General features: G+C 44.1%; 1 protein-coding gene across 2 annotated transcripts; it reads right to left on the bottom strand.

The window, feature by feature from the left end:
- Positions 1–39,884: 39,884 nt before the first annotated feature.
- Positions 39,885–48,861, bottom strand: LOC132247722 (syncytin-A-like). Of its 2 annotated transcripts, none has more exons than XM_059720666.1 (2): positions 48,263–48,861; positions 39,885–42,529 (listed from the first exon to the last, which is right to left on the bottom strand). In XM_059720666.1, exon 2 carries the CDS (start codon positions 41,903–41,905, stop codon positions 40,421–40,423), a length of 1,485 nt encoding a protein of 494 aa, XP_059576649.1. In that variant the 5' UTR covers positions 41,906–42,529; positions 48,263–48,861; the 3' UTR covers positions 39,885–40,420. The 2 variants fall into 2 exon arrangements, with proteins under 2 accessions (XP_059576649.1, XP_059576648.1); XM_059720665.1 differs by having other exon boundaries at positions 39,885–42,513.
- Positions 48,862–72,089: the final 23,228 nt, after the last annotated feature.

Genomic DNA, 72,089 nt, shown 5'->3' with positions numbered 1-72,089 from the left:
TGCAGGTGGCCCACTTAAATTGAGTTATAGTTTCAGCATAGAGTATTAACATGCATTGGGATCCATCTGGCATCTTATTGAGGTAGTCTCTTGAGTTAAAGAGAAAGTAGGATTTGGGTAAATGTTGTACTACCCTTAATGCTATATCTGCTTTATGGAATAATAAAGCATTATTACTTAGCTCTTACTTTGCGTGTAAAAAAGGACATTATTATAAATACTCACATTGATCTTGTGTGAAACAAAAGGAAGAAAATTGAAAGCAATTACAATTTTAAAACTCTTAATTTATTTTCCATTGGCTACCGAGTCTTCTGGATGTGCACCTATCTGAACATGTGCTGAATTACAAATACCCTTCCTAAATTGACAGCAAAGGTATTTACTTGAATATTTTTAGATGAATTGTTCTGTTTATCAGAAACATTTTAATTCTGGTTTCCAGATTAAGATATCTCAACTTAAAGTTAATAGAAAATAAGCAAAATGTCTTGAATTTTTTTCTTCCTCAATATTTTGAGGGCATGACCTGGTGGGGATCTACGGACACAAGGTAACCTAGGGAACAGTGACGGTCAGTTGATTGAATTCACTATCTGTCATAGGGTGGGAAAGAAACCAGTAGTGCAGAAGTGCTAAACTTCAGAAAGGCTAACTTCAGTGTGCTTAGGAGATTAGTTAGTGAGGCACTGAAGAACAGAGCATTGGTGAGATGCGAGTCCAGGAAGGATGGTTGTTCCTAAAGGGAGCAATCCTTTGGGTGCAGAAGGCGACAATCCCATTACACAGGAAAGGGGGCAAAGGAGCCAAGAAACCATCTTGGCTGAACAGGGAAATCCAGGAAAGCCCAGGGGCAAAAAAGGATGCATGTAGGCTGTGGAAGCAGGGGGTAGCTACAAAGGCGGAGTATAACTACTTGGCCCGCAGTTGCAGGGAGGCAGTTAGAAAGGCCAAAGCAGAAATGGCGACAAAAATTAAAGACAACAAAAAGTCCTTCAGGTATATAGGGAGTAAAAAGAAGGTGCAGGCTAGCATAGAACCCCCTACAGGACAATACTAGGGCAATTAGTGACAGATAGGGGGGATAAGGCTAAGCTCTTCAATGAGTTTTTTGCTTCTGTATTCCTGAACACGGATCAAGACAAATCTTTCAATTGGATCATAGACAGGCACAAAAAGGACACCAGCCCATCAACTGTTAGTGCCAACTTGGTGAAGAGGCAGTTAGAAGGACTGGATGTATTTAATTCAGCAAGCCCAGATGATCTTCATCCAAGGGTGCTGAAGGAATTGGCCAGTGTCAGAGCAGAGCCACTGGCACAGATGTTTGAGCACTCATGGTGCTCAGGTCAGGTCCCAGAGGACTGGAAAAGGGCCAGTGCGGTCCCTATTTTCAAGAAGGGGAGGAAGGAGGATCCGGGCAACTTTAGACTGGTTAGTCTCACCTCTATCCTTGGGAAAACCTTTGAAAACATTATTAAGGATCACATTTGTGGGAGTCCAGTTGGGAAAAATAATGCTGAAGGGCAACCAGCACAGATTCATTGCAGGTAGATCCTGCCTGACTAAGCTTGTTTCTTTTTATGACCAGGTCACTAAATGCTTAGATGCAGGAGTCGAGGTAGATGTCATTTCTTGGATTTTAAGAAGGCCTTTGATATGGTATCTCATCCTATTCTCATAAATAAACTGAGTGGCTGTGACATAGATGATTACATGGTCAGGTGGGTGGAAAATTGTTTTGGGTCTCGCACCCAGAGAGTGCTGGTGGACAGGTCCGTGTTGACCTGGAAAGATGTGGGCAGTGGAGTCCCGCAAGGCTTGGTCCTCGGATGTGTGCTATTCAATGTCTTCATCAGTGATTTGGATCAGGGAGTGGAAAGTGCTCTGTCCAAATTTGCATATGATATCAAATTATGGGGTAAACTTAACACGCTAGAGGATAGAGAATTAATCCAGGCAGATCTGGACAGGTTGGAAAAGAGGGCAGAACAGAGTAGGATGCAATTCAACAAAGACAAGTGCAAAGTGCTGCACCTAAGAAGAAGGAATCACCAACACACAGGCTGTGGGAGGACCTTCTCAGCAGCACAGCAGAAAAAAGGGATCTCGGAGTCATTGCTGACATCAAGATGAACGTGAGTCATCAATGTGACGAAGTGATCAGTAAAGCTAACGCGCTTTATCATGCATTAGCAGGTGCATGATGAATAGGTCCAGGGAGGTGATACTTCCCCTCTATGTGATATTGGTCAGGCTGCAGTTGGAGTACTGCATCCAGTTTTGGACGCTGTACTTCAAGAGGGATGCGGACAACCTCGAGAGGGTCCAGAGGAGGGCCACTCATATGATTAGGGGCCTGCAGGCAAAGCCCTATGAGGAGAGAGTGAGGGTCCACAAGAGAAGGCTGAGAGGTGCTTTTGTAGCCGCCTACAAAGTCACTGGGTGTGGGGTAGCAGCAAGGAATAGGAGATGCTCTGTTTACCAGGGTACCCCTTGGAGTAAGTAGGAACAATGGCCACAAACTGATGGAGAGCAGATTTAGGTTTGACATCAGGAAGAACTTTACGGTAAGGGTTGCCAGAATCTGGAATGGGCTTCCAAGGGAGGTGGTGCTCTCCCCTACCTTGGGGGTCTTCAAGAGGAAGATAGACATGCACTGGCTGGGTTCATCTAACCTCAGTGCTCTTTCCTGCCCATGGCAGGGGGTCGGATTCCATGACCTAATGAGGTCCCCTCTGACCCAAACATCTATGAATCTATTTTCAAGATTTAACTTTTATTTTCCTCTCCTATCCCTGACAGCTTATTGGAGCCATTATTGAAATAGATTCTGTCACATCCTTGGAGTACAAAATAAATGCTGTTGTAAATGAATAACAAATCTAGGGATCATTCAAATTAATTTAGAACAATTATTTTGGTAATGCATTTCTATTAAAGCAAAGAGGTTACACCAAAATATAACAATAGAGATTTTTGTTCTTTATTTCAAGACATAAAGGACCAACTTTCAGTAAGGAACAGGATTTAGCCTGTATATCTGCATTGTTACTAGCTTTCCCCAACCTTTTTGACACCATTATTACTGGCACATGTGCAACAATGTGCAATGAAAGAAAATATATCACCATAACACAGTGGTTTTCAAACTCATTAAACTTGAGGTACACCTTATTAGATTTGATGCACCCTTTGGAAAATGCCAGCTCTTAGTCTTCAGTCATTTGTTGACTATGGAAAAATAATAGAGAAGTTCTTCTGTCGCAAAGAACTCGAGAAAGATCACAATGGGTCAGACTGCTTGTAACAGTATGGGTTCCTCTTTGGAATCTCTAGGCTTATCATGTGAATCATATTTTTACACCTAACAGCACTAAACATTGCATGGTACTCCACAGCATCCTGGAAAGCCTCTCAAGGCACCACAGGGTGTTGTAGCACCTGGTTGAAAATCACTGCCATAGCATATGATGTTATAGGGATCCATATCATAAGATGGGAAGTTGCAAAGCTACAGATGTTAACCATAACTGAGCTTCATATAAATATACATTTTTGTGTTATACTAATTTTTTTTTAAATGTAACATTGGAAGACTATGCAGCAATATAACATCCAGATGCTTTGGAGACTTTCTTTATAGAATTCTAGGTCTTTTTTCCTTCCTTCAGTAGGTTTTATAACAAGATATATTTTCTTTCATTGCACATTGTTGTACATGTGCCAGTAATAACAATAGACAATTGCCTGAAGGGATGGTGAAGTGTCACTGATCTTACTATTTTGTTCAGATTTTTTTTTCTAATGATGGCAATTGCAGTTCTTTGCATGCAAAGATCTTTTTATGCTGGAATTTAAGTCCTTGTTAATATCCATGGGCATTTGTTTTGATCAGTGTTTTCTTACGTATTCCTATGGCATCTAGTCTTTTTCATTTCAGTTTCTAAAAATTCTCCCTCAACTTTGGAAAAAAAGGCTCAAATTATAATTTTAATGAATACACATGGGGCAGAAAGACAAGACTAGGTAGATAACTGTTATATCAAGTGTAAAAACTGTTAATTTGGAAGTGCTTTAGATTTTACCCTAAACCCACTGAAGTCATATTTGCCTATATAAGTAATCTGTCAAAAATTATTGGGGAGATACTACTGCATTTCTTTCTTGCATGTGTGACTAGTTACTAAAGTATGCCATTCAAGTAGGAATGAATCTCATTGACTTCAATGGACTTTGGATGACAAACAACATTAAGCCTCTAATCTAGGTTTGTTAAAATATGTGATGAAGCCAGAAGTGATCTATAATAGGGGTGTGCAAAGTGGGCAGTATTCGATTTGCATTTGGCCAAATTCAGGGGACAGTGATTGGATTAGCTGATTTGGATCACTGTCCCAATTTGATTTGGCCGAATCTGAATCTGAAGATTCAATTCTGATTCAGAGAATCAGTGATTGAGCCATAGACACAGCTTGATATGTTTTTTTTCTACGTACCTCGAGGTACCAGGTGTGGCTCGTGAATGCTGAGACGGTGGGGTGGATGGAGCATCCCATGAGAGCATGGGGGTTCCCCCGCTCGCTTGGTGGTGGACCCCCCCATACCCTCCCACCTCAGTGATTGGCCATGGGGGTGATTGGCCCAGGGTGCCCTACCAGACCCAGAAGGCACCAGTTGCCAAGCCAGAAGGTGAGGGGGGTCCTCCGCACACTCCACAGTGGACCCAGAAGTGGACCACAAGTACTTCTGGTCCACTTCTGGGTCTGCCGCTGAGTGCACAGAGGACCTCCTGCTCTCCTGTGGGACACTCCATCCACCCACCATCTCAGTGCTCACAAGCCATGCCTGGTACCTCGAGGTATGTAGAAAAAACATAAAGCTGTGTCTATGGCTGAATTGTTGAATCTCTCTGAATCTCTCTGAATCAATTCAGAGAGATTAGAGTGTCTCTTGATGTGATTCGGATTTGGAGATTTGGCCACCGAATTGGGCCATATCTCCTCTAAATTGAATCGGTGACTGAAACTTTGCATAGCCCTAATCTGTAATTATCAGCATGTCTAAAAACTCAGAAAATGTATATGCATTCTAGAATGTGGAAGAAAAGCATAAAAACCTAAAGTGTTATATTACATTTTATTTTGGGTGGCAAGTTTTCTTTAACATATGTGGAGAACTGCAATTAAATACACCTGGCTGGAGCAGAATTTGACCAGAATATTTTACCAATTTCATAAACAAATCTTTTTACATTTACAGCAGCAGTGTGTGTGTGTGTGTGTGTGCAGACTTGTATTTTTATATTATTGTGTGGTTTGTATCTGTATTGAAAATGTACATACAGAGAAGAACTTACATATTTTGGTTTGTTTTATTTTTTGCTGTCACTCTGCTAGCTATTTTGCATTTTATTTTCTGTGCAATGTCACTGTTGGTGACTCACACTAACTTGCTAAGTTCTGTCTAAAGGTGAGTCCTTGTGTGGTAAAAACAGGGAGATAATTTCAACCTTAAGGAACAGTACAAAAGAATGGATTGGAGATGGAGGGAAGACTGAAAAGGGGACAGTTAGAGTAGGTTGGGTAAAAGTGAAGGTAGTAGAGAGTGAAGAAGGAAGAAATCAAGTCAGAGAAGTTGGCTAGAACTCTGACTAGAAGATGCTGAAAGGGAAGTTGAGAATCTTGATGTAGAAGGTAGAGGAAACATAATGGGACATGATGAGGAAAAGGATCTGCCATTTTAAATAAAAGGAAATGGGGCAAGGAAAGAGGAAGCGAGGCAAGAAAGAAGGAGAAAAAACTTATACTAATTAAAGCAAAAGACATACTGTGGACTAGAGTTTTACCTTGACTCATGAGAGGACTAAGGAAAGAATAGATGTTGTAGAGGAAGATATAATAGGATTTTGCCTAGATGAGGAATGAGATGGAAAAATATGGTAGAGTCCAATATGCAGATTTTTGTCAACAAACAAAATTCAGCTTGGCTACAAAACTTCAAATAATATTTTGAGGTATCTGGAACAAAACTTTTTTAGTTTTGTTTATCAATGCAAATCTTACATTTCATACACTTTTAAAATGTTAAGACCTTTTTTTACATAAATAAGAAATAAATTGTTTGAAAATAAATTATTGGTTGATGAAAACTTTCTTATTTGAAAAATATTTGGGGCAGCTTTTTTAATATAACTCCAAAACTACAATCCTAAATGACAGGAGAAGCTTATGGTAATGATGGAAAATAGGCAGGAGGGAGGGTCTGGGGATATTTACAGATGTCAAATTTAAGTCAACCTACCTAGGGTTAGGTCAACCTAAATGTCCATCGGTGTAGATATTTGGGGGTTTAAATTGGGCCAAAAACTATGGGCTCAGTCTAAGTTAGTTCATCTGAGCAGGTGAACCAATTTAGTTTGAGAACAGGTTAACCCAATTCAGTGAACATCTGCATACACTCAGAGCACAGCCCCGGGGCTGGGAAAGCCCAGCCACTCACCCCAGCCCTGAGGCTACGCTCTTCCTACTCCTCTGATCCCAACTGGGCTATTTTTAGCTCTCCAACTGTCTCCCATTCCGTGATAGACAGCTACCCCTGCAGACCTTTTCCCCACCCCAATCAGCCAACACCCTGCAAACCTACTAGAGCTCCCAATCCCACCCACCCAAGTTACACTGGGTTCTCTACACAGCTTCCAGACCTGGTGAAAACCTGCACATGCTGCTCCTAGTCCATGATCACACAGCTTAAAGTAAGCTATGTGGTGGTAGACCAGATGTGTTGAATGTTTGGATGCACCCTGGAAGAACAGATGAAGAGTGAAATTCTGTGCAACAGGACAACCCTACTGAAGATAGCTGTGTTGTATGATGTGACTGAGTACATATTTTGTCATAACTAACAGTATAGTGTCTGTAATGTAAAACAAATACTTTTGATATTATCAAATGGGAATGGTTAATGTTTTTTATCTATATTCTCTGGAGGAACAGCATGACATAGGACCAGATCCAAATGATATTTTGAGGAAGATTACCAGAGAGATCACCCACTAAATTGAGGACAGGATTGACCTAAGAATTTGAATTTCACCATAAAATGCCAGAGACTTGGAGGAGGAAATGTTGCAATGGATGTTAGAGATGAGGTACCAGGCTGAAATGGAGGAATTGGACATTGAGGTTGGGAGGCAGAACATGTCCTGTACTCTGGTGATAAGAATGCATTTCTAGTGAGTACTGCACATTGGTTGAGGATTGGGAGTCACAAAGGAGCCTAAAGGGGTCATATGTTTGACTCATCAAATTCCACTGGCATCTGGTTGTTTAGTTTCACTCAGTTTCTCCAAGTGCCTTATCCTTATTTGACACTCTGAGCCTTTACAGGTTTGTAAAGAGCTTTCATGTTGACTGTAGTTCTGGGAAAGGTTAAAAAAAAATGTCACTTGATTTCAGATGAAAGTCTATGTTAACAATGAGAAATACAAGACAAGGCACCCAAATAACTATATAAAGAAAAAGATTGTCATAAGGTAAATAAGAAAAATTTCAGATATCTGAGTTGTCTTAATTAGAGGTGCACTGATACATTGGTCCAATATTGGATTGGTACCAATATAAACAAAACTGTCTGTATTGGATATCAGCCCGATGGGGCTGATAATTTGACTGATAAATGCCCGGGCTGTCTGTGTGCAGCCACAGTACAGCACTCAGGCAGCAAGGAGCAGGTAAGTCTGGTGTGGTAGAAGGGGAGGGGGGAGGGAAGGGGCATGGGGGGGCAGATCAATGCCCCCCATGTTGAGGGAGGGGGCAGGGGCAGGTGTGACGGGCTAGCTGGCAATGACTTAGCCCAGGGGTTTTGAAGGGGCAAAAGATGATTGGAGGACTTGAGATTCCCTTTCCTCACCAATCAGGCCCCAGAGACTCACCCTCTGTGTCCCCTGATTGGCTCCTTGGGTCACCTGGAGGAGGATAAAAGGGGCAGAGCGGCTGACTCAAGGGAGACCAGTGAGACCACAAGGAAGGAGCTTCAAAGAGCTGGCAAGAGCTGGGCCAGTGGGGCAGGAGCAGTTGCAGTTGCCCCAGAAGAGCCTGAAGGAGTGGGACCTGCAGGCAGCAGTTGGACCCTCAGCAGCACGTCGTGCAGCCCAGGTGAGGCTCCCTGACTCCAGCAAGGATCTGTGCAGCAACCTGAGAGGTTCCCAGCTCTGCTTTCAGCTCCTCCAGTAAGAGGTCAGGCAGCTTGATGTGAGGCCAGGGCTCCAAGAAGGTTAAAAGCCCTAGCAGCCGAGAGCAGTGCTAGCACTGGTAGCTGTAAGGTAGAGGTTCTGCCTACCATGTGGGTGATCTGAGTTCAAGTCCTAAATGGGGTGACTTGGGGTGAGTGAGCTGACAGAGAGGATTTCTTGTTACAGTAGAAAGGGGCCATTGTGTTTTCCTGCTTTCTCCCCCCTCCAGGTACCCAGGCCCTATATTCCTTGTCATTTGACATTTTGTATTTTGTGCCTATTATATTTCACCAACCAGTATTGTTTGTCCTGCTGTTTGTGTTTTTACATTTTGGTTAACCCTGTCTTTTGTCAACTGGATGAATATGTCTATGATTGTAAGTGTCTAACCTTTGTGGAATCCTGCCCCCTTGGGGCATTGTAGTGTCCCCTATACCCCTCTGGTTTATAGTGGTTGTGTTCCCAATATTGTTCTCTCATTAAAAGGTATATGGTTAAGTCCCCATTGGTGGTATGGCTCTACTCTACAGGGGGAGGAGAGTTCCTACACCTCCCACAGCACTTGTGCACCTGCTCTGATCCCTTCAATTGGAGAGGGGGTACCTCTTGAAGTACTGCCCGGGTTACACAGGCACTGCCCAGGCGGGGCAGGAGCGGGGCTGGAGCCACAGCATGTGGAGGTGGGGAGGCAACTCCCACTGCTGCTTGCACCCTGGGAGGGCATCGGGGGGTGCATGTGCCCCCTGATCTGCATGGGGTGGGACGGGGTGGGTTGCAGCTGGGACTATGTGGAGCTCTTCTTGGTGGGGGCTGGGCTCAGAGTGGGTGCTGGCAGCATTGGGAGGATGCTGCATGTGCCCCAAATTTTGCTGCTGCTCTGCTTCCAGCACCGCTGCTGCCAGCTGCAGCCCCAGCTCTTTCCAGCGCATGGGTGAAGACGGGGCGTTGAGCTGGGGCTGATGGTGGTGATGCTGGGAGCGGAGTGCGGTGAAATTTGGGGTGGATGCAGAATCCTCCCAGTGCTGCTGGGGCCCACCCCGAGCCCAGCCCCTACCAAGAAGAGCCCTGCACAGCCCTGGCTGCAGCCTGCCCCATCCCACCCTGTGCAGATCTGGGGGATACATGGTCCCCTGTGTCCTCCTGGGGTGCAAGCAGCAGCAGGAACCCCCCCCCCCAATGAACCGTGGCTCCACCCCCCCACCCCACCTGCCTGCTCCTGCTCCTGCCCCTGCCCCCTCCCTCACCACGGGGGAGGGGATTGATCTGCTCCCCCGAGACCCCTTACCTCCCCCATCCTCTTCCACCACATCAGACTTACTAGCTGGAGGGAGCTATATGAGATATCCTATTGGTATCAGCCAGTATGCCTCTTTAAATATCAGCTACCAGTATCGGCCCCAAAAATCTCTATCAGTGCACCCTTAGTCTCAATAATATCATGGGTCTCTTTTCTATATTGATTTGCCTAGGATCCTGATACCAGTGGCATATATTTGCCTAAGAAGTGAGGATGAAATCAAGATAGCTTTCCCATATTTCCCTCAATCTAACTGTGACCTCAGTCCCCCTACTCTCTGTACTTAGGATACCTGCTTCCCCAGATTCATTATGTTTCCAATTCCCTGTGAAACTGCAACAATTTTATCTTGTTCCCTTTTATGAAATTACATATCACCATGTGTGGCCCTTCAAGGCAGACTACAATGGTGTTTCTCAGCTAGTGAATTTGGAATCTTTTGCAAAGGGATCACAAAAAGCAGTCAGGATAGTGGTGAGTCTCTGACAATCCCTGAATAACTGAACAGCCAAAAACTTCAAAGTTTGTAATATTCCATGTAGTTGTTTCATATGCTGTTTTCACTCTTATAGTAAATGTAAGCAAGTGGTTAACTTTTTTACTTCAGATAAAAGGCTGCCAAGCTTTAAGAAGATGACACTGGACTAGAAAACACATGCAACACTGGGCTGTATATGCAACTTTCCAAGTGGGGTAGTTTAACTGGGGAATTCAGTTTGTGCCTATGTGTTAATCAGCATAAACTAGTAGATTTTACTTGGAAGTAGAAGATAATCTGTTTGCAGTTATATTTATGTGTCTGTTAGATCCTTCCACCCAACAATTTACATTTTTCAGAACTAATGATTTTGAGTGCCTCAGTTGGAGATGCCTGAAAGTGCTAAATACATCCCTCAGAAAACCAGCCTGGATGCCCCAAATCATTGGTTATATTTGAACGTGTAACCAGGATTTTGTAGTTGATTTAGAAAATGGCATGTTAGTTCCCTTTTAATATTAGGCAGTGTGCATTTTACAGAATAAATCCATGTTAGTTATTCACTATTTCATGGCTGGTGGCCATTCACTACTATTTTCTTTTGCCTAAGTGGTGTTTAGAATACTTTTTATGGAGTCCTGTTTCCTTCCAGGATTAGGGTAGGTGATGCAGATTCTCATTTAGTCTGGCAGTCCATTTTGATAAGCACAGTAAAAGCTGCACTATCCAGCATCTTACAAGCCGGCATGCTCCACTAATCAGCATGCTGCCTTGTAAGATAAAGTGAAACCGGAAGTGCCCACTGCAGCACTTCCAGTTTCTACGAGCCCCCATGGCCTGGGGCAAAACAGCCTGTGCTGCTGAGCCCCCACGGCCCAGGGGCATAACAGGCTGTGCGGGGCTGTGTGGGGTCCGCCTCCCTGTCCTGTGGATGCGGCAGGAGAAGTGGTAGCCACACAATTAACTGGCATATTTTCTTATCCGGCATCCCCCAGGAATGGGGGATGCCGGATAATAGAGCTTTTACTTTACTGCACTTGCATAAGCAAGCCTCAGGTCTACCACAGGGCCAATACTGCATGGGGTTTTCCCCTCCAAAATGGCACCTGAGATTTCAGACCTTTTATTTTTGCCAAATCAAGTCTGATTTGTTCAGTAGTCACCTAAATTATCAATTACATAGTAGTTTCAAAATGTATTAAAATTCAACTTTTCATATTTCTAAAACTGTTAAATCCTTCCTCCAGATGACTTAGAATGACCTCTGTTGGTCATTTATTCATTCTCATTCTTCTCAATGCCTTCGTTTTCTTTCTTAAATGTTAAACCTGTCCTGTGTACCTATTTTAAGAGGGAGGTGACATTTATTTTATTTTACATTTATATTACATTTGCCTTTAACAGGATGGTCGATAGGTAGAAGGGGAAAGGGCACTGTATACAAATACCCAATTTTTTACTACTATTCTTATATAGTAGACTTACAAGCTATACATTGTAGGGGTTCACCAATAGAGATTTTTGGGGCCAATACTGATAGCCAATATTTAAGGAGGTATATCTGCCAATAGCGTTCTGATTTCTGATACAGCTGCCTCCAGCTGGTAAATCTGGTGTGGTGGAAGGGGAGGGGGGAGCAAAGGGGCATGAGGGGGGCAGATCAACACCCCCTGTGGTGTGGGAGGGGGTAGGGGCAGGTGCTGCCTAGGTGGGGTGGGGGTGGGTGGGAGGAGCCGCAGCTCATGAGTGGGGAGGTGGCTCCTGCTTGCACTCTAGGAGGGCATGGGGGGGAGGGGGCGTGAGCCCCCTGGATCTGCATGGGACAGGATGGAATGGGCTGCAGCCAGGGCTGCGCAGGGCTCTTCTTGGCAGGGGCTAGGCTCAGAGCGGGTGCCAGCAGTGCTGGGAGGATTTTACATCCATCCCAGATTTTGCCACTGCTTTACTCCCAGTGCCACTGCCACCAGCCAGAGCCCTGGCTCAATACCCTGCCTCCACCCATGTGCTGGGAAGAGTCGAGGCTGTGCTGGGTGGCTTGTGCTGAGAAGAGTGGCAGTGAAATTTAGGGTGGATGCAACATCCTCCCAGCATTGCTGGCACCCGCTCCAAGCCCAGCCCCCACTGAGAAGAGCCCCGCACAGCCCTGGCTGCAGCCTGCCCTGCCCCATGCAGATTTAGGGGGTATACACCCCCCATGCCCTCCTGGGGTACAAGTAGCTGTGGGAGCCACCTCCTCCCCATCACGAGCCATGGCTCTGCTCCCCCGCTCCCCTGGGCAATGCCTGCCCTTGCCCCCTCCCACACTGTGAAGGACATTGATCTGCCCCTTCCCTCCCCACTCCCCTTCCACAACACTGGACTTACCAGCTGGAGGCAGCTCTCCATGTTGCTGGCTCTAGTCCTTAATGCCTGACTGCTGCGCTGTGGCTGCATGCAGCATGGGCATTTACCGGCCAAATTATCAGCCCCATTGGACTGATGCCTGATGCAGCCAGTTTTCTTTATATTGGTACTGATCCGATATCGGACTGATGTATTGGTGCACCTCTAACACATTGCTTTATTCACTGTAGAACAACATATTCCTCGATATACGGATAAAACTCCTTTGAGTTTTGGCAAGATTTTTTGTCATTTCAGCAACAAATGAATGAGCCAGATTCTGTTCTACTTAATGCCCAGACAGCTCCATTGAAATCAATTCAATGTCAGGGTTGCAGTGGTGTAACTGGTGATAAGCTGTGTCCCAGTGAGTATAAATTATCATACCAGAGGTCTGGAACAAAACAGTGGCTCCCATTATTCTGACAGAGATGATAATAAAAGTCCCCTTTTACTTATTCACACTAGAGAAATACTAGGAAATGAGGTCAGATCCCAACATGGGTATTCAATAAAAAATGAGAGAAGGACCACCCACTAAATAAATTGCAAGGACATTCCTACTTTTTCTCAAAGGGAGCATATTAAGAAAACTACTGTCAAGTATTGCCCAGTATGGATTTTTACAGTCTTCATAGGCTATGTACATTGATTTTAATGCTTTGAGAATTTTTTTAATGAAATAATAGAGCTATTATAACATTCTTCTTTTCTGCAAGGATCTTTTTGTGTGATAGCTTTTTAATTTATCTTTGATAGCATTACTAGGGAATCTCAAAAGCAAATGGAATAGAGTTAAATTATAAGGTGATGACTATTCAGAGTAGAGACATCTGGTTTTCTCCCTGACACATGTTGTACCATATTCTAGCTGTGGCTCTAAAGAGCTCCTGATCACAGCTTGTACCTCAGCAGCTTGAACATCTGTCAGTAAGGGCTGCTTGCTAAACTTTTAGAAAAAAGCTATTGCAGAAGCCAAGTAAAGTGTACTGAGGACTTCCTTAAGAGGAGTAAGCTAACTGAATAAAGTGCTGTATGCTATAGGGATATTGGAGTGTCCAGCAATTTACTAACTACTTAATTCTTCTCCCACTTATAAAGTAACAGAATGAAATTTTTCTGTTCATGAGAAGAAAGAACTTAATAGCACAAGGATTTTTTACAGTATTTTAGGATTTTTTTTAAGTACGGTATTATTTGCACTGGCAAATACACAGTTTTAAAAGTTAATGCATTGTTAAAGCTGAGAGATGTTGAGGAAAAGCAGCACGAAAATTTCGAGGTGTATGAGGAACTGGGGTTGGAAATCTGGAAGAGGCAGAACTTACAGGCATGTCCTTGGTGTTAGACTAATATGGCTGCATGTGCCAGCATGGTGGTGACCTGTCTCAGCACTGCCTTGCATCTTCCAGATCATACCAGAAAGAGACCTAAGGTCCTGTGTATTACCTGCAAGAAAAGGAGCATCAAGAAGGAGCTAGTTACGAAAGGGAATTACAGTGATAGGAATGGAGCTGAAAATAAGCATAAAACTACAGAGGAATAATACTGTGGGTTTGTGTTCATCAAGAGAATGGAGGTTTGGAGGAAGCCTCCTAGCCAGTACTTTGAAAGAGTGGGTTTATGACAGTCATGGAGGGATGGAAAATGCTGTAATGAGGGAACATTGATCTTGACCAGAAGACCTGTTAGACCACTGACAGCCATATAAGGCCCATTACAACTTTGTCTAGTGACTCTGCGGAGACTTCTTACCAACAGTTGCCAAAACCTATGGGAGATTGGCAGGGAGATAGCCCATACACAGTTTACACTATCTGCGGAAACAAAGAGAGGGTCCAAATAGCCCAGATAGTTTTGCTGGATCGGTTTCTGCAGATTGTTCTGGCTTGAGGGAGAAAGTGGGTCTTAAAGCCCAGACCTGAGATACTGGCCAAAGGAGCTATTTTGTGGGAAATTGTATGGTGGCTGGGAACAAAGTTATTGGCATTTTCAGAATACATAATAATAGCAATAATACTGACTACAGCTCTGATCGTATGTGCACTGAAGTAATTTTTTTCCAGGCTTCTTAATCTTGTCCCTTTTGGAATCAGATGCCCAGAACCATGGACTGTTTTGTTTTGCAAAGCAGTAGACAGAAGTAAGTACCTTTTCCAGAAACTGACCAGGACTCCAGCGAAGGCCTGCTTGCCATTGTCTAGATTTCCCATAAGAGCTGAGGAAAGAAAGGCATTTTAAAAGAAAACAATTTGAAAATCTTATTTGGGGCTACTTATAAAATGATATTGGTTAAAGAGTCTTGCCCTTAAGAAAATCAGCTAATAAGTATGTCTCAGACCAGCATATAAGCATTATATGACCTAGAGATCAAAACAGATATATATAACGAAACAGGGAAAAACCCAAGCCATCTGTGCCTGCTGTGAGACAATGTTTTGTTCATACAAGGAATTCAGAAAGTTTGTTTGTCAGTGTTGAAGTAACTTACACAGCAACCCAGTATCCCTCAGTTTTAACTTTTTTTTTTTAATCTCAATTTCTAAGCTAAGTAGCATAGTTCGTAAAAGTACTACTATCTATATTAACTAATTTCTGTACCATGGCATGATAATCTTAGACTAGTTTTACCATAACACGTGAGTAGCTGGAGAGTGACAATATTTTCAGAGTTCAAGATTATACATATGACATGTACAGGCTAACCTAAACTGAGCAAAAAGCACATAAAATCAAATGCTAATGAATGGAATAATGTGGCATGGTAAAACAATAATGGCATTAGCCATACTTCAGAAGGGTTGGAAGTAAATAGAAGAAAAATTAAACCTAACACATAACCAGAATTAGGTTCTCTTAAAAGCAGATTCTGTTCCATATTGCTTTAAAAAACGAAACAGAATAAAACAGCATATCCTTCTCACAAAGAACTGCCTTCATGAACCAGTGAACACTTTGTATGTTTTGCTATGCTATGTTTAGGGCCAATTCCTCTGCAAGTGCAAATGGCTGCTTCTTTTATATCAATAAATCCATGAAAATGCCTGCCTGCTGAAGATCTGGTGCTCAAGCTTTTCTGCAATGCAAAAGAACAGCCTGCTTCATCCCAAGTTCCTCCTCTAGCTGCTTAAATTGGAGGATTTTTTTTCTCTACTGTTTATTACAGAAGTTATATGGAGATTAGTCCTCATGCTTCAGGGAATCCATTCTGATCTATTATGAAAATTCCTATGGTCCTTTTTCTTGACATTTATTTTTTAAATTGAAGCAGCTTGTAAGATAACATTTTTGTAGCTAAAGTGTCACAGGAACTAGGGACAAACATTAAAAAAAACCTGGTCCTGAATTGATTTAATCTTTGCAGGTTAGTCTAACCTGGCTAGGCTGAACCCATTTATAGACATTCTCTCTGGCCTGAGGAAGTTCAGGCACATGCCTGCCGTGGCTCAGGCTAGAAGCCAGGTGGCACCAGATCAGCCCTCCCTTCCCTTGTACTGTGCTGGGGGGGACTTGGCCAGGTGCCAGCAGAACCTCTGATGTAGGGAGGGCTGCCTGTACCATCCCAGGGTTTTACCTGATGGCTACTCAAGGTGCGGGAGTGTTGCCAGACCCCTGCTAGCACTCTCAGGCAAGGGGGGTGTGCAGTGCATGCATCTGTTAATGATACAGATCTTTTCACTCTCCCTCTCCCCGCTTCTTTATATTGTCTGCAGCAAACTGACAGGTGAGCAAGCCAGCAGGGAGCTGATAAGTGTTTATCACCCCATCAGCAAAACAATAGCCTCTCTTCATTAGTTCAAACTCTTCTTAAACAGCTTACCAGCTGACCTGTTGATTAGCTCTAAAAAGCCCTAAGTGATCACTGTTCTGTCTGCCTGTCCCAGTGAAATTGGAGACATATACACACATGCCTAGGGCCCTTGGGGCTGGGGTCTGTGCTGTAGTAGATGGGAGGGAGGGAGGTGGGGATTCTTACTTGAGCAGCCAGCAGCAAGGGGGTGGGGGGCAGGGCAGGGGGAACCCAGGCAGACCCTGCTGTGTCTTCAGTCTTTGCCGGAGCTCCAGCCAGGGAGCATAGGGGAGAGGCCATTTCTGTTATGGAGCAGAGAGCATGCTGGGAGAGTCTGGTTTATCTGAAACGAGCAAGGGGTCTGGGACAGACATTGCATAAATTGGTTTGAGCCAAATCAGTTAAGTCTGATACTACATTCAACCAGGTTTATCTCAAACCGGTTTCAGCCATTTTCAAACTGGTTTATATGCACTGAACATCTGTTCTGTTACAGGTTTAAACCAGTTTCTGATCACTCAAACTGGTTTATGTGTAATGTCTATCCCTAGCCAGGATGAACACTGTTGATGACAATATTTGACTCTTACCTCTGAAGCTCAGCTGAAACTCTGAAAGCAAATTCAGAAAACATTGAGTAGTTTAGTTGCCTCTGTTCTCCACTTGTCTTGGACACATTCATTATTATTTATTTCTAAATGTAGTGTGGCTACTGAGACTAAAGAAATTAAACCTATACCTAGGCTCATATTTTGTGCTCTGCTGAGACCTGATCAGTGTGGTGGAGATGTGGCAGTGACTCTTCCATGACTCTTCATCTAGTTCTGTCCCAAGCTAAGGAGAATTTAGAGCAGGCTTCACTTCACGAGCAATAACAGTCTGAAAGAGGCTGTACTCCAGCTGGGATTGTGCTGTGTCCATAACTTGTGTCCTTTTTTTTACTATTTGGATTGGGAAAATAGTGGCAAGTACCGACTGACCCGGTTCATCATCTTTTGAGGACCACCACAACCCTAGAGAAACCCTTAGCAGGGGAAACATAGTTAGTTTCTTCTTCTTTGTGCTATCATAGTAAAGGAAAATGGGAGACTACCCTTGAGTGTGATTTACTAAAACATGAATCCTAATGCAAACATTTTCTTTTCTCTTTTATGTAAACCATGAGGATGTCAGGCTATGTTCCTGTGGCCAGTCTCCACTTCTGAAACCATTTTGAATTGAAGTGGTTCCCATATTTTGCCTTTACCTGCAGTCACACCTTAAGCCTAGACAATCTTAGGTGAGTCAATCAGTTTGAGATTCTCAGTTCAGGAAGATATGCCTGCTGTCAGTTTGGGCTGGGTAGAAAGGGGAAGAAACATGCTGTCTTCTTAATAAACAATGTAATTTAAAAATAGGCAGGCAACACTTGACATGTACAGAACCATCTTAAACCACTGACCAAAGTCTGATTTATGCTGTAGATGATATTTATATTAGTATCATGCAAATTCTTGCATCTTTTTGTGCATGCATATAGCTACCCTTCATTTCTGTTGCCTTTTAATTGAGATAATTCTGCCTTTTTAAAATGATATGTTTACTTAGCAGTCAGTACTCTTAAGTGACAATTTCTTTGTGCATTAATAACAATGAAAATGTCAGTGCCCAATGCTGCTGTAGTCTCATCCATGCTTCTCCACATTCATATGAAAGCACTGAATCTTAGCCACATTTGCACCCAAACTTGCCCCAAACTTGAATGTTTTTGTATCTGACAGTTTGAATGAGGCTCACCTTTACTCTTAACTCTTTTTGGGAACAAATCATATCTGAGCAAAACCAGTTGCCAGGCACAAAAGTGCCAAGTTAGAGGGGAAAAAAGAGCAGTTGTGTTAAAATGTGATATCCACAAGATCCACCAAATTACAAAACGGCTGGCCATTAAAATTGCCAAGGAAAACACAGCAGAGATGGAGATAGTTAAGTCCCTCCTAAGCTGCCATGTGTGGGTTTATGAATGCCTGGCAGAGGAGGGTTAGACTCAATTGTGCTTTGTTTGATCTGGCCCCTTAAATGGCTAACCTTTGTGTAATTTGGCCCTTTTGTTGCATATAACATCTTTATGCAACAGACTACTTCCTAACTTGGGCATTTTTCTGTATATAACTGCTTTATATAGACAATGAAAGTGACTTAGGTAACCAATCAAGGGTCTAGCAAGAATCGGTTGCCTAACAAAGGTGGTCTTTAACTATCAAGTTGCAACCAACTTGTACTGGAAACCTAGGGGATATTTTTAGGTGGCAAATAAGTGAGGGGCTTGTGTTGCTGGGTGTCATGTAATGCATTGATTTATTCAAGGTGCTCTGAGTTTGAGCTGATGCTTCCATTATCAAACTTCCAACCCCCTTTGTTCCTCATGGTAAACATTGAATCCAGTCACTTGTCCAGAGGGGGTTTCTAATATTATTAGGTGTTTATATTTTAAAAGTGAATTAGGAAGGAACCGGAATGGAGGAGAACACAAGGGATTTAAGAAGCCTATTTTGTTTAATATTCATCATGTTTAGGTTATGTGTAATTCCACCTTTTCTTCTTTCATGAAGTTGGAACAAGATCAGACCTGCAGGCGCATAGACAGCTCTGGTGGAGTTGCACTCTGTTACATCAGGTCTGAATTGAGTTCAGTATGTACTGGACATCTTTCTTGGCTTCATTACCACCAGTAGGTAGTTTTTTTCTGGGAATTTGAGTACAGAAGCAGAATGTTAGAAGCTCCCACTCATTGAAATGCTGCCTTTTAAAATATAAGGCAAGAGCACTTAATCACCAAATTCAGAGCCATTTTTCATATCCTTCACCTGGAGGCAAGAGCCAGCTATGACTAAGATGTGCTTGGCATTATTGTAGCATGATGTATATTCTTCATGAAAATCTGGGCTCCAAGAAGACAGTTGTTTGGTCCAGTTAAAACTAAACATGTTGGAGGCATGTCTATCATTCTGTGGGCTTCATTCTGTGGCAGGAAGCATGTGCTTAGTTGTTAGTTGTGGTTATTACTGTGTTGCATCATACATCTCTAATCAACCCTCTGTCAGACTTTCACAACAAATATTTGCTGAAAAAGCAGCTTGGGGAGAGATGTGGTATGGCCAGCCAAATGTGAGTGGAAAGCGATGAGTCACAACAGAACCCATCCGCTGAAAGAACCTGCTTTTCTACCACTTATCACCATGACAGGAGCCAGTCTGCTCCAGCCCTTTAAAGCAGAAACAGAACCCAGAATCAGGATTAACTTCTCTCATATACTTTGTGTCACCCCAGAACTGAATGGATTATACAGGTGAGCTTGTGCATGGCAAAAAAACAACAGTACAATGTCCACTAACTCTGCCATCGGGCTTTGTTTGATGCCAGTTCCAAGACTGAATAAAGGAGGGGGCAAGGGTGAAGAGCTTGGTATCACTGGCTGTTTATACACGTAATCCTTTGCATTCTAATTAGAATGCTACAGTGTTGTGTGTATTAAGCCCCCACACATTTTAATATGGCCGGGGGGCTCTTTAACTAAACCTCATCAATTGAGTTTTAGCTAACATCCTGTGGCCATTTTTAAATGCACAGGGGCTTAATACATGTGATGCAGAGGTGCTTAATACATTTTTAAATGTACAGGGGCTTAATATACGCATTTTAATTAGAGAGGCAGCACAGAAGCCACTCTAATTAAAACACCCCTGCATCTCTGAGCATGTGTATAGACAGCCACTGTTCCTAAGCAGGCCTAATCAAAGGAAATGTTACAAGCAACTCATAAAGATCATGCTCTTTGGCATGGCAACAGGCAGCAGGAAGTGGCTAGGCAATATAATGCCAGGTATCTAAATTTGCTTTTTGTCAAAGCACAAGGCAGACCACAGGAGTAGAAAGCATGACTAACCTCTCTGTGATCGTTGGGTATGGAATGGAGGAAGGAAGGAAACATGACCTCTGCACAGGTCCTATAACAAGTACAAGGGGAAAGGCTGGGAATCATAGAAAATTAGGGTTGGAAAGAACCTCAGGAGGTCATCTAATCCCACCCACTGCTCAAAGCAGAACCATCCCCAAGTAGATCATTCCAGCCAGGGCTTGCTGAGCTGGGTCTTAAAAACCTTCAAGGATGGAGATGCCACCACCTTTCTATGTAACCTGCCCTAGTGCTTCACCACCATCCTAGTGAGAACGTTTTTCCTAATATCCAACCTAAACCTCCCTTGCTGCAACTTGAGTTAAATGGAGATGATAGAAATGCAGATAGATGGGTTGAGATAAGCAGGGTATCTTATGCCATTTTGAAGCTAAGTAGTGCACCCATTCAGTGGGCCCTCCCACAATTCCAAAGGGATGACACAACCAAGCTTATCTTCCGAGTACAAATTTTGCTGTCTGTAATATGTGACATGAGATATCACTTGAATTGTACATAATTGGCCAAGGAAAGTGAGGATGGGGAGAAGGGACAGACAGCAAGATCTAATTTGTATTGGAAAAATCTCAGAAACTTTTTTTTGTCTTCCAGGTAGATTTGCCTGTGCATTAAGCATGGAAATTTCTCCAGTGCAGAGGCAACAAGCACAACACCTTTTCATTTGAGAAGTCCTCAAAACATGAGGCTGAGGGAGCTGGGCTTATTTAGTCTGGAGAAAAGATTTAATAGCAGCCTTCAACTACCTGAAGGGTGGTTCCAAAGAGGATGGAGCTAAACTGTTCTCAGTGGTGGCAGGTGACAGAACAAGGAGAAATGGTTTCAAGTTGCAACACGGTAGGTTTAGGTTGGATATTAGGGAAAACTTTCTCACAAGGAGGGTAATAAAACACTGGAACAGGTTACCCAGGGAGGTGGTAGAGTCTCCATCCTTGAGGGTTTTGAAGTCCTGGCTAGACAAAGCCTTGGCTAGGATCCAGCTGGGGATAGTCCCCCTTTCAACCCTAATTTTGTATGCTTCTATGACTTAATTAGTGAAAAGGCCTTATGCTGGCTCTCTGCCAGGGATTAATTTCACCCTAAGGTACATTTGAAAAGACCTGTTCAGTAAATGCAGGCACAGCTGTAGGGTTTGAGGAACTTGCTTGATTGATGCCAAAGTCTTTATGAAAGGAAGAGACAGCACAGAAAAGTGGTGTAGTAAACTTGCCTGGTCTTCCTTTAAATGCCGGTCAGATTTGTTATGTGTAGAAAGAATGCTTTTAGGAAGTGATTAGTTCCATTCTGTTTGCTGGGGCTACAGTGCTGATATCAGCTGTAGTGGACAAATGTCCACTTAAGTTGGAATGAGCCAAACAGTCTCAGGTGGCCATTTAATTGTCTATAAATTTTTAAGGTGATATCCTGGCTTGGCTGAAGTATATGACAACTCCTGCTGACTTCAGTGGCACCAGAATATCATCCTCAGTCATTATCAACTCCTATACAGTGTAATAAGAGTTGGAAGCCATAGAAAATGGAGACATTTTTCAAGGCGGGGAAAAGAGAGAAATATTTTAACTAAAAATTAATGCATTAGACCAGGAAAATGTTTTGAGGGGACAGAATAGGAGTGTCGCAGGGCACCTCGGTGCCCCTGCTCCTAGAAAGGAGAAACTGCCAGGGAACGAGTGAGAGTGCCCTGGCCTAACATAACGAGCCCAGCTGAGGCTTACTCAGGTAATGAGCGCAGCTGCGGGTTGCCGGAGCAACCAAGGGGAACCAGCTGCCTGTAGGAGGCAGGGCCTGGCCCTTATAAAGCTCAGGGCTGAGGCCAGGCTGGCAGTTTTCTGCCAGCAGCCAGAGAGGCAGGAGCTCCCTCAGCCGAGATATGGGGAGAAGCCCGACAGGCAAGTACAGCTCATGATAGCCCTGAGAGGATTGGCCACTATGGTTTAGCCAGGGGGCTTTATGTTTGTGTTACAGCCAGGAGGCTTGTGTTTGTTTGGCTCTGTTATTACACCCGGAGGCTTGGGTGAGGCTGTAGGGGTTGGAGGAGGCCTCATAAGAGGGCTTAGTGTCCTCAATCACAGGGACCCCAGAGAGTGTGGGGTGCCCTAGCACCAAGAGGGCGCATTATTTTCATAGCGCCAGGGAAGGCGCAGCTCGCACACCAGTGTGTGAGCAACTGGCGGCGAGGAGCGCGGCCAGTGGGTTGCGGGTGCAACCCGTAGGTTGCGGACGGGGACCTAGACCCCGGATTGCGTGTGGGGGAACATAGACCCCGGCCCCAGGAAAGGGGCGGTATTATTGAGTAGCCCAGAGTGGGCACGGCGAGCCCCAAAGAGGGGGAGCGCCATTGTACATTATTGAGTAGCCCAGTGTGGGCACGGCGAGCCCCAGAGAGGGGGAGCGCCATACTGAGCAGCCCTAGAGAGCGGAGCCATATCGAGGAGCCCGAGACGGGCATAGCGAGCCCGGCTGCAGGCTAGTGAGGTAACACCCCTCAGACCGAGGCAGGGTGCTGCGGTTGCCCCAAGAAGACAGGGAGTAGCAGCGCGGTGAGCCAGGGTCAGAGGGTGCCCGTGCGGTTGGCCCATAGGACCAGAGGCCCGCTAGAGAGTCCCTGAGCGGAACCACACCGGCAGGGGAGGCCCAGAGTGGGCAAGACGAGAGTTCCAGCAAGAGGCTGGGCATGAGAGAGGGAGCCCAGAGTGGGCCACATTAGAGAGGAGGCCCAGGAAGCGGGCGTACAGACCGAACATCGTCCATTACATCTGCGAGGCTTGGGGCGTGGTATTAGGGGCAGGTAAGAGCCACGCATAGCCCATAAGGCTAGGGTGTCCGGGGAACACCCACCATATCGGGAGACCCCCAGGGGGTCCGGAAGAACCGCGGGGACAGAGGTCCCGAGTAGCCGTGCCCAGGGAGTCATAGGCAGCCTCCCAATCATATGTTCCAACAAGACGTGGCGGGCAAGAATTAGAGGGTGCCTTGGGCCGGCCTGACACGGAGCGAGGGACCTCAAGGAGATCACGGCCCTCCGCGAGGACCCCGCCGTGACAGGAGAAATAGTGATTCTGTTAAAGAGAGATTTCTCTCCAACTCAGCAGGGGTTGGCATATTATTTGACTAAATTACACTAGAAATCGTGAAGTACTAGTTTCCTGACATGCTGTAGTCTCCTAGCTGCTCATCACTGTCAGAAAAAAAGGGAGAAGAAAACCACCACTTCCTTCCCTCCTTGAATATTATAAACAATGGATTGATAGATAATATTTCTAATCCTAGCCCTTTCTTCTTCTTCCCTTGACTGTTGGTTCAGACGCTCACAAAGTCCCTCTGTATTTTAACATGAACTGGTTGTTTCTTTCTTTCTTTTTTTTGTCAACAATTAAAATGTTTCTCCCTGAAAATAGAAGCCTTCATTTGTATATTGGCTGAGTTCTCCATCTTTTGAATGATCCGTCATTTAGCTGTCTTCTGATTGAGGTCATACAATCAATGAATGGTATTATTTTCAGTCTTTTTTTTAAGGCTTGTCTGAGAACAGTTCTTTCCAAAATTATAAATCTCAGAGCTGCTACTGGATTATTACTTTATCTCCCCCCGCCCCCCCCCCCCCCATCTGGACTGCAAAATGATGACATTTTATAGGGTATGAACTAATGAGTCCTGCAGCCAAATTAGCTCAAAATTAGCCTCTGCTCCCTGTAGACAGAGTGCAGAGGGGTGGGGCATATGTGCAGAACTTTTTTTGGCTTATGGAGTTCAGATAAAAAAAGAAGAACAATGTTGAAATTATATGCAGTATGTTGAATTTAATTTCTTTGCAGGATAATCAGATGTGATTTGGGTTTTTTTTTTTTTTTACTAACATTCAACATGTAAAATAGATATTGTTGCTCTTGAGCAATACCTGTTAAAATGTAAGTCATGCCATTTAATCCCTTTTGGTCACTATAGCCTTAAAATTACATAAAAGAATAATTTATGACAGTAGCAACAGGCATCTGCATTTAATAGGAATGGGAAGGAAAATAAAAGACTACCTATGGAAAAAAGGCTGCTTGGCAAAATTGCCAAACTTGATTCAGTACACAGAAGGATAGAAAAAGATATGAAAAATCAAGTGTGGAAAACAAAGAGAGGAAATGACTTTGCAGGAAAGTAGCCTAGTTCTTTAGGGGACTGAAATACAAAGCAGCTTTAGTTTATGAGTCTTGGAAAAAGATGAAGCTTAGTTTTCAGACATTGCTGCCTAAAAACTGATGTGCACCAGTGGACTTGTTACTTTTAAAAGTTCTTGGTGGGTTGCTGCTTGTTCTCCCCAGTAAATCTGGTTGTTTTATTGAGATTTACAATGGCACTGTGAACAGAAATGCAGTGATTTAATGCTTTGTTGTGGTATTCTTTCATTTTCAAAGCTGCACAGGTTAACACAGAGGGGAAAAAAATCCTTTGGGCTTGATGGTAAGCAAACAGATACTTTTGCCTGCAGGCTGCAAACCCCCCACAATGATTTGACTATACAACTGTGACAGTATCCTGACTCCTGATTGGTTGAGAATTTATCAATATGAGGGTGATCTTCCACCTAGACCTTGAAAAAACTAGGAATTAGGTCCTTGACAGTGAGAAGGTGTAAGGGAGAATGCTTGTAAGGCCATGATGTTTTTTGGCAAGTTGCAATAGGAAAGACAATTCAGTGGGTTTTATCAGGGGATGTCTATACTGTTTAACTGAGATAATGGCAGAGCCTGATATTTGGTGTCTGAAATCTTATGGTTCTAGCCTTGGTTAGAAATCAGATGTGAAAAAGAGTAGACATTTTAAAACCTTATGTAACAGCTGCAAAGCTCACCTGGATGCAAACTGAGTGGGTGAGCTGTGCTTAAGAGCTCTGGAAGAAAAGGGTGGCGAAACTTTGCAGAGGGTGCATAAGCTTTACCAGATAGGAGGGTATGCAGTGCATAGTACATGCTTCTTATTGGAGAGTTTTTAAATTGTGACCAGAGCCCACATTGCAAACCAGGGGCTCTGACTGGCTGCTACTGAGACATAAAAGTTGAGGGAGGGAAAAGAAAAGAAAAAGGTAAAAGAAGAAGAGAAGCTGGGAGGAGCGGACTCCAGCCCTGGAGAGAGGGGTGCAGACTCAGCCCAAGCCAGGGGAGACTGAACTGAAACTTGACCAGCGAGCAGGTATCAGGACATTGGAGAGCCTGTGTCATCCTGTGAGAAACTGATTCCCCACCACGTTTGGGACTGTGCAACCAAGGACACAGGTGCCATGGAAAAAGTAGGGAGGGGTTGGTAAGCAAGGCTGGTAGGCTTGCTGAGGCTAGGAGAAGCAGCCACACCCTTAACAGTTAATGACCAGGCTGTGAGTTGTCTGACTGAGACACTGGGGTAAAATCTGAGCTGGAAAGCCTTGAATTGCAGTCAGAGACCTGCAGAAGGAAACCCCTGTCTACTGGTAGATGTGCTGGGAGGCGGAGACAGTCCCGAGAGGGAGTGGGCTGAGAGAAAACCAACCAGCATGGGTGTGTGAGGGGACATCTAATCACTAGTGTTTGCAGTAATTGCATTTTCAGGAGGAAGCTGCTTAAGAGAACAATCTGCCAATAAAGGAAACAACAGGGAGCCTATTGCCTGCAGCAGCTGTTCAGAGCCTGTTTTGCTGTGTTACCAGGAATGATTAAAGGAGGCCATTTCCCCCAGAACAGCAGAAGCCTCACCTCCACTTTTTAGTGGTGGATCATAGTTATAGCTGTGTTGCCATTTATTGTTATGGGAAGTGGATTGTGACCAGAAATAAATCAGTTGGGTTATAAGGGAGGAAACTGTTTTAAATGGTTATAACAAGGTGAATTTAGTTATTTAGGTTGTTTAACACAAGTGGGACCACCCAGTGTGTTGGAATTATCCACCTAATATTGTAGCTGTAATTTATTCAAAATTGTTAGTTTTGTTATTAACTATTGTTATTATATTTCTTTGTTTATTTATTTCCCCTCTATATAAAGTGATTGTGTATAATAAAGAATAACATGTTCATTGGGTTCAGAGTTAATTCCTGCACAGTGAGGGTGAAGGACACAGCTCTCCATGTGACACCTCAGTCAGTAGTCCGCCTGAGGAGCTTTTAGGGCTACTGGAACCCTAAGGACCCAAAATCTGGTGCATCACCCAGCCTTAGCATGCTGGCATGGGCTACACTTAAAATGTCTCCATTTTCACTTATTTATTCTTCAACCTCGGGAAGATTTTGGCACATGAATGTGGGTAGGTGTTCCTTTTCAGAACTTGATTATCCACTGGAAAGGGATACTTTTGGTCCCAGAAAAGCTATGGCTCTCTGCAGAATAGCCAGTGTATAAGGCAAAGAACTCCAGGCTCAATCCAATAAAAGATTGAGCTGCCTACAAATTAGGCACTGCAATGCCTAACTTTTAGGCTCTTGATCTCCATAGTGGGGTCCAAAACCCAGAGTAAGGTATTGTTACCAGATTTGCCCATCACTTGGGGTGCACTCATTTATTAAGGGTATGTTTCTGGGGTCTCTGTAATTCTATCAATGTGCTGCTTGTGTCACTTGTGTTTCTATATGGAGCTCTACCTCTCCCTTCTGCAAGTCTTTTTCCCCAATGGAGTTACCTTGCAGGGTTTAGTTTCAATAGGGCTAGGTTCCTCCAACCACTGAATCAGTGAAACATATGTATACACCCACAAAAGTCAACCAAGCACATCTGAGTCAGGTCAGGTTACTCAGCATTTCTAGCTGACACTCTCATATGGCACAGACTCAGTTCAGGAGGGCAACAATAAAATGCAGTCAGACACAAGCACACTGGTTAACAGAGTACCTCTGAGCAGACAGGGACACACACACTCTCTCTCTCTCTCTCTCTCTCTCTCTCTCTCTCTCTCTCTCTCTCTCTCTCTCTCTCTCTCTCTCTCTCTCTCTCTCTCTCTCTCTCTCTCTCTCTCTCTCTCTCTCTCTCTCTCTCTCTCTCTCTCGTTAAAAGGGCACTTCTGAGCAGGCTGGGTTTGATCAGCACTTTCAGCTGATACCCTTATGTGCCTCAAACTCATCATGTCCCAATCTCTTGTCACATGTGTCCTGGTAGTAACTCCCTTAATGAGCAGACCCCACAAGATTTTGGGGCATTACAGGTATCTTTGGCTTACATAAAAGAAGCGTTGCTACAGAGCAAATGGGGAAGTCAAGGAGAAGGAAGAGTACATGGGGTTCAGAGAGAGAGAGAGAGTATAGCAACCACCTTAACCATAAAAGTTATTTTATTGCCATGCATATGGAACTTATGATGATACTAATGGTAATAGCCATACAAGAGAAACAAACAAACAAAGCAAGTTACAATATTACACAGTTGGGTGTTTGGGGAAGTCTAGCTTAAGTTTGATCAGCAAAAGTCAGGTTTAAAATGCTGTGCCTGGAGAGAGAGAGAGAGAGTTGGGGTCTCACCACTCAGCGAAGCTTGAGCCAGTCGAGGTTCCCAGGTGTTCATTGGAGCTTGCAGACATGCAGAGCCCTCAGTACAATCAGTGAAGGCATTCCAGGCAGAAAAAAGGAAAGTGAAGTGGGACTAGGGGAGTTGTCTTAATCCTGTCACCCTTATCTGGAGGGGTTTAGGAGTCTCTCACTGCATCTTCCCTGCCTTTCATAAGTCCTCTTTCTGACCCGTTCTGGTTCAGGCAGGGCGGGGGGAGAGTCCTTCGTGAGTTGGACAGGCTGGGTACTGCACCAGGGTTCCCCAGAACACAGAGCTGACAGGTAACAGTATGATCATATAAACTATTTATTACATGGTAAAGGAAGTGGTGCTTTCTCTCTTAGCTGCCTAGAGGTAACTGCCTGTGTGTGGGCTCTTCCTTCTGGTAAGTGGAACCTAAATCACAATGACTTACCCTTCTTTTATTGAAAGCTAAGTTAAATTGTCTCTGGGGCCATCTTTAGCATTGAAGCCCACTAAAGATTGAAGTCTTAAGAGAGGCTGCAGAGGAACACATTACCTCTGTGGTGTTGGACATACCCTGAACCAGTGCTACAGGGAGGTGCCTTTGTTTGCTTGGGATCTAGAGCTCAGAATCCTCTCCTGAAGAGGGATGTCTACAACTATTCCTTCAAAGAACTGAACAGGAATCTCTTTTCCTGTAAAATGTGGGCAGCAAGGGTGCCAACGTTGCTCACCTTCTGTGTAACAACCTAGTTATTAAGGAAATGGGAAGCCCAGGTTCAATGTTCTTATCAGACCATAGTCTGATTTGAATCTCATCTCCCATGTGAATGACCTACACACCAGGCTATTGCGTAGCTTGAAAATGGGCACAAAATATGTGTCTCGTGGCATTACAGGAAATATAGAGGTATATTAAAAATTTAAGGAAAATTAGTTTAAATAAAAAATGCTACTTTTGGTGTGGAAGGGGAAGACATTTGGATCCAGGAAACATTGGAATTTGGATGCTTTGTTTTGTCTTTCCTTGCACTTGTCATTTTTCAAATGTCAGATCCTTCAGTTTATTTTTGGTGTGGATTTTATTTTTGAAATTGAAAATAGAGGACAAACATCTACGCCTCTGTCACAAACTTTGCATACATTTTCCAAAATAAAATTAAACCACCCATGCTGAGTCAGAGGATATGACATTTTCATTTGCACAATTCAGGATTTTATTGACGCCATAGGTAATTAATGGTTTCCAAAGCAGAACATGGAAATACTGAACAATCATCTGCTGCTGGGTTTGGCACAAAAGAGTTTGGTTGGTTAAGGATCCTCTTAAAAATGTTGAGGAAGTTGAAAATCAAATAGTGAGCAGGGCCTGTTGCAATATCTATCTGCAGTGGTATGCTTGTTACTCAGGGCAGAATCTGAATGTAAAAATGATTGGAGTAACCTGGGCCCAATGGATATTATGAGACCATTTATCTCTCTGGCTGGCTACAGACATGTCAGCAGTGGCATGTCACAGTAATGTATGCATAGCAGTGACTTCCACATAATAATAAAAGATTTAAGTGGGGAGAACAACAAAATGTATTAAGAACAGAGAAATAGCTTTTAAAAAAAGATGCATGGTTGTTGACAGATACATTAACAGGCTAACTTTCTTTCCATGTTCCCATGATTATTCAATTTAAAATTTTGGTGGAAAGTTATAAATGTTTCTGAATGCTTGCCAGGCTATTTATGAGAAGCAGGAACAAGTAGCAATACTTAGCAAATAGCAGCTTTTTCAGTTGCTGTCATAGTAATTTTCCTCTTTACATATCAAGACTAGGCTGCTGATAATGATTCCTAATTATATATGTTAAATATTTATTTATAATTATTTATTGTAACTACTACTATAGCATCAGTAATATGGAGGGAGATAGGCAAATGAAAGATAGTGGGCTTGGTTTATTGCTCTGGCTGAGCCTGTCATAGAATTGTGATGGGTTGATAGTGGGGATCCTTGTCAGCCTCCTTTATTCTAGGTCTGTTTGGTCATTGGAATGTCCCCGGGTATAAAGTTGTGAGCCTTAGAGATGCTTTTTTTATAACAGCTGTCAATGGCTGCCCCAGTCAGTTGAGATAGCAGCTGGTATATAAGGGTAACCTGCCCCCACTCTCATTTACCCTGGCTCTGCACTAGAGTCTGGGAAGGAAGATATTGTCTAACTTGCCCCTCTTCACACTAGAAAATTCCTGTAGGCTTTGAGAATCCTTCACCAGTTGATTAAGCCAGGTTAGTGGCTACTTTGCACCTCCTGGAGTGGTACAAAGCAATTTGATTGTGTTGGTGTTCTAATACGGTTGTCAGCTTATGTCTATACTGTGGCTTATGTGGAGTTGCACTGTTTGTGGAGGACTTCAGGGAAGAACTTTATTCATGTTATACCCATTTATGGCTTTCAATAGACCTATTGTTAGGCTTACTTTTTCTGGGAGGGTGAATAATTTGGCTGGGCTAGAAATGGAAGGGAAAATTTGGAAAGAGCAACATTCCTGGCATGCTTTGCCAGTTGTATCAATCTACAAGTAACCAAGCATGCTTTTCTTCTATAGCCATAAGTCAAGAAAGGTAAGAGCTGAACAGATAGGTGAATTAGTTCTCATGTACTCATTACAGCTCCTGCTCTTCTTGGAATTAGGGCTGTGCAAAACTTTGGGTGCTGATTTGTTTTGGAGGAGTTTCGGCCCAATTCAGTGGCTGAATCTCTGAATCTGAATTGAATCAGGAGACCAATTAAAAGGTCCAAATTGATTCAAAGCTCTATGAATCGATTTGGAAAAGATTCGGAGAGCTTCGGTGGTTTGCGCAGTTCCTGGTGGCTGCAGCAGGGAGCCGGACCCAGACTCCATGCTGGTAAGTAGGGGACGGGGGAGGGGAGGCTGGAGGAGGGAGGAAGGGACCATGGGGGGACCCCTTCCAGGCTCCATCCCCTGACTGCTGCCCCCACCCCACTGAGTGGCCCCAACCCCCACTTGTTCTCCCAGCCCCCAGCCCCATGGCTGCCTCACCCGGCCCCAGCTCCTGGCTCTTTAAAAAAAAGCCCCCATTCACTGGCTGCTGCCAGGCAGGGGGAGTGATCCCCACTGCCCCATGCTGTGTGAGGGGCTCTGTCATTAGCCCCCCAACCCCCACCTGCTCTCCCAGCCCCCCACATGGTTGCCCAGCCCACTCAAGCTCCCAGCCCTTAAAAAAAATCAAACAAACCCCTCCTCCCCAGACTCACCGGATGCTGCAGTGGCTTTGGGGCTTCTGGGGGCTCATGGCAAAGCCTCCCATGTGGCATGGGGCAGCAGAGAGCAGCCAGTGGGTCAGTGTATTTTTTTTATTTTTTTTTAGGGCCAGGAGCTGGGAGAGTGGAGCAGTCATGCGGGGGCTGGGACAGTGGGCAGGGGTTGGGGGGCTTGTGGCAGAGCCCCCCATGCAGCATGGGGTAATGGGGGGCAACGGGGATCGTCCCCCCACCTGGCAGAAGCTGGTGAGTGGGGAATTTTTTTTCAAAGAGCTGCGAGCTGGGAGAGCGGGCCGGCTAGCTATTGACAGTGGATTTGGCTGCGGTCGAATCTCTGAATCAGATTTGGCCAAATTGATTTCAGGACAGTGATTCAATTCGGTGATTTGAATCACTGTCCCCTGAATCGGCCCAATCTGAAGTGAATACTAGCCGCTTCACATAGGCCTACTTGGAAATTCCCTACCCATGACATAACCAATTCCTTAAATCAGTGATGACTGTCACTGGGCTGCAACAGCTTTTCCTGGTTCAGTTTCAAGACATGCAGCTAAATCCTCAGCTGAGGCAAATCATCATAAACCTGCTGAAGTCAACGGAACTAGGCTGATCTGGCTTTTTGAAAACTTATTTCTTGCCACCCTCATTTTAAATTTTACTTGATTTAATTGAATTTTCCCTGGGATTGTCAGCTCTGTTTCAGCTTCCTGCTATTTCCATTAACATTACACTCGCCCAGACTAAGTCATCACAAATATTCCGTTCAAACTAGCATGCTTCATTATTTGAGTTGGAGATCTTGCTTTGAGTTAATTATGATACAGCTTCTATGAACACTTACATTTGATTAGAAATAGACTATTTTAACATTCAAATGTTGACTTGCCACAGATATGCAGTACATGACATGAAACGGTGTTGCTTTGACTTGTATAAAAGTAATTTCATGGCAATAACATGTCCTTATTTCCTTCTGATAAGCATTAGCTCTTCCTTTGAAATACCTGGTTATGCTCAGTCTTGAGACTGAATGTTGTATTAGGTGGACCATTTATCTAATCCAATCTGACTGTTCTTCTATTCATATTATTACAAAACAATGTTGACGATACTAAATGAGGATGTCAGATCATTTTAATTTTGCTTAATAGTTCATTATTTTTTATCCTTAGTTATAAGTATTAACATTAGACTTCCATGATGAGAAGCTGTGAAGGAGAGAGATTGAATTGTACGGTGAAGATAAAATATGTCTCCTCTAAAGTTATGCTTGAATTTCAGGATCCAGGGAGACAAGGTAGAGTGCCTAGTCTAGCAACCAATGAAGAATACATTGCATTCCAAAATTGACTCAGTCAATGCCAACCATGAAATTGGTCCAAGAGAAGATCACCTGAAAAAAAACTGTGACTCTTTCTATGCTAACTACTAGTCCCAGAGCAGGACCACAAGTTAAGCGTGGTAGGATTTCCTCATTATTTAGACCTGGGCTGACTAGTCTTGACTCCAAAGCACTCGTATGAAGACTCTTCTTTGCTGCTGTGAGATGAGCTTTTCAAGACAAGATATGCAAATGAAGGACACTATACCAGTCCAGAGATGGATTACTATTGCCATCTGGAAGCGCAGCACCCCAGTCTGTTCCTGAAAAATCAGGTTTTGGTGCTGTGGTGATGGAAACTTGTCACGGTGCACTCGGGGGCAGTAAAGACTTCTGCTATTCTTGTGACCTGATTTGTAATTGCTGGTTTTGTAAGAAAGGGGTGCTGAAGCTATATTCAGTATTTGTGCTGACAAGATACCCATCCGTTTGTCAATTGGAAAGGATACTTCTCAGTTATTGATTTTACCATTGCAGGCCTTGGTCAATGACAGAAGGGGTTCATGATCACCAGTACTGGATGGAACAACAGAGTGCATGCTGTCAGGGAGATCTGAGGATCTGGCATTTTCCTATCTGGAGAAGAAAGGATTTTATTTCCTGCCAGAAACATGAGTATCAAAGGGATACCTATCCTAACTCATATGAAGTTATATCCTGCTTTAAGTTACTTGGCAGCAGAAGCTCTAATTACAGGCCTAGAAGTTGCTGAAAAGTGGTAGAATGTGTATTTGGCTGACTCAGAGCACTGCCTAAAAACCCTTTTTGGCTGCCAATGTACCCCATGCCATTTCCAATACAGGGGCAGGTGGTGCATTGCACATTTGTAAGGATAAAGGGAGAGATTTTGGCCAGGAATGGGATAAAGTTGGTGCTATTAACGGGTTTAACATAGGCAAGAAGAAAATGGGTCTCTGATCAGTGGGTCAGAATCCAAAAGAGGAAGGGGAGTACCATGTTGTACAGGAGGAAATATGATGATGTGGAGTAATGTAATTCACCTGAACCACATACAAGAATTACGTGTAGTTATAATAAGATTGTGATGCAGCTTGGTTTAAACTTCTTGCTTCTTTATTGTTTCCCTAGCATGCATTCACCTATAGGCTGTGCAAACAAATGCTTTATTAAAAACAGACAGCCTGATTTCCATGATGTAGAGAGTGCAAATGTTAATAAAAACAGAAAGTGCAAAGGAAATCAACAGGAAATTCAATTATTGTAAAGTTTCTGGTAAGGGAGTTGCATATTGTCATGGCTCCTGTACATCTTTGCCCATGGTAAGGCAAACAAGGGGCCAACTCTACATGTGCACTCCTGTTCTCAACCCAGAATTACCCAGTTTTAGTTAGGATGTGCTGGTATTTAAGAGACTGCTGTATTGGGATACCCTATGTGGCACAGAGTGAGTGCCTAAGGATGGCTACCTGGGGTGCTGACAGATGTTCAGAGCCCTGCTCCAACTCATGGTGCTTTACATAAACCAACACGATTTAGAGCACCCCTGCAACCCAACAGACATTTGCATGTTGGGTCAAAGGGATTGAGCCTGCCTGTGTTGGCCCTCCTGGTCATCAGGTAGGGGTACTCCAGCAACCTCTGAGGAGGATGCTGAACTGCCCCTGTCCCCGACCCTACCCCCTCTCCTAGCCCTGGGGCTGTCTGCAGAGAGGGAGCGAAAGGAGCAGCAGCAGTTGACATGCTGCTATGCCTAGATTAAAATGGAGGGGCGGGAGCAGGGTTGTGGAATGGAACCCCTTGCCTTGTGGTCCCTGCCAGTTAGCCCAGCTGGGGTACTGGGGGAGCTGGGCTGGGTCCCCAGGAGAAGGGGCTCATTCCACCCCTCTCACCCCTTCCAGCTCAGACTGGGCTTGCCTGGCACATGCTGCTGCCACTGTCAAGAGGCCTGGCCAGAGCAGGGGTGGGGGAGAGGGGAGGGAAGACGGCAGAATGGAGCCCCCTCTCCTCGGGAATCTGGACCAGCTCCCCCTCCAATACCCTAGCCAGGGTAGTTGGCGGGGGCCATGAGCCGAGGGTCTCTTTTCCACCCTCCCTGCTCCAGCTCAGGCTGGACATAGCAGCCCGGCAGTTGCTACTCCCTTCTCTCCCTCTCCCCTGCCAGCCCCACCTCTGCATGAAAAATTAACTCTCCAGGGAACACAAGTTTCTTAAGGCTCTCTAGAGCAGAGCACCTGTAACCTGATTAGGTGAGGCTTAATTTTTGTGTACTCGGCCATTTTAGAAGTGCTCTTCAGCTATGCCTGTGTGTTATGTGACGGGTGTAGAGCACTTCCAGGGGTCAGACGATGCAAAAAATGTCACTTTCTGTCTGCTCCCCTGGTGACCACCAGCCTAAGCAGTCCCTCCACTGCTGTAGATCCTGCTACATTGTTGCTGTCATTCTCCAAGTTTTTTTCCTTCTTCCAACATCTCTCTCTCTCTCTCTCTCTCTCCCTGCCTATTTCTAGTTGCTGGCCTAACCAAGGCCAAAGTCCTTCCGTCTGTCTTGGCAGGAACTACAGGGTTAGAAGGGACTCCAAGAGTCCTTTGGTCAAACTCCCCAGCACAAATGCAGAAAAGCTACTCCATAACTATCCCTATCAAATGCTTATCCAGGTGTCCCTGGCATTTTTTTCTTCCACATACTGGTTCAGATCCTCTCATCAAGAGGCCTGATCAGGTGTCACTGAAGTGGGAGGTCCTGCAAAAGCAATGAAAAATAGGGAAAATGTTCCTTTTTAACATTCTGCATGACAGCCTGGCCACTACCTTTCTTCCTTGGAATTGCTTTATTCCATCCCTGTAAGTTTTCCTGCTCAAACACACCTGTCTCCCAAGTTACTGAGCCAGAGGGACAGAGGTAAATAACTAATATTTATCGTAATTTAAAAAATCAACAGTAATTTTTACCCTGGGTATCAGTGGTATTTGGGGTCATAGATGTAGGGCCTCTTATCAGTGATAGATTTAACATTATTTCAGGCAGCAGTGTCACTGGAAGATGAAAATCTGCTAGAGTCCAGACTTGGGGAAAGAAACTTTTCAGGGTCGCTGGCAGAATGTTATCTCTCTGTGCAAAGGAGATATTTCACTGCTTGGTAACAGATCAGTAAGCTAATGACTGAAGCAGTCTAGGAAGCTACGAGGAAGAATTCTCAAGCCTGATCAGTCCAAGTGTGGGTTAAAATTTCAGTGAACAGCAGAAATAGGTACTTGAAACTTGAAAAGGCACATCTGTTGTAAACAGTGCCACTCCACACTCCATATCAACAAACCAAATGTCAGCCATAACAAGAGGCTTTTTACGTATTCTATACTTAATACAGCCAGATGTCATATAATGGGCCTACACTCTAGGTCAGCAGTCAGCAACCTTTAACAACCCATGGGCCAGAACAGCCCAGCTCCATTTTACAGACTCACAGAAGTTTACGGCTGGAAGGGACCTTGTGAGATCATCAGGTCCGTTCCCCCTGCTCTGGGTAGGAAAGACTGCTGGAGTCAGATAGCCCCAGCAAATTCTCCTTTTGGAGGTCTCCGGGGTAGGTTCCTGCACCATCCCCACTGGGAGTCTATTCCAGAGTCTGATCACACGAACTGTGGAGACCATTTTGATGTGAGCTGGATGTCTTTGGTGACACATCAGTGGCAGGAGGCTTTTCCTGCACTGTACTGGGGCAAGGCAGGTGGGAGCTGTGCCACTGCCACTTCCCCCAGCTGTTATGTGGCCATAACTTCCAGCCAGTGCCAGCGCTGGGTAGGTGGAAGCTGTGTCCTTGCTGCTGGCACTCATCTTCAGTGCCTCCCAGCTGTGGCACAGCTCTCCACTGGCTAGAAGCTGTGCTTATGCCACAGCTGGGGAGTGAGGAGAGGGGGCTGGAGGAAGCAGCAGTAGCATAAGTGCAGTTTTCAACTGCCCTGCCCTAGCATAGATTCATAGATGTTAGGGTCGGAAGGGACCTCAATAGATCATCGAGTCCGACCCCCTGCATAAGCAGGAAAGAGTGCTGGGTCTAGATGACCCCAGCTAGATACTCATCTAACCTCCTCTTGAAGACCCCCAGGGTAGGGGAGAGCATCACCTCCCTTGGGAGCCCGTTCCAGACCTTGGCCACTCGAACTGTGAAGAAGTTCTTCCTAATGTCCAATCTAAATCTGCTCTCTGCTAGCTTGTGGCCATTGTTTCTTGTAACCCCCGGGGGCGCTTTGGTGAATAAATACTCACCAATTCCCTTCTGCGACCCCGTGATGAACTTATAGGCAGCCACAAGGTCGCCTCTCAACCTTCTCTTGCGGAGGCTGAAAAGGTCCAGTTTCTCTAGTCTCTCCTCATAGGGCTTGGTCTGCAGGCCCTTGACCATACGAGTTGTCCTTCTCTGGACCCTCTCCAGGTTATCCGCATCCTTCTTGAAGTGTGGCGCCCAGAACTGCACACAGTACTCCAACTACGGTCTGACCAGCGCCCGATAGAGGGGAAGTATCACCTCCTTGGACCTATTCGTCATGCATCTGCTGATGCACAATAAAGTGCCATTGGCTTTTTTGATGGCTTCGTCACACTGCCGGCTCATGTTCATCTTGGAGTCCACTAGGACTCCAAGATCCCTTTTCACCTCTGTGCCACCCAGCAGGTCATTTCCTAGGCTGTAGGTGTGCTGGACATTTTTCCTCCCTAGGTGCAGCACTTTGCATTTCTCCTTGTTGAACTGCATCCTGTTGTTTTCTGTCAGAAAGTTCATCGCATCCTGTTGTTTTCTGCAGCAAGTTCGTTGCTGCTTGCAAAGCGCTCCAGCTCTGTAGGCCAGATCCAGTGACTCTGCAGGCCAGATCTGGTCTGCTGGCTGTATGTTGCCAACCCCTGATCTAGGCTGTTTTGGAAACTGCTCTAATGACTAGTATTTGTATGAGAAAACAAAATGCATATAGTTTCATAGTTGGTAGGGTCGGAAGGGGCCTGAGCAGATCATCAAGTCCGACCCCCTGCCATGGCAGAAAAGAGTACTGGGGTCAAACAACCCCGGCAATGTGTTCATTCAGCCTCCTCTTAAAGACCCCCGGGGTAGGAGCCAGCACCACTTCTCTTGGAAGTTGGTTCCAGATGCTAGCCGCCCTGACTGGGAAGTAGCGCCTCCTAATGTCTAGTCTGAATCTACCCTCTGTCAGCTTGTGACCATTATTCCTTGTCGCTCCTGGTAGTGCTTGGGGGAACAGGGACTCCCCCAATGCCTGCTGGTCCCCCCTGACTAATTTGTAAACAGCCACTAGATCCCCCCTCAGCTTTCTCTTGTGGAGGCTGAACAGGTTCAGGTCCCTTAGCCTCTCCTCGTAGGGCCTGCCCTGCTGCCCCCTGATCAAGTGAGTGGCCCTCCTCTGGACCTTCTCCATGTTGTCCACATCCCTCCTGAAGTGCGGCACCCAGAACTGGATGCAGTACTACAACTGCGGCCTGACCAGTGTCGCGTAGAGGGGGAGGATCACCTCCTTGGACCTGCTTATGATGCATCTATGGATGCATGATAAAGTACGGTTGGCCTTCCTGACCGCATCTCCACACTGTTAGCCCATGTTCATTTTGCCATCAATAATGACTCCAAGATCCTTTTCTGCCTCTGCACTGACAAGAAGGGAGTTCCCCAGCCTATAGGTATGCTGCTGGTTCTTCCCCCCCAGGTGCTGTACCTTGCACTTGTCAGTGTTGAAACCCATCCTGTTCTCATCCGCCCGCCCCTGTAACCTGTCTAGGTCCGATTGTAGCCTATTCCTCCCTTCTAGCATGCCTATTTCTCCCCACATCTTAGTGTTGTCTGCGAATTTGAACAGGATGCTTTTTTCATCAGCGACTTGGACAGGGGTGTAGATGTTGAACAGTGCAGGCCCAAGGACCAAGCCCTGCGGAACCCCACTGCCCACATCCCTCCAGGTCAAAAATGACCCATCCACCACCACTCTCTGGGTGCGGCCCTCCAGCCAACTAGTTATATATTGGATACAAACTTTTGCTGAGTGTATCTCTGGATTTGCAGGCTTTGCTTAGCGTGTAATACCATAAGTGCATGCACACAACAGTAGACAGAAGAATAAATAAGTACTTGCACACACATTTTTCTCTGGCTTGGAATTTACCTTGGATTAAAGTATCTGGGGGAAATGAAGAAAGGAAGTGAGATCAGGAAAATGTAATTTCCAACCGCAACTGAAAGAAACCATCAGCATGCAATATCCCGCGTAACAAGAATCACATTGGTTATAAACTACCAAAGTGTTCCTGGTTCTATAGTTATTTCCTCTCCAAGAGTAAAGATGGGAATAGCCCCTTTCCTGGTTTGTGGCTGGTCCAATTCAGCAAGTTCTAGGCCTGGCACTGATGTCGCTTCCTTGAATATGAGCTAAGTGTCCTTCAGTTCCTTTGCACATGGGACTGATCCAAAGTATTTCTAGCTCCTGTGGTTCTTAAAGTCTTGTTTAGCATTGATCCTTTTGGTTTCTCTCCAAAAATAAGCTGGTTCAGTCTCAGGAGGCTATACAAGTTTTTACTTTCTATTTCATGCAGGTCTGAGCACCTGAGCAAGATTTTGCAGCAGGATTGGTTTGTTAGCAAGTTTCTAGACTTGCATTTGTCTTTGCTTTATGGTATGTGGTTTTAGGATTTTCATTCTCATAAATGATTTCATTGATTTACCATCCACATAATTCCCTCCTTGGTCAGATTTTGGGGAATGTCATTGTAGGGGCAATGATGTCCTGTAGATCTTCTGAACTTATGGATCTGCCTGATCTCACAACAGACTTTCATTAGACCCTTGGCTAGCAGGACATTAGTATGATGATCTACTGCAGGACTGTACAGTTGGTAGCCCATGGGCCAATTGAGACCCCAAGGGATTAAGCTGAGGCCCCTGGGCTCCTGATCTGGATGCCACTCCTCCTCCTCCCCCGTTCCTCTCCCCCGCTCTGCTGTTGCCTCCACTGGAGTCCCCAGGCTCTTCCCCCTTCCTTCAGCTTCTGCTTCCACTTTTTGCCTCCACCACTGGGGTGGGGTGGGTTGGGACAGCACAGCCAAGAGCCTGCAGTTGGGGAAACTGAAGGATCTGGGGACTCTGTGTGGCATGGGAGCACCAGCGTGGTGCAGCAAGGTTGGTGTCCACGCTATGTGGCAGGGGCAGGAGGCAGGCAGCATGGCAGGAGCAGTGGGCAGGGATGGAGGTGATGACTAGTTGTGGAGATGCTGCTTCATGGTGGCGGGGGGAAGAGACATGTGATGTGGTAGGTGTCATACAGCACAAGGTGTAGAGTCAGGGGTGCTAACTATCAGGGGATGCCTGTTTCCTGCTTCCAGCTCTGCCCAGCGGACGGCAGGCAGAGTGTGTGTCTCCCGCTGCTTCCCTGTTCTACCTGGGAGGGAAGCATGAGGGGGGAGTGTGCTTCCTGCCTGTGGGCTCCCTGCTGGCCACCAGGATGGCCCAGGAGTTTGCAGGCCATGAAGTGCCCCAGTGGTCATCACCTTGGTGAGTGTTGGTTCGAGTCCCTGTTACAAAATAATAGGCACATGAAACGATTACAATGGAACAGCTTGAAATGTGGCATGCCTCCCACCTTCCCAGTCAGTACAGTTTTTATATCTGTCTTTACATTCTGTCGTGGAAACACACAGAGTACTTTTGGGTCAGGTCAGCAGAAGCTTTTATTCAAAAGAAACTACAGCTGTAGGGGGAGTTCCAAAGTGACATGGATTTCCCAAGCACTTGGAAGGGGTCCCCCCCCCCAAGAGCAAAATCAGAGGCTTATATGCTTTTTAACAGTTGCTTACAACTCACGTGATCATATAGTGAAATTAGCATGAATAGCGGCTATAATATTACTTCATTATTTCTTTGCTGTTATCAGGATGGGAATTATGGGGGAGGTGGGGTTAGTTCACAAACCTCCTTCTTGCACCTGGAAATCTACTTTGTACATACTTTTTTTTTTTTTACCTTCAAGGCCGCGGTGAGCGAAGCATTTGCAGAAGAGTTACAAAGAACAAACACTTGCCCTTATCTGTTCTACTGTACCGAGCCAGCAATTCTACACAAAGCGGTTATGTCATCTTATAACTAAAATAATCAAAGTTTAAGGCATATATTTTTTCTGATTCCACAGCCCCCCCCTTTGAGACTATTTAGTCTCACTTTAGCCTTAAATTTCCATTCTCATGAGCCCCTCTATTTCATCATGCAGCCTTTCATGTTTTCTTTCAATCTGCTCACACTTTTGTAACACCATTATTCTAGACTCTGCTGTGGGTTTTCTTGCCTTGCTAAAGCTTCCCCTGCTGGCTTTCACGCAGCAGAGGATCAGTTGCATTAAGACATAGAACATTATCAGAACTATCAAGACAAACAATATTCCATACAGGATTTTCTTGCCAAGGGCCCCGAAATCTGGGAGCCAGGAGGTTAGCCAAGACCACATTTCTTCTAGACCCCAGTCAGTATTTTCTGAGGCCACTTGATGTAGGACCCTTAACTGATTTCGGATTTTGCGAATGTCAGTTTCGATTCGCATGTCCTGATTGACATAGACACAACAGGTGGAGGTTACTAAGGCACATACTCCTCCCTGGGACACCAATAGGTAATCTAGGGCTATGCGGTGTTGTATAGTTGCTTGTGAGATCTGGGAGATCTCTTTTTGCAGAGCCTGAATTGCATCCGCAGTGGCATTTCCCATAGCTTCCATTGTGGCTGAAATGTTAATTATGGCTAGTTCCAATTCTCTTACTCCAAGCCACGGTATGAAGGTTCTCACAAATCGATGGAACCCTGTGTTTCTGGTAGCTAAGGGGTTAACCGCCCTTTTCATGTGATGGTTGAAATTTTTTACTTGTTCCAGATATATTGCACTATGCATTTCGAAACCAGGGATAACACGTCCAAGAGTGCATGCCCCCACCCAATTCCAGGGCAAGATTTTATGAGCCCTGTTTCCGCAGAGCCAGTAAAGGCCTGGGGCAGAAAGGGTACTCAAATCTCGACAGTTGTTGTGCCCTATCCGGCACTTTCGATTGATATGCATCGTATAGGACGGTCCACGTTCAGCTGCTATCCTGCTGGACCGAGATATATTACAAGAAGTAAAATTGGAGTGAATGTAAAATTCTGATCTGTTTGCAATGAGAGCAACATGAGGTTCCTTAGAAAAGTTGTAGACCATGAATCCTGTACAATTGAGAGAGGGTACGTTACCCAACAGGATTCCACTGGTGCTACTAGGGCTATAATCTAGAGTAGTTAGGCAATGAGAGTAGTGTCCTACAGGTGTGGCTTTATTATAAGCTCCGGTGTTGTTGGATCTGTAACAGAAAGGCGCCTCTACTCTTGGGGAGATTATCCAGTTAGCAGGGGCGGCCCTCCATTCTTTAGGAGCGGACCGATGGGCAGCTAACGAGTAGTGTCTAACGAAGCCGCCGTTTATTGTTCCCCATTGCTGGAGGGATATTGGTACTCCGATCATTGGGATTCCTTGGTGTAGGTGTGCTGGGCTGTGAGAGCATATCCAGCAGTCACTTTTATTTCCAGCTTGAGCCACCGCATGGGAGATCTGCAAATACAAATTTTTCTCCCACCCCCCTTGGGTGATACTGAGATACCCAAGTGTGATATATAAGGATATCGGTGCCATTTTTAGATACAGGAGGGACAAAGAATCTTAACAACAAACATAACCAGCATCAGTAAGAAAAAGAACACTACCAGCCAAACCCAGGATGGCAGCCAAAGTCTTTCTTCGTCCTCTGGGCTCAAGTTACCTAAAGGACTGATAATGTCGGCTCTTGGCCTTGATCGAGGTGGTGATCTTCCGAATGGGAGCATTCACTTTCTTCGAGGCCGAAGATGATATCTTCGTTCTTCAACTGATGAATCCGGCTGGGCTGAGGTGTTGGGTGCAGGGGAGAGGTTACTAGCACTTGCACCCTGATGCTCCTCACTTGCCTGAGTGAGGTCCTGAGGGTCTTTGTCCTAGGCCTCAGGGAAAGATCCCAACCTTGGTTGGAATACAGCTGCTTCGGGGTCCAATGGAGGTGATACCTTCTTGCAGTGCGAGGCGTGAGTCCACGTTTGGTGACCTTGGCAACGAACAGCAGAATTAGTGGTTAGAAGTACCTGGAAAGGTCCTTTCCATCTGGGTTGAAGTGCGTTTTTCCGTTGATAGACCTTTATGTAGATCCAATCCCCTGGTTCGAGGTTGTGACAGGGAACATCCGGTGGTTGAGGTAAGGCTTCTTGGACCTGTGAATGAACAGACCTGGCATACTTCATTAATGCCTTGCAATAATTTAGTACAGTTTCATCAGTTAATTGTAGGTCTGTTTGGTGAGGGGCAACAGGTGGTGTAGCTGGCATCCTCATGGGTCGTGCCATGAGTATTTCATAAGGGGTTAGGCCATGTTTTCTGTTAACAGTGTTTCTAATGTGCATAAGAGCAATGGGCAGTGCATCAGGCCATTTGAGGCCTGTTTCAGCACAAATCTTCGAAATGCGCGTTTTTAAATCAGAGTTTTTACGTTCTACAGCACCACTTGACTGTGGATGATAACTACAGTGTAGGTGTTGCTGTATGTTGAGTGCTTGGCAGATGTTTTTTACTATCTGTCCTGTGAAATGGGTGCCACGGTCACTATCTATTGTGAGGGGCAATCCAAATCTAGGGATGAATTCTTTGAGCAATTTCTTTGCTACAGTGATGGAATCAGCACGTACGCATGGGTAGGCTTCCACCCATCCAGAGAACACATCAATAATAACAAGAATGTATTCATAAGAACAGCACTTAGGTAGCTGCACAAAATCAATTTGCAGATTTACAAACGGTCCCCATGGAGGGGGATGGGCTGCGGGTGTCGTTTTTACCCGTTGCCCAATGTTGTGAGCTAAGCAGATGGGACAGGAGCTACAGTACTGTTGTGCCATGGAAGGAAAATTTGGGGCAAACCAATTTCTTTGAACTGTAGCAATCATTCCTCCTTTGCTCGTATGGGCCACAGAGTGGGTTAAACGAGCAAGATGTGGCAAAAGCTCTCTAGGCGCCACCAGGCGGCCGTCCGGGGAGCGCCAGAGAGAGTCGGGGTGCAGTGAACATCCTGCACGCAGCCAGTCATTTATTTCCTTTTTTGGGGCCTGATTTTGAAGAAGGGCCAGACTTGAAAGGCTAGCCAAAGGAGACTGGTCTGCTGAAAAACACACAAAAACAGAGTTAGGAGCCTGTGGGCCAGAAAAGGCCGCATTTCTGGCAGAACGGTCTGCCAGATCATTTCCTCGTGTGACATCATCAAAGGGTTTCTCATGAGCTTTACATTTAACAATAGCAATAGCAAGAGGCAATTGAACAGCTTCTAAGAGCGCTTTTACATAACAACCATGACTGATTTGGGTCCCTGATGAAGTGAGGAACCCTCTTTGTTTCCAGATTTGTCCAAAATCATGAACAACACCAAAAGCATACTTAGAGTCAGTATAAATGGTTGTGGTTTGATTTTCTGCAAGAATGCAAGCACGTGTTAAAGCAATGAGTTCAGCAACTTGAGCAGAACGAGCTTGGGGTAAAGAATAGGCTTCCAAAACAGCATACTGAGTGCATACTGCATATCCCGCAACTAATTTGCCTGCATCATTTCTAAGACAGGAACCATCAACAAACAAAACAAGGTCAGAGTTCGGGATAGGAATGTCCTTGAGGTCAGTTCGAGGGGTTAACAATTGAGTTGTGATAGACAGGCAATCATGAGGCTCACCATCAGAGGCAATAGGCAGAAGTGACGCAGGATTCAGAATTGAACAGCGATTTAAGGTTACATTTGCAGCTGACAGTAGAAGTTTCTCATATTTAGTAAGACGGGAATTGGAAATGTGCTGAGTTTTGCCCTTGAGCAGAAGGGCCATCACAGCATGTGGAACTGCAACGGTTAAAGAGTGTCCCAAAACTAGAGAATCTGCCTTTTCAACCAGCAAGGCAGCAGCTGCAACTGAACGGAGGCAAGGAGGAAGTCCCGCAGCTACGGGATCAAGGGCAGAGCTGTAATATGCAATTGGGCGATGCTTTTCACCATGCAGCTGAGTGAGTACTCCTAAAGCGATTCCTTCCTGTTCATGACAAAACAAGGTAAAGGGTTTCTTATAATTAGGAAGTCCAAGAGCAGGAGCAAGAGTGAGGGCTTGCTTAAGGGCCACAAATGCTTGTTCGGCTTCAGGAGTCCAAGGGAGGGGTTCCGGGGTGGTATCATGAGTGAATGCTTGCAAGGGTTTTGCGAAAGCAGCATAACCCAGGATCCACTGTCTACAATAACCCGTTGCACCTAAGAATCCCCTCATCTGTTTTCTAGTCATAGGTTTGGGAATGTTGAGGATAGCTTCAACTCTACTAGGGGAAAGGTGTCGTTCTCTTGCTGAGATATCATGCCCTAAATAATGTACCTTAGACTTGCAGAGCTGCAATTTAGATTTTGAGGCCTTGTGGCCTTTCTGAGCTAAAGCTGTGAGGAGTGTCAAAGTATCTTGCTCACAGGCCTCTAAAGTGGGTGAGGCTAACAATAGATCATCAACGTACTGAACAAGGGTGGACCCCCCTTTGAACGTGATAGGATCCAAATCTTTTTTTAGGATCTGGGAAAACAGGGTTGGGGACTCTGTATATCCCTGAGGGAGTCTTGTCCAGGTATATTGAAATCCCTGATAAGTAAATGCAAACAGATACTGGCTATCCTTATGAACGGGGATAGAGAAAAAAGCAGAACAAAGATCCACTACTGTGAAATATGTAGCATCTGAAGGGATACAGGAAAGAATAGTGGCAGGGTTAGGGACCACGGGGAAAGCGGGTAACACAGCGGCATTTACAGCTCGAAGATCTTGCACAAAGCGATACGTATCTTTACCAGGTTTTTTGACAGGTAGGATAGGTGTGTTGCAAGGGGAGCGTATTGGGACAATAATCCCTTGCTCAAGGAGTGAGGAAACGACAGGCTTGATCCCTTCCTCAGCTTCCTTTGAGATGGGGTACTGTGGGACACGAGGAAGTGGCTTGGCAGGGTTCAGGATGATACGCACTGGTTCAGCACTCAGCATGTGCCCCACTTCATTCGCATGGGTGGACCACAGCTGTGGAGGTACTCGTGCCAACAGTTCCTCTTGCAAGAAGGAAGTGTCAGAATCAGAGTACTCCTGGGTTAGCAAAGCCACAAGCTCGGTTTCCCTCTGTTCCGGTACCTCAAGGTAAACACCATCTGGGCTACAATAAATCACGCATCCCAGTTTACACAGCAAGTCCTTACCAAGAAGGTTGACAGGTGCACAGGGGCTAAGAAGAAAGGCATGATTTTCAGACAAAGGGCCAGTAGAGATGGAGACAGGTTCAGAGACGGGATGTGGGATAGGTTGTCCGCCTATACCGACAGCATTTACAGTTTCAGGAGAATAAGGTAGAAAAGGAAACTCAGCAGCCTTTAGCGTGGAGCGGGACGCTCCGGTGTCGACAAGACAGGAGACAGGTTTACCAGAAATAAGGCATTCAACAAACGGACCAGATTGGTCAGTAGCAAGCAAAGGAGCAATGATGTCACTGTCCCTCAGGCTGTCCTATTCAACACTGGGAAAATTGACAGGAAGTGGAGGTGGGGGCTGGGGTCTGGGTCCTTGGCCGGGGCGGTTGGGGCATTCTGATTTCCAATGTCCTTCTTGCTTGCAATAATGACATTGGTTCCCATAGCCTGGGTTTTGTGGGCTCAAGGATCTCTCTCTTCCCCTGAATCTACCTGGGCCTCCCCTTCCCCGTCCTCGTCCCCTTCCTCTACCTGTACCCTGCAACTGAGAAATCTGTAAGGCCATTAACTTAAACTCGGCACTGTCTTTAGACCGTTCCAATTTGTTATGAAAATGGTTAGCCGCAGCAAGGACTTCAGTCAAATCTTTAGTTTCCCAGCCAATAATTACTGTTTGAATTTTCTCAGCAATTTTAGGGTTAAGTCCCTGGACGAATGCTGCCACTATTGCTTGTTTAGCATTTCCGACTGGGTTATCCATTCCTGAGTATCGTTCAAATGCCTGTTTGAGGCGTTCTAAATAGTCACTGGGGTGTTCATTTTTGTTTTGTTTACAGGTATTTATTTTGGTCCAGTCTGCCTTTTTTGGGCAAATTGTGAGAACTGCCTGAACCAAAGCATTTCTCTTGTCAATAAAGTCTTGGCCAATCCCTGGGTTTTGATCTGGCCAAGTACAGGCAGCGTACAGACGTAGCATAGTCTCCTTGGGCAAAATGGATCGCATGAGCTGATTAATGTCAGCCCATGTTGGATTATAACAATTTATAACAGTCTGCAATTCTTCCTGAAATTTTTCTGGGTCTTCCCTGATTTTTGGGAACTTTTGAGTTAAATTGTAGAGATCACCTGGAGTCCAGGGTGCATGCACAGTTACTATATTTTGTCCATCGGTGCCAATGCCTGGCATTTGTCTTAGGGGGTAAACTTGTGCAGTTCGGGATCTCAGATTGATGGGAGATCTTTCCATGCCTATTCCCATTCTTCTAAATACACCTGTGGTGGGTTGTGACCCAGGAGTAAATTGCCACACTGGTGATGATTGAGTGGCAGATATGGTGGATGAGTCCGGACTATTAAGCTCCGTGGATGGATTTACTGAAGGAGCTTCAGCTAATGGGTCACTAGCCTGGGCTGCAGCCTGATGTTGAACCGGTTGTTGCTGATGTGGGAGTCCCAGGAGAGCAGGGTTCGAACAAAGGTCAAGGATATCCTCTGCTGGCTCCGGTGGTGGGGGCGCCCCGGGCAATGCTGGATACATTGGAGCGGTGGCCAGCGTGTAATTTGGGGGAGCAGCCAATTTCTCCCGAACAGCTTTTAACTGCTGTTTTAATTTTTCTTGAGAGTCTTTTAGGCTCCTAGTTTGAGATTCTGTCCGCCTTTTGGACATTTCATCATGCCAATAAAAGAACGCGTCCCACTGGTTTTGCGGTGTTTTGGATCCACGGGACTCTAACGCCCCTCTCAAGTGCACTATTTTATCCTGATCAAATGTTCCTTCCTGGGGAAAATGTTTCACAGGATCATCCCTAGTATACCAGTTCCACTTATCCAGGTACTTGCAAGTCTCGGGAGAATAGTGTGTGTACATAAAGTACGCCGGAGTCCCCTTAGGGGGGACAGGAACCTGTTTAGACTGACTTGTTCCCATTTTCAGTCACACAGGGAGACGTAGGAGAGGCTTATTTAGGATGTCCGGGCCGCTCAGTGCCTTGCCCCGCAGTTTTTCACTGCCCAGACAAAAGGCTTCTGACCCGACACCGGCTCATAAAATGGAAATGGGGAGGGAAACACTAGAGGGATCCTTTCACTCCTGCTTTCGGCAGAAGCTACTGGGATGAGGGGTTTGGAAAAGACAAAATCACTCAGACGCCCTGTCCACTGGGTCACGAGGTTCCAGTTGGGTCCCCTTGCTTTCAAAACTGCCCTGTCAGGCAGAATTGGGGCGGCTGAACCCAACCGTAGTCTCAGTCCTGGTCAGTGGCTCATATTTCTAAATACACACACACATTCATTCAATAAGCCCTGTCCACTGGGTCACGAGGTTCCAGTTGGGCCCCCTTGCTTTCAAAACTGCCCTGTCAGGCAGAATTGGGGCGGCTGAGCCCAACCGTAGTCTCAGTCCTGGTCAGTGGCTCATATTTCTAAATACACACACACGTGCACATTTATTCAGTCAGCCAGACCTCCTACCCCACACCACCTTAGTTAATTAACTACAAGCCCGATGTGCTGTTGGATGAAGGTGCCTCAAACAGTTTCTCCCTAAAACGTACGTTACCAGACACAAAATGGGATCCTTTACCAGACAGAAAATTTTAGCCGGCAGTAAGGTTCAGACTGACCTGTTTTAACAAGGTTCAGATCCAGTTACCACGGCCAAGTTGGGAGCCTACAGGCAGTCCTCCTCCGAAACCCCAATAGAGATTTTGAATTAGGTCTCTTACCTCTCAAGTTTGGTGCCTCAGGGTTCGGGGGGGGGGGGGGTAGCCTGCGGTCCTCCTTCCTTAGCCTGTGTTCTGGATCCGAGTCACGGCACCAGGAATTGTCGTGGAAACACACACAGAGTACTTTTGGGTCAGGTCAGCAGAAGCTTTTATTCAAAAGAAACTACAGCTGTAGGGGGAGTTCCAAAGTGACATGGATTTCCCAAGCACTTGGAAGGGGTCCCCCCCCAAGAGCAAAATCAGGAGGCTTATATACTTTTTAACAGTCGCTTACAACTCACGTGATCATATAGTGAAATTAGCATGAAAAGCGGCTATAATATTACTTCATTATTTCTTTGCTGTTATCAGGATGGGAATTATGGGGGAGATAGGGTTAGTTCACAAACCTCCTTCTTGCACCTGGAAATCTACTTTGTACATACTTTTTTTTTTTTTTACCTTCAAGGCCGCGGTGAGCGAAGCAGTTGCAGAGGAGTTACAAAGAACAAACACTTGCCCTTATCTGTTCTACTGTACCGAGCCAGCAATTCTACACAAAGCGGTTATGTCATCTTATAACTAAAATAATCAAAGTTTAAGGCATATATTTTTTCTGATTCCACAATTCTGTTTAATGTTGCATAGGACTGACACAGGCCATGTGGATGTGGAGTTTAAATGCCCTTTGGTAGGTGATTTCTGGTGCAAAACAAAGGAATAGGTAGAAAGGCATGAGAGGTAGAGCTCCTGGAGAAGTGGGGGAAGGCACCAGAAGACTATCATGATTCTGTGTCCTGGATTCTTCTTGCTGAAGATTAAGGTCAGATCACAATCTAGAGCAAAATCCAGCCTCCATTTTGTACTCCTAGCTGAGTAAGCAAATTCAGATTTACAGCACCCACAAAGTCAGGAGAAAGTTTTTGCGTGTGTGTCTGTGTGTGCACACCTTCACGCTTGGGGACTATGGCTAAAACAAAGGAAAAATCCAGGGTTAACTCTGCAGTGAAGCTATGCTCCTAGCAGCCTGGAAAATGAACCCAATCCTGCACTCATTCAAGTCAATGGAAACTTACAGAAACTTGTTTTGATTATGCTCCAATTTTAGGAAACACAAGAGTTCAGGCATGAAAAAATGCTGTATGTTAGCCACTTTATGCTTTCTGAACCAAAAATAAATATGATGCTGCTTGAAATTTTTGTTCAACAAATTGTCAAAGAGTAAAAGGCATTTATTTTCCACTTGGAAAGTCAGGATCAGTCAAGATAGCAATTTTCATTGCCCACAATGTGGTAAATATTTGTAATGGTATAATAAGTGCAATTATCTAGCTGCTGTATTATACTGTTGTGGTAGCTGCACTATAGTTACTATAAAAACAGTCCAGGAGGAACTTTCATTACAGGGCCCTGTTTTCAGGTGTTTATAATTTCCAAAAAAGGGGGAAATTATGGCTTTGTGATTTCCCTTGCTTGCTTTCAAGGCAAAAATGTGTTTCTGAAATTCTGTTGCTCTAGTGTTGAATTGAGAGAAATTGCAAAAATAAAAAGATTATGTGCTGTGCTCTCCAAGCTTTTTCAGACACATTTCCAAAAATTAAAAAATGTCATGATTTTAAATGTTTCATAATGGGCAGGGTGTTTGAAGGTTCATGAGGTCCAGTTCCTTTCACAGATATGGAGAAGGTGGCTTAAAAATTAGAGGTTAAAGACTTAGATGCTCTGGGGCGCTATCATTGCATCTAGGAGGGTTGTATTCCTCAGTTATTAGTGTCACCAAGGTTTGTTTCAGCTTAAAGCAACTTAGGCTATAAACAGACATTGTCCTCAAAGTGGGTTCAACTGTGCTAGGATGTGCCCTGACACAGCTGATCTGCTTCACTGGGTGATACAGACTTGCTCATTGTCCTAAACTGGGGTATGGCAGCATGCCTGAGGAATTCCCTGGTCACAGGTTCCCAGAGCATGCCTCTCCAAGAAGGAAAACTCAGGCTGGCACTTCTGGCCTTCAGGGACTTGATCCAGTGGGGGAATTCCCAGGATGTGGAGGACTGGGCCCTGGAAACTCCAGGACCACCTACCTGGGGTGGCTGGAGTGTGGAGCTGCCCATGCTCTCCCACTATAAAGCAAACAGACATCTGCTGCAAAAAACCCAAATTTTTACCGCCTATTGTCATGCCCACAATTTTGGGCATTTGTGCTGCAACAAGAGACAAGGATGTCTGTTTGCTTGGGCTTTGTGCCACCATAAACATGGAGATATCTTTATGTAGAGCTGAGCCAGGACTGCTGAAAGATGAATGGTCATAATTCCCTCTCCTGGAGCTGTTACAGTGGCTGAAACAGTAGTGCATTTTGGCCGCATCCAATCTTGCTGTCAAAATGCTCCCAGCATTGGCTTTGCTTTGGAGGATAGGGGGAGGTGGGGTGAGGTGGTTCTTTATGCCCTTCAGGGATACCCGAAAGTAACCCTTACTCTTTTTGTGTTTTTCCATTTACTGATTTTAACATTTTACTGATGTTTACCAAAGAACTGGTGTGCAAGCATAGTTATAATTTATTCAACGCCCATCTATATTGGATCAAAGTTCACATTGCAGCAGAGAGCCAGTGTGAAGAAGGGGCTTCAGTGGATCTCATCATGGTACATGATACTTGCCCTTTTAAGACTGGAATCATTTTTATCCTCTCTGCAATAATGATCCTTAGGCAGATTTTGTTTTAATTAAGTGACAAACATTTTTTGGCATGGGTTAGGCAGAAAGCAGGGAGCTGGACTAGATGTACCCAAGAGGTCCTTTCCAGGCCTATCTTTCTTTGATTCCATATTTAAAATTTGAACAGCAACATATGCCTGTGATTCACTTGTGAGCTATTTGTTACAACCATTGCTTTGAGTGTTTGCTATTTACAATTTGCTATATCTTCTATGTGATTGATCACGTGAGTCGCTTGGCATAGTTTCTTATTTTTGGTTGGATGACTCCCAAACCCACAGTGAGCTTTTAAGATATCACATGAACAATTCTGGCCTGAATACTTGTGCAAATACATATTCTCATGAGTATCCATGACACTCATTTTTTCTCTGAATGCATTTATGGAAAAAAAAATACTTGGATCATGCAAATGTGAACAGGAAGCAAATAAGAATTGGGTATTCCATCAAAGCAAGGTCATGGTTTATTATTTATTTAAAAGCATGCAAATAGCTTCTTGATGGACTTAGTAGCTTTACATACACTCCTTCTGACACCTATTCATGAAAAAAATTATGAGCCAGAATATTCCTAATTGACCTTCTGTGAGGGAAATACAAAAGTGTGAGGCTATACCTGTGTTTCTCTTTGGAGTAGATCTTGGGGTTGCTCTTAACTAGTCTAAGCTCCTTCCTGTTCACGTTACAAGCAGAAAGTGTGGTTCCTAGAAGAGTTCTTCTTTAGCCTACCTGGGAACCAGTCTGCCCAATATTTTTCTCCCTTTCTGTGCTTGGTTCTGATTCTGAACAGTGGAGACAGGAAGAATAGTATACGATGACTGGATATCAAGTGTTGATGCGCTGCCTTAGCTTGTGGCTTTTAGCTCAGGTAAGTTCTGGACTTTCTGCAAAGCTGTGCTAGACAAAAACTCCACCTTGGGGCCTTGATATTTGGGGGTAGGGTTAATGGGCTTATAATGTGGTTATTGGTGGGTTTGGGTTAAAGGGCACTATACAAGGTGAGAGGGGTGAGGGGACTAATACCCATAGCCTAAGAGGAAAACAGGGAGCAGCATAATGACTCATCAATTAAGCGATTAGCTGCTGGTTTACTGGTGCTTCCTCCCTCCCACCATGGGATTTAATGTAGGCGGTGTTGTCTGCCTGAGCTTGCCACCTCCTCCTCTTCCTTGCCTCCCCTCGCCCCCAAAGGGCCCTGGGAGCGACTCTCAGCAGGAGCTGTGTCTGAGCTGCTGTATTATTGGTTAACCATTTTGCCAATATAATTAGAGGAGGTTAAACAAATAATTTTAAAAACAATATTTCCATCCCTACTTCCAGCCCTGCAGCTCCATCCCACTCATACCACCCCACTCTCTCTGTATTACCTAGTGCCTCAGACTGCCTGGGACCACATGGCCCTACCTACCTTCGAGGCATACAACCATTACAGGCAACAAAGGCAAACAGCAATAGCACATGTCAGGGGCTTGGGATAACTTCTGAGGCTCCCCTGGACTACAAAGCCCTGACAGAGAGCTCCCTGAAGTCTGCTGCACTCCTGCTCAGACACAAAGTGCTGCTGCTCTGCTGTTTGTCCTTCAACACTTCTTGCATCCAGCCTTATTCCACTGATGGGCCTTCAATCAAGCTCACATATACAGCTCCATTTTCCTCAGACTTTATGAACAAGTGTTTTTAGCCCTTTTTATACACTGTCAATACATTTATGGACAGTTGGCAATCCTGGTATGTGATCACATAATTAAAGACGGTGTCATAATGAAAATGTTCAAAAATGCAGCATGGAGCCCATCTCAACATGAGTTTTCTATGGTACTCTTAACTTTGGTAAATTATAGATCAAATAATAAAAAGTTCACTAACAATACACCTGTGCTATCTGATAGTCACAACATGTTGAAATCTTACAATAATTTTTTGATTTTTTTTCTGACCATAACCCCCAAATTCAGTGAAAAGGTAATCCAACAATCAGTTAATAAGAATGCTTTATTCCAAGTGCTCTTACTAAACTTATAAATTACTCCACATAACAATTGCCAGTTTAGGAAAAAGAAACTTTTTTGTGACATTTCTGTTCTTGTTTAACTTCCAATAAAATATCATTAATCCCATTTTGGTTTTCACAGCATATTTGGCATCAATGTCTTCTGCAGTTCATAAATACTAGTGGCCTCTGTGTTTATTATTGCAGTGAGATATTTATTGCCTCCAATACTGGAAACTGCAATGAGGTCAACACTTAGATATATTCATAGTATCTCAGTTCTCTGATGTAATGAAGTTGCAATGTGTGAAACCCAAAGTTAACAGTCTGATCTTTTCCCTTTTTTGTAAAATTTGTTTAAACTTGACTCCTTTGATACTGTACTTTCCAAAATTTTACCCAAAAATAATTGAGGTGTGTTCTCCAAATATTGGAACTTACAGTGATGACTAGCAATCGGATTTGTGGGTGTTAACACACTGGTCTTTTCTGAATGCTTAAGTGTAATAATAAATAACTGCAGGTGGTCTGGTAATAGTCTCTCTTTCTTCAAAAATGCGACCCCCACACATGAGAGATTTTAAAGGGAACACATTGTACTTAAATGCTTAATTCTTAATGACTCTTACAGAGGATTTTGTACCTAACTGCAATTTGTACTTTTGGGAACCTACCTCTTTGGACTCAAAAGTTCTGAGACTTTGCATTTTTATATCTGAGACTTAGTATTGGCATGTGTTGAATCAAATTTTTTCCCTTTAGCATTCAGCATTATGCCCAGTTAATAATTCTACTATTTTGGCATGAAAGACAGGAAAGTATATGGGAACAGACAACATATTAGTTAGGATGTAGGCCCTTTATGACACATATTGCATACAGCAACATAGAACAGGACATGTTGGATCTACTTAAGTGATTTTTTACATCGTCTGCTCATATGGCTTCCTTCACTGTAGTATTTGACCACTAGATAAATATTAATAACTAATCCTCTTGAAAGCTTGAAAGAGTCCAGGAGAGAGCCGCATGCATGATCAGAGGGCAAGAGAACAGGCCTTATGAAGACAGGCTGCAAGCCATGGGACTGTTCAGCCTGGAGAAGCACAGGCTCAGGGGTGACTTGGTGGCAGCCTATAAGTACATAAGGGGTGTGCATCAGGATCTGGGGGAACGCCTGTTCACCAGAGCACCCCAAGGGATGACAAGGTCCAACAGTCACAAATTCCTGCAAGACTGTTTTAGGCTGGACATGAGGAAAAACTTCTTTACTGTCTGAGCCCCCAAAGCCTGGAACAGACTCCCCCCAGAGGTGGTGCAAGCACCTACTCTGGACACTTTTAAGAAAGATTTGGACACTTATCTTGCTGGGATCCTTTGACCCTGGATGACTTCCTGCCCGTTGGGCAGGGGGCTGGACCCGATGATCTTATGAGGTCCCTTCCAGCCCTAATGCCTATGAAATCATCACAACATATGTTAGGTGAGACTCTACTGTCTCTATTATATGAGCAGGATCAAAGGCATTGAATGATTAAGTTGACTGACCCAAGGTCTTATGAAGTCTGCAGAGATGAGGACTCTTATTCCTAGTCTGATGTTTTAATGTAGACAATCCTTCCTCTATATGTATATTTGTCTGTTTGAAAAACAAAACCAGTTTTTTGTAGCTGTGATACTTTATTTGAATGAAGATAAATTCTAGTAATTAAATTGAAAATTACATACCAGTGTTTTCAACACTTCATAAAACATATTTATATCTATATAATTTAATTATGATAATATTACAAAGATGTGCAGAGAAAAAATTGTGGAAGACAGGTCTAAGAGTATCCCATCTGATTCTGAAGGTAGCATGGCTACATCATGAGTTGACATAGTAGTTGTCATGCTCTTAACTCCTTAGATCTGTCTTCATGTCTTTAAGGGATTATGTTCATCAGGCAAGACTCTCAGTTAGACCTTTGTCTCTCAAAAGACTGGCTGGATAACTGACTCTAAAGATTATAGCAAAAAACTTAAGCTAAAATTTGTAAATGTCATATCACTAAATCCAGTCCACTTTTTTTTTTAAACAAACCATTTCCTTGGGAGCTCTGAAAAGGAGACAGGGGCATCCCTTTAACATTGATAGTGAGAAGTACAGTTAAACTTGTTTCAGCCTTGGTTTCCAAAGAACAAGCTTCCTTTATTCGATCTTTAAAAAAATTAGTTGTCAGTTAGAAATCCATGAGATTTGTTGTTTTGAAATACCTTTAAAACCTTGAGAAATGTTCTGCAGCCTTCACTGACATGCATATGCCTCAGCAATTTTTATCAAGTTTCATAATGGTATGTGAGCCAAGCATATTTTGCTGGTGAAAACTCATCAGATGTATACATATTGAATAACTGGGCCCAGCTCCATAAACCAGCATAGCATTTTGGATTTCCACAAAACACTTTCAGATCAGCAAAAAGGAAAAATAAATAGCACAGTAATTGCTTTCAGGGCACCCAGTGAGGGCCAGGTGAAATGAGCTGCATTTTTATAAGCATAAAGATACGATTTGCAGCAATTTTGAAGTGAGAAAGTGATGCTTTAAGATAGGGCTGGCACATGGCCTATGCCTCAATAAAACCCCACTTACTCTATGGCATTCACTGAGAAAGAATTAAAAAAGTCAAAGTCTTTTAAGCAGACAGTGGTGTGGAATTCCCAGGACTATTGTAAACAATGGTTTTATCATGATTCAAAGCCAAGAACCTGTCCAAGCCTGACAGTCCATTGGACTACCATAATTAGGATACACTAGTGTCTGTAGCCAAAAGCAAACACGGTGTCATCTTTTCTTCTCCAGTCTGAAGGATCAGGTACCACCTTGCAACTGGACTGACGGGGAATAACTTATGGTACAGAGTCCCTAGAGTAGGGCTCAAACTGGGTACCACCATGTTTTGGCTCTGCTGCACTTGACCAACTGTAAGCAGAACTTTATTCTTCTGACTCCTAGTCTATGTCTTAGCAACAAAAATCTTCCCCTTCCCATTGGTTCAAATTCATCAGCAGACAAACAGGTGAATAAATGTATGTTTCAGCTGGTTTAAAGCAGGAGAGAGGGCTGCTGCCTAGGAATGTGCAGCAGATGGCATGATCCAACTGTTATGATCCAGGTGAGCATGGGGTGGATCCAGGATGGTTGCAATGGGGGTGTGGCCACATCCCCTTTGGGGGTGGTGCACATATGCAGTGGAAAGCACATTACACATGTGCCTCACAGCTAAAAAGGATGTGGACGCAGCCCCTTGCTGCAATTCTGGATGCCAGAGAGTGTTCAGCAACTCTTGTTGGAGCTCTGAATGTAGTCTGAGCTCACCAACACAGGGTTGCTCAGAGTCCCTTTTTTCAAGCATCTGTAGGGCCTGCTGTTCTTTGTTCTTCCTATCCTCCTCCCCTTCCTCCTGACCTGGGTGAATTCAGTGGCAGGGAATGGAAGAAATGGGTTGAGCAGCTGCAGGCAGCACAGAGCTGAGAAAAAGCAGGGGATACATGTTGCTGGCTGCTCCTCCACTCTTTTCCTCTGATGGGGATGAATTTAGTGGAACGGGGAGGGGAAAAGCAAAGAGCAGCAAGGACTCTGGGCAGAGCCTACACCAGCCAGTGGTGAGCTCATGCAGCTCCCAGCACATGCAGAATTCCTAGCAGGAACTGTGCTAAACTGCTAGTGAGCTGTGGGATTTGACTGTGCATGAAGGGCACAGGCGAAGCAGGGGTGCAATTGCAAGGTTGCAACACCTAACCCCTGGATCCACCCTTGCAAGTGAGTGAAATCACTCTGATTGACTCTGAATGAAGCAGAGTTTGAGTTGAAGCAGTTTTGTTATGCCTGTACTTCTTTAGAATTGCTATAGACATAGCAGACAACACATCTACATGTGCATGAATGCACTTTGGTTAATGTGCATGAAATCTGGTACCTCTATTGTGAGGTATTAGGAAAATGTGCATTAGCCTATCTTAATGCACATTAACTAAAAAGCATGCTTTTAATGACACTTTAACGCACATTAAAATAGGCTAATTAATGTGTATGAAAGTGCACATAGATGCACCCAGCACTTGCATTCTAACAGACTGTGCTGGCTATCCTCTGCAATTGATATGATTGTTGGGTCGGTCCATGCCCTTACATGGTGTTTACACTGTTTAGTGTTGATCAAAAGATTCAATTTTTACCAGATACATTTACTTTAAAATGTGTACAAACTTTCTACCTACCAGGGGTGACCATGTAGGTTGTGTTTGGTTTTCCAGGTTTCAAATTTGGACTTAAATTGATTTAACTATCTGAAAAGAGATACCGCAGAGATATTAAGCCTTGCCCTTTTTCATTCCATTAAATATCTGGTAGAAGGGTTGGGTATCCTGCAGTCTCTTTAACATTATTTCGCCGAGGGAAGCATTGTGGTTCCTTTCCTTGCTCTCTTCACTCCTGTGTTGTTCTCCAGAGACCAAGGAGTTAAACTTATAGAACAATAAAGCTTGTTTATTCAGAGAGCAGTACCTTGCCTACAGTTCTGCCATTCCCTTCTGCAATTCCGGGCAAATGTAACAACTTGCACATAGGCAGACAAGGTTCTTTGGGTAAATCTGATATCTTTTATTAGACAACTCAAATAGTAGGAAAAAATTTTCTTAGCAAGCTTTCAGGTTTAAAAAACTTTTGTCAGGCTGAGAAAGCATCTGCAGGTGGTGTGTGCTCTTCCTGGATGTAATGAATAGTAAAGAAGCCAGAGACTGGTATGCATGCAAGAATGCAGTCAGTGAAGATGTAAATTGAAGAGCCAGTGGGTGAGAGACAGGCTGGGGCAGGGGGAGGGGGATGAATGTAGCAGGTAAATAGTGGAGAGGTACCTGGGGGGTCAAATCATAACCCTCAAAACCCAGTGAAAAGCCTCCCCCCACCCCGCTTGGTCACCTGTCAGTTTGCTGGCTGCAGACAGTATGATGAAGCAAGGAGGGAGATTGAAAAGATTCATAGATTGTAGAGTCGGAAGAGACCACAAAGGATCATCGTGTCTGACCCCCTGCCCCTGGCAGGAAAGACGTCTCAGGTCAGATGACCCCAGCCAGGTGATTGTCAAGCCTCCTCTTGAAGACCTCCAAGTTAGGTGATCGTACTACCTCTTTTGGAAGCCCATTCCAGATTCTGGCCACCCTTCCTGTAAAAAAATTCTTCCTAATGTCTAACCTAAATCCACTCTCAAGTAGTTTGCACCCATTATTCCTAGTTACTCCCTGGGGCACTCTGGTAAATAGCGCATCACCAATTCCCTGTTGTCCTCCCTTAATAGACTTATAGGACAAGGTCTCCCCTCAACCGTCTCTTGTGAAGGCTGAAGAGATTCAGCTCTCTCAACCTCCCCTTGTAGGGTCTTTCACTGAGGCCACTAATCATGTGAGTGGCTCTCCTCTGAACCCTCTCCAGATTCTCCGTGTCCCTCTTGAAGTGCAGTGCCCCAAACTGGACACAGTACTCCAACTGCAGCCTGACCAATGCCGCATGGAGGGGGAGCATCACCTCCCTTGATCTGTTGGTCATGCATCTGCTAATACACGACAAGGTGCGACTGGCCTTGTTGATGGCTTTGTTACATTGCTGGCTCATGTTCTTCTTCGAGTCAACTATGACTCCAAGATCTCTCTCAGCCTCTGAGCTTCTGAGGAGGTCATCCCCCAACCTATAGGTGTGTTGGGGATTCCTCCTCCCTAGGTGGAGTACCTTGCAGTTATCTTTGTTGAATTGCATCCTATTTCATTCCGCCCATTGATCCAACCTGTCCAGGTCAGCCTATATCTGCTCCCTGCCCTCCGGTGTGTTAACCTTGCCCCATAATTTTGTATCATCAATGAACTTGGAGAGGATGCTCTCCACACCCTTGTCCAAATTGCTAATGAAGATATTAAATAACTTCAGTCCAAGGACCGAACCCTGTGGGACCCCACTGCCCACCTCCTTCCAGGCCGAGAACGACCTGTCCAGCACCATTCTCTGGGTGCCCACCTTGACTGTAAGCATCCACTCCACAGCCTGTTAGCTTCCCTGTGAGAATAGGATGTAAAACTGTGTTGAAGGCTATCCTAAAGTCCAGGTAGATGACATCATCCTCAGCTCCTGTGTCAAGGCAGTGTGTGACCTGGTCATAAAAGGCTATAAGGTTTGTCAGGCAGGATCTACCTGTGACGAACCTATGCTGGTTTCCTTTCAGCATTGTTTCCCCTGCTGAGCCTTCACAAATATACTCTTTGATGATTTTTTCCAGTATTTTCCCAGGGATAAAGATAAGACTGGCTGGCCTAAAGTTACCTGGCTCATCCCTTCTCCCCTTCTTAAAAATGGGCACCACATTGGCCCTTTTCCAGTCCTTAGGGACCTGGCTGGAGCACCATGAGTGCTCAAACAGCCGTGCCAGCGACTCAGCTAGGACACTGGCCAATTCCTTCAGCACCCGTGGATGGAGGTCATCCGGGCTGGCTGACTTCTACCCATCCAGCCCTTTCAAATGCTTCTTAACTAACTAAAAGCTCCATATCATCAACAGATGCATGGACTGCATGCACCCCCTTGCTTCAGAGTGCTAGCCCAGGGCTGGGGTCTGGCAACACTCCCACCCCTTGAGCAGCCAGCGGGGAAAAGCCTGCAACCATGCAGGCATGTAGTTGGGTTAAACTAACCTGAAAGATTGAATCAAGTCAGGCCCAGGGTTTTTTAATGTCTGTCCCTAGCCCTAATGTTAAACTGATTCTTCTTGTTATTGCTTGAGTCATTTACAAATAGACCGGACAGACACTGGGATGAGCTTTAAATTAGCCAGCACAGCACACTTGTGGATAGCGAAACTTTTCTCTGGAAATGGACAAAGAAAGTGATCCTCAGAATGTATGAATCTGAGAATTCCTTTAACATATCAGAAGCCTATTTCCTTAAAGTATGTTCATAAATATATATATATATATAAAATTGTGTCTTGGTAAAGATAGAACTTAGTGTAAAGTGAGTGGACAGGGGCAGCAAACAGGAAAAACAGTTTCTTCGGAGCAAGAGGAGGAAGGGGAAGAAGATCATGGCACCAGGCATGAGATCCTGTTCTGGGAAGGTGAGTGAGCCAGGGATGCCTGTGTGTTTACTTTGCTGAGTATTTATTTGGTAGGCTGTGTGCATAAGCTGCACTAGAGAATATTATTGGTGAGGGCTGGGTGGCATGGAGTGTGCTCACCTGACCCCACTCCTCCCTCCTGCAGGGCTATTCCAGGGCTGGCATACACTGGTGCTGTGCACACGGTGGCAGAGGAGCATGTTGCGGGGACACTGGCTGCAGTGATGCGGTGGTGCTGGAGCTGCTGCTGACAGCCCAGTTTGGGGTGGCTAGGCCCCGTTAGTCCTGGCCTTCTGCTGCCTATGGCTGTATGTGTTTTGGGAATATGCTCTGAGCAGCTGGGAATGCTGCTAGCTGAGTGATCCCTGGGTGATTTGCTACTTGTGCCTAACAAAAGCCCTAATGAGGGGGCAGAGCCAGTCCAGGCCCAGCAGGGTATAAAAGGAGACTCCCTGAGCCACCATGGAGTAAGTGAACAGGGAAAACAGTTTGCACTCAGTTTTCAGGTCAGTTTGCTGGCTGCCCTCCCTCTTTGAAGGGGAGCCTTTAAGGTATGCTCTTTCTTCTGATTAAGAGTAGCTAACCTACATATATTTAGTGTAAGTAGCAAAACTTAAGAGTTAACTAGAGTCCTGAGTGAGGAGGAGTTCACAAGGGAGTTTTCCTGGAAATTCTCTCATCTTCCTTCACTGTAAGCTTGGTGAGAGGAACCACGAGAAAAAGAAACATTCAGGGCCAAGGAACAGTGAACAGGGGAGTTTGCTAGGCAAGGTCTGCTTGCAAGAGGCCTAGGAAGGGAAAAGTGGTAGATTAAAAGACCAAAGAAATGGCTGGAGGATGTCTCCATGCCAAAGCCACTGCTACTGCCAGGTTTTCCTCTGTGCGCACTTGTGAGGTACCTGTCCAGGCAGGATGGCTAACTGTCTGGCTTCCACCCAAATCATGGCTTCCTGCTGTGGAGACTGTGGCTTGCAGTTTCCTTCCAGTGACAGCCAGGTGGGGGAGTGCTTGAAGTGTGAGCAGTCCCTCCTTGTGGTGTCCCTCGGAGCAGGCAAGGCAGCTACTACAGGAGATAGCAAGGCTCCAAAGCATCCTGTGTCATGAGGACTTCATCAATTTGATGTTGGAGGAGATCTCTAGGACTATGCAGTAAGGACTGACAAAGACAGTGCTAGAGAAGGAAGCGGACATGGACTTCTGGGAAGGTGGAAGCTGGAAGCTTGTGATCGCTGGTGGCAAGCAGAAATCTATATCTTCACTTACAGCAGTTTGCCAGGAGAACAGATATGGAGCCCTAGAAATAGAGGAGGAGCATGTTCCATTGGCCAGGCATCTCCAAGGTTGGAAAGATTAGGACCACTGTCACCAAGAAGAAATGATGGATGGTGGTGATTGGAGACTGTCTTCTGCAGTGGATGGAGGTTTGATCTGCAGGCCTGAACAAGTTGTCTCAGGAGGTTTGCTGCCTGCCTGGATCCAAGATGTCGTGGAAGGATTATTATGACTCATCTGGCCCTCAGACTACTACCCCATGCTGCTCATCCATGTGTGCACCAATGGTACTGCTCACTTTTGACCCTGAGCAGATCACCCTTGCATCCAGAGCCCAGTAGTCACTTTTGAAGGGGATGAGGGCTCAGGTGGTGTTTTTCTTGATCTTTCTGATCAAGGAGAAGGGCCCAGGCAAGAGCAGATGCATTCTGCAGGTCAATGCTTGGCTGTGCAGGTGGTGTTTCCAGCAGGGCTTTGGCTTGTTCAACCACAGGATATTGTTCCAAGAAGGATTGCTAGGAAGAGACAGTTTCCACCTGATGAAGAGAGGGAAAAGCATCTTCGAAGACAGGCTTGCTAACTTAGTGGGGAGGGCTTTAAACTAGGTTTGCTGCGAGTGGAGATCAAAGCCCTGGGGTAAGTGAGGAAGTGGATGACCTAGAAGCAGAGCAAGCAGGAAGGGACGACAGAGGAGGCCTTCTCTTTTTTTCTGAGAAAGTAGGGCAATCAGCTAGTTACCTCAAGTGCCTGTGTACACATGCATAGAGCCTGGGAAACAAGCAGGAAGAATTGGAAGTCCTTGCACAGTCACAGAACTATGAGGTGATTGGAATAACAGAGACTTGGTAGGAGCTTGCATGACTGGAGTACTGTAATGGATAAGTAGAAACAATTCAGGAAGGATAGGCAGGGGAGAAGAGGAGGAGCTGATCTTTATGTAAAAAAGCCATATGATTGCTCAGAGCTTCAGTATGAAACTGGAGACGGGCCTGTCTAAAACCTCTGGGTTAGGGTCAGAGGATAAAGCAACAAAGGATGACGTTGTGGTTGGTGTCTGCTATAGACCATGAGACCAGGAGGATGAGGTGGATGAGGCTTTCTTTAAACAGCTAGTGCAGGTTTCCTGATCACAAGCCCTGGTTCTCATGGGGGATTCTGATACCCACTGGAAGGACAATACAGCAGTGCACAGGCAATCTAGGATGCTTTTGTGTTGGGGACAGCTTCCTGCAGCGAGTGTTGGAGAGGAAAACCAGGTGCTATGCTCTTCTTGACCTGCTGCTCACAAATGGGGAAGAATTGGTGGGGAATGAAGAAGTGGATGGCAATTTGGGCAGCAGTGACCATAACATGATTGAGTTCAGGATCCTGAGGAAAGGAAAGAAAGAGAGCAGCAGAGTATGAACTCCAGACTTCAGAAAAGCAGATTTCAACTCACTTAGGGAACTGATGGGCAGGATCTCCTGAGAGGCCAGTCTGAGGAGGAAAGAAGTCTAGGAGAGCTGGCTGTACTTTAAAGAAATCTTACTGAGGGTGCAGTAATGAACCATCCTGATGCTCAGGAAGACTAGTAAGTATGGCAGTAAACTGGTTTGGCTTAATAGGGAACTCTTCAGTGAGCTAAAGCACAAAAAGGAAGGTTATAAGAAGTGGAAACTTGAACATATGACTAGGGAGGAGTATAAGAGGATTGCTTGGGGCATGCAGGGATGAAATCAGGAAGGCCAAAGTGCAATTGGAGTTGCAATAGAACAAAGGTAACAAGAAGAGTTTCTATAAGTATGTCACCAACAAGAGGAAGATCAGGGAAAGTGTGGGTTCCTTTACTCAATGACAGCCTAGTGACAGATGTGGTGGGAAAAGCTGAAGTACTCAATGACCTTTTCATCTCAGTCTTCACAGGTAAGGTCAGCTCCCAGACTACTACACCTGGCTGAAGTTACATGATGCTTCTTCCAGTAAAGTGCGCCTTTTTTTTTAGTTTATTTTGGTTTTGGGTTTGTTGTTTTTGGTGTGTGCAAGCATTCATAGTGCCCATCTTCAAGAAAAGGAAGAAGGAGGATCCAGGGAACTACAGACTGGTTAGCCTCAACTCAGTCCCTGGAGAAATTATGAAGCAGATCCTCAAGGAATCCATTTCTAAGCACTTGGAAGAGAAGGTGATTAGAAACAGTCAGCAATGGCAAGTCATGCCTGACCAATTTGATTGCCTTCTATGATGAGATTACTGGCTCTGTGGATGTTGGGAGAACAGTGGATGTAATATACCTTGTCTTTAGCAGGGCTTTTCATGTGGTCTCCCACAATATTCTCACAAGCAAGCTGAGGACGTATGGGTTGGATGAATGAACTAGAAGGTGGATAGAAAACTGGATGGATTATCGGTTTCAGAAGGTAGTAGTCAATAGCTAGATATCTAGTTGGCAGCTGGTATCAAGTGGCGTGCTCCAGGCATTGATCCTGGGGATGGTTTTGTTCAATATCTTCATCAGTGACCTGCAGACTGGCATAAAGTTAGACCCTCAGCAAGTTTGCAGGTGACACCAAGCTGGCGGGGAGTAGTAGTTTCACAGTAAGGTAGGGCTATGATTCAGAGAAGCCTCAACAAATCAGAGGACTGGACCAAAAGAAATCTCATCAGGTTCAATAAGGGCAAGTGTAAAGTCCTGCACTTAGGACGGAAAAATCCTATGCATGGGTACAGTCTGGGGACTGCTGGCTAAGCAGCAGCTCTATAGAAAAGGACTGGTGGTTTACAATGGACTGTACAATTACAATAAGCCAACAGTGTGCCCTTCTTGCAAAGAAGGCTAACAGCATACTGGGCTACATTAGTAGAAGCATTTCCAGCGGATCCAGGGAAGTGATTATTTCCCTCTATTTGGCACTAGTGAGGCCACATCTGGAGTACTGTGTCCAGTTTTGCACCTCCCTGCCCCCCGCCTACAGAAAGTATGGGGACAAATTAGAGTCCAGTGGAGGGCAACAAAAATGGTTAGGGAGTGGGGCACATGACTTGAGGAGAGGCTGAGGGAGCTGGGCTTATTTAGTTTGGAGAAGAAAAGACTGATTGGGGGTTTAATAGCAGCCTTCAACTGTCTGAAGGGGCGTGGGGATTCAAAGAGGATGGAGCTAGACTGTTCTCAGTGGTGGCAGATGGCAGAACAAGGAACACCCATCTTAAGTTGCAGCAAGGGGAAATTAGGTTAGATATTTGGAATAACTTTCTCACTAGGAGGGGTAGTAAAGCACTGGAACCTTATTGGTTATCCAGAGAGGTTGTGCATCCTTGGAGGTTTTTAAGACATGGCTAGACAAAATCTTGGCTAGGATGATATATTTGGGGATGGTATTGTTTTGAGCAGGGTGTTGGATTAGATGAACTCCTGAGGTCCCTTCCAACCCTTATTTTTTATGATTCTAAATACACCAAGGTTGAATCTTCTCTGATTCTAACCCATTTCAAAATGCTCTTGCCTTCAGGTGGTAATTAGTCTGTTATCTGTGATGCAAACTTCACAATTTGAAATCAAATTTCAAATACACCAGAATTTAGGGGAGATATATATAATCCTAGGCATCTGACTCACATTTGGTTTATGTAAGTACAAACAGTCTGGAATTACTTTACTGCATTATGTAGCAAGCGGCAGCACTAAGGCCCTATACTCAGTGACGTTACTGGCGTCAGTGTAGTGGCATCTCCAGATTCCAAACCAGAAAACTATTTTGTTCTACCCCGTTTCTAAGTTCAAATCTCCAGAGTCCTGAGGTTCCTAGACCCTGCCTCCTTCAAACTCTCAGATTCTCTTTTTATTTCTAAATCTTGCCCTGATGTTTTGTTTTTTTTCTCTCTCAATCCTGTTTAGTAACTATTGTTTGACTTATACTACTTTTTTAATTTGCCATTTTTTTAAAAGACTTATTTAAAATAAACTTTTATAATAAATTATTTTGTGGGTACTTTATAGTAAAAAACTCATGCTCATTATTCATTACTCTTAAGCTTTATTTTATTTACACTTGCTGCTACAAAATCAGTAGTACTGATGTCCTGGTGTACTGATCATTACTTTCACTTGTGCTCATAGGAATGGGTCCCTAAGCTTGTGGGAACATGTTTCAATTACAGTCTTCATATTTAGCAATTGATCAAAATGATAAATTGGGGTGTGGGTCACACTTGAGTTTCCATGGTTCTACTTGTTATGAATCTGCATGCAGCTGGGACCAGTGACAGAGTTTTGTATATGTAGTGTAACTGAATAATTTGTAAAGTGGTAGAATCAAAGCAGACTAATCTTATAGTTAATCACTATAATTAATTAAATGTATCATACCACTAATGCTGCTTAAATACAGCTGGCTCTTGCAGCATTTGTGGCATGCATCAGTACAATATAATGGAGATTTCAGTCCCATCTGTGATAGTTATTGCCTTCCAGCAACTCACTCATTTCAGCACTCCAAGGTATTATAAACTTCTGAAGATAATTTACCATCCAAATACTTTCTTTTAATTTGATTTATATGTTTAACTTTAGGCAAAGGTATTAGCTGTTTGCTTCAATTGGAGCCATAGTTACTTTCCTTTCCTTAGCTTTATAGATTTACATGAACTGAATGTGCTGCCTAGTTCCCATGTGAAAGTACCCCCGTGGTATTTACAAGGCACTAAGTTCTGAAGTGGGAACATGTGCTGCTGTAGTCTAGCATGCCAAGGTATAAGATTTTAAAGGAGAGTTCAGCATAGCCTCTATGCTTACTGTTGTTAATAATTCTTTGTATATGTTGGAGAAAATTTCAGAGACTAGAAAGTTAGTATGTTAATGATAAAAAGGATAGCTGCAGATTGCGGATTACATGGTATTTTATCAAGTAATGATTGCCCAACTCACTCATGGCTTTCCCACATAGAATAATAATTAGGACAGAAAATCCTAAAGTACCCTATTGTGTAGGGTGGATATAGTGGGCTAGATCAGCAGTCAGCAAATGTTTTTAAGTGGCAGGCTGGAATGACCCAGCTTGGGTCTAAAACAGGCCAGCACCTCTACTTCTTCCAGCCATGGCATGGGTCTCATCTACCCAGCTGCAGTGTGGGTGAAGCCCCTGTTGCTGGAACACCATCAGAGTCCCCATATCCACAGACTAGATCCAATGGTTCCATGGGACGTACATCTTCAGGTGGTAAATACTAATGTATATCCATTTATTTCATGCTGAATGGTGACCTTTGAAATGTAATGCCAGTTTCCTCAGAAAAAAACCGACGGCAAAACATTTGAAGGAAGGACTGGAAGAGATTTCCTGGTTCAGTGAGTCCAGTCCCCAGCTACTGCAAAAAGTCCTGTAATAGCATCCTATACTTATTCTGCCCAAGGTCTATCTTGAGATTTGTCAGGTTCCTTGCCTGCACTGTTCCTGTTTCAGGACTTCATTCATCTAATGCTAAAAACCTCCTAATTTCCAGTCTATATTTATTCATAGCCTGATTATATTCACTTGTTCTTATGCCAACTTCCTTCTTTATCTTGAAGAGCCCTTATCTGTCTTCCTTCTCCCTATACATTCATACTCCTGATGAATTTATAAGGAGCAATTATTTCCACTCTCAGCCTTTTTTGATAGACTAAACAAACCAAGCTCCTTTAATCTCTTTTTATAAAATAGGCTGTACATTCCCTGGATAATCCTAGTTGTGCTTCTTCACACCTGTTGGCATCTTGCTTTTCAGATTTCCTTTAAAATGTTCTGTACGGCAAGGGTGAAGTAATCTTGGACCTTTTCTGCTGCTATGAAATGGTTCCTGCAGATCTTATTTAAAAAAACCCCTAAAATCCAAAGCTGTTTTAAGCACAGAACAGTATATGACACATGTTTACATTTTGGGGGATAACAACCAGTAGGTTAATTTGGGAAGGAGGGGTGACTGGGGCATCAGATCTGGGCGCCGATTCAGAAGCAGCACTAAAATAGAAGCCCTCAGGGAGCATGCACTGCCGTTGTATCTCAGGTTGAGTGAGCTTGCACTGAGGCAGCACCAGCCCATACTGCCACTGAGTCTGATGGCATGAAGGAGGTAAGTACTTCCCATGCCTGTGTCAACATTTAAAGTTACACCTCTGATAACAACTGAAACTAACTCTTCTTCCTTTTATGTGTGTCCCTGCCTCAAAACAACAAACCGTTTATTTTCCACTGATTACTTAAAGAAGCATAAAGAAAAGGGAGGAGCTACCTACCTCTCTACTTACATGCATGGTAAATGGAGTGTGTATTTGGATTACATCAGGAAAAATGATCTGTAACTGGAGTCCTTCCAGACAGGATATGAAGTAAATAAGTAAGAGACTAGGTAAAGAAAAGTAACTGTTGCCAGCATTTCCTCTTTCCATCTTGATTTCATCCCTTACTTACCCTTGTGGGACCACACAGGAAAGATAGTACCGTCACAATCACCCTTCCTTTTCTTTTGCAGGGATTATTGATTATGATTATTGCAGCAGATTTCTTTGTTGATAGTTCTTTTTTCAAGTCCCTGTATCATCAAAATTCCATGAATGTCTATGCTGTTAGCAAAGCTCAATTAACTTTTGCTCAGCGAGTTCCCTCTGCAGGACGAGGCTAAAGTATAATTAGCATAACTATTTAGGAACATAAATAGAATTCCTAAAGTACTTGCACATAGGTGATTTTTCTTTCTCATTTTCAGAAGTAAACACTGAAAAAGTTAACCAATGTGTAAGGTATACAAACAGGCCCAGTGATTTATGCAGTAGAAGCAGAACATGAAGCAAACTTGGTTCTCAGGTTATGCCTATAATGTGTAGGTGTACCCAAGATAGCTTTCATTATTTTAGGAGCAGTCTAGCTACAGCAGATTGGAACTTGGTGTGAGCTACCAAACCCATCCAAGAAGTTAGGTAACTAGTATGAACTGAACTTCATGCCATCCTGCTTGGGAGAGGTAGTTTAAAACTAGCTTGGGTATGTTAACCATGTAGACATACTCTCACTTACACTTGTGTAAATCCATTTGATTGGATTGGATTTGTGATGGATTTACATTGGCATAATTTGTTGCCTTATTTCTAAGATTTCCTTCGTGATGAAAGCAAGTCAGTGATCTTCACCGTGACTGGGAAATGTTATTATTAAGAAGTAATGAACAGTCTTTTATTTTAGTGAAGTCTTGTCATGCTATAGAAGCATGTGCTGGACTATTGTCTCCTATTGCATTGTGGACAAGTGAATTTATGTAAGCTGTTAGTTTCATTGTGAAAACCTTGAAATGTGGTCTTAAAAAATACAATTAAGTCTTTCTGCCCTTAAATATTTTGGTATCTATTTCTTTTTGTAGCACGCTAGAAACAAAATCATTCACTTGCTCTTTGGTCTCCATTGTAATTTAGTTTCTTGTACTAAAGTAGTTTGTAATGTTAAAACAGGAGTGCAAAGAACAAAGTCTTGTATATTTTAAATGTTTCAGAGATACTGATTAATTTTTCATATTATGGTAGCTGTTTGCATCACATGTATATGCCACCAAAAATACTAGCATTTGCCAGCATTTGCATTTTTGGTGGTGTTTAAAACTTTTTCACATGTCTTTAAAGCACTAAATTAAATTGATGACATAATGTAATAAATCAATGTATTCAGTTACAAAATGTATGTTCTTTGTATAATATCAAATTTAAACTAATTGTCTCCTAATGTTACATTGACTTAATGTTCAGACATCCATAGTATCCATTTCCAGACCCTATTTCAGTCTTTCTCTTCATTTTCCATGACTATTAAAGTAAGGAACCTCAAAAATGATTGGTGTTCATTTTGATAACTTTTCCAGGGCTTCTTGTAGATAGTCAGATTTGTGTAAGAAACAGTTTGTTTTGCAAACAAATTATTTTCCACTTTTTTTGCCAACTGGAGACCCAATGTTTTTAAAAGGAAATTATGAGAATTTGGGTTTATCATCAGTTGTTGTGTGGGCCCACCAAACTTTGCAGAAATTTAAATTTAAGTATTTAAATTTACAAGCACATCTTATTTATATGGGCTAAGATTCAGAATTGATCTTCCTTTTCAGCTGTGCAAACCCCATTCTTCACTTGATGTCATATTTCTTGAAAAAAATTGGGCTTTTGCCTTTTATAGTTTCAGAGTTATAATCCAAGGATTTGCTTTGTGTTTGCAAAAAACTTCATGTGGTGAATGTCCTGTGCAGCATCAGTCAAAATGATGCACCATTTAAGTATGAACTAAGCTACGGTGGCTGTTGGATAAGGGTTGGAGGTGAGCCTTTTAAATGAAACTGTAGCCTCAAGAATGAAACAAGCAGCTGGGCTGTTTGAGAGCGGGTAGAATCTGATGAATTATATTCTTCTTGGACTCTCGCCAGGATCCCAGTCAGTGTTATTAATTTGCAGTGGCTCTGAACTCTAGAAAGAACAACACATCATGTGCAACATGTGTACTTCATATTTAAAGAAGCTGAGTTGCGTGTGAGCATTTTCTGTGGATTAAATCAGTTGCATCCAATTTTTAAAGAAATGAGGCATGCTCAGTGCTTCTTACTTTTTTAAATATTCTAATAGTAAAGCAGATTAACTTGTCACTTTTAACTTAATTGGTGTTTTGTATCTACATAACCAGCAACTACAACAGCAGCAGTAACCAGCAACCACTTTTGGTACTAAAACTTTCAGGACAAAACTCTGTGCTGCTTGTGAAGTTATGGAAAGTGACATAAGGTTACCTAGATACCCTGCACAGATCTAAATCAGGTGCAATGTGAAAAGTAACAATTTACACCTGGTTTGGACTTCTGAAAATGCAAATATATTTCCTGCCCAGCCACATACCCTGTACTAAGGTTGCATCCTCCACTGTCCTTGTCACAATGTTCTCCCATTTGTAGGACAACTGGGATATATAATATCCAGGAAAGTATATGAAACCAATGCATATACAGATGCATGAACAAAAATACAGTGGACACTCTACAGCTTTAGTGCCACTTCTACATGTGATTGAGCATGGCAGTGGGGGGAAGACTATTTAGAATATGGACTTAACAGTCTAGATTCATAGATTCATAGATTGTAAGGCTGGAAAAGACCTCAGAAGATCATTAGGTCCAGCCCCCTGCATTAGGCAGGAAAGACAACTGGTCAGGTGACCCCAGCAAGGTGATTGTCCAGTCTCCTCTTGAAGATTTCCAGGGTAGGCAATTGCTTCCTTGTTGAAATTTACATTTTTGAAGTCCAATATTTCTACCCTGCTATCTGATTTGTCTGCCTTGTGACAGACAGTGAACATGATGGCTTCATGGTCACTGTATCCCAGACTGCCCTCTATATTTAAGTCAGTCACCAGGTCGTCTTCTTTGACCAGTCACCAGGTCATCTCCTTCTAGTCTCTTTCTGTGTGTCCTCTTGTGAGAAACAAAATGAGACCAGGGCCTTGTAAAAGTGGGAACTCCTGAAGACTGAAAAGCAATTGGAAATGGTGATACTTGGGTACACAAGAACAGAGGTCCATGTTCTGTGGTGTATCTATGCCAAGTGCAGAAAGATGCACTGAGCATGCAGATGAAATAAATAGAGTTTAAGGGAGATTTACAGACCTGCCTGTTTTTTAAGGGCCACATACAAAAGAAAAAAGTTCCCACTAGTGTGTTTGCCCAATATGGGCCTTGTGTTTTATAGTCATGCTCAGTGTTGGCTGCATTTAATTAAGTTCATAGTTGGTTTCCATTCCTGAGCTTTTGGCAGCAGTGTAATGATAGGCAATGTATTTAATGAGTTTTCCTTGTGTGATTATGAGATGACGGTCTTTTTTCCCCAGGTTGATTGGGGTGGGAAACCTCATCTTGAATTCAAGTCAATATGGTACATAACAATTCCTTTTAATGTGTTTCCTATTTTTGGAGAAATCTAGTAACAATATATACACTTAGCTTACTATTAATGTTTTTCTGCTCTTTAATGGTATTTCCTTATGAGCAGAACAGACTTTTCACAGCAATTAAGATAGTACTGTAGAATGCAGTTTTAAATGCTGCTACTTCTATTAGAAAATTCTTAATCTTAACTCTTTATATGTGCTTAAAGGAGTAAGATGCATGGTAAATTAATTTTCATTCCAATTTAAATGTTTTGCTTCATGTATATCTTGCAATATATTATAGTGGCAAGGTTGATTCTTAGGGGCCCAAATGGTTGACATTCTGAGCAATAAAGGGTGGTGGCACACTGTTTAAACTCACTGAACTATGTTTTCTTAACAGAAATTGAGATGTCACTAAAAATGATGTTAGCGGTGACACTGAACTTCCAGTTCCACTGACTGCATGCAGGTGCAGATCACCGGGAGCAGGTACAATAAAGAACTTGTTGGCTATGTCAGCCTCTTCCTTCCTGTCTCCTCAATTACAGCATGTTTTTCATTACACTGATTTCCTGCTGTTTCACTTCCTCATTCCCTTGTACTCTCTTTTTTAAGCTGAATATTCCTGAGAATATTTGCTCTAGTTCAAGGGTGACCAATTGCACTTGAGGGGGAGAGTATTCAAGTCAATATCCACAGATCTTTAGTTAGCGTGTATCTTTAGCTACCCATAATTATTGTAGCTCTTGTTTTTACATGCAGCATGTTCAAACACAGATTATCCTGTCATTTTCTTTGGTCTTTTCTTTTTAATCAGCACTTAATGAAA

Source organism: Alligator mississippiensis, chromosome 1 (genome assembly GCF_030867095.1).
Source record: "Alligator mississippiensis isolate rAllMis1 chromosome 1, rAllMis1, whole genome shotgun sequence".
Taxonomy (NCBI): domain Eukaryota; kingdom Metazoa; phylum Chordata; order Crocodylia; family Alligatoridae; genus Alligator; species Alligator mississippiensis.
Note: the sequence above shows the minus strand (reverse complement) of the source record. Positions and strands in the feature narration are given on the sequence as shown.

Bases quoted from the DNA above. Each gene is read 5' to 3' on its own strand.
- LOC132247722 (XM_059720666.1), bottom strand. From the start codon at position 41,905: ATGGCACCGATATCCTTATATATCACACTTGGGTATCTCAGTATCACC.